General features: G+C 43.7%; 1 protein-coding gene across 1 annotated transcript; it reads left to right on the top strand.

Annotated features, from left to right (window-relative positions):
- Window positions 1–50724: 50724 nt before the first annotated feature.
- LOC125449240 (uncharacterized) lies at window positions 50725–69730 on the top strand. Its single transcript, XM_059641500.1, has 6 exons — window positions 50725–50955; window positions 53699–53862; window positions 54771–54865; window positions 61543–62437; window positions 64258–64385; window positions 69447–69730. The coding sequence occupies exons 1-6, from the start codon at window positions 50725–50727 to the stop codon at window positions 69728–69730; spliced, it is 1797 nt and encodes a 598-aa protein (XP_059497483.1).
- Window positions 69731–70395: the final 665 nt, after the last annotated feature.

Below are 70395 nucleotides of genomic sequence, written 5' to 3'. Positions count from 1 at the left end.
TGATGGGGGTTGATGTCACGAAGGATCTCCATGAGGTTAGGGGCCAGCAAGCCTCACTTCACCGCGGAGGCCTCCAGGATAATCTTCCAGTCCAGGGTCCGCTCCGTGGAGCAGGACGAGAGGTGATCTCGTTTCTTCTTTCAGAAGATGCACAAAGAGAGCTCTGTGCTTAGCCGGCTGAAGGAGGACGATGGCTCGGTGACGTCATCTCAGACCGACATTTTGAGGATCAGCAGATCCTTCTATGCCGGACTGTATGACATGAAGCCCATGGACAGCACGGCCTCTCTGTCATTCCAGTTGTCTATACGGAGGTCTTAGACGATGGCACGAGGGAGTGGCTGGACCGGCCGATATCCCTGGACCAGTTGACCAGAGCCCTCAAGTCCTTGGAGAGGAATAAGACTCCCAGGAGTGATGGCTTACCGGTTGAGCTGTATTCCGCTCTGTGGGACCTGGTCGGCCAGGACCTGCTGGAGGTGTACGATAATGCGCTTTGGGCAGGGGAAATGTGAAAGTCCATGAGGAAGGGCATCATCACCCTCATTTACAAGAGGAAGGGGGAGAGGGAAGAAATTAAGAATTGGCGTCCCATTTCACTATTGAACGTGGACTACAAAATCCTGGCCAAGGTCATAGCCACCCGGGTCAGGTCTGTCCTGGAGTCGGTGATTCACCCTGACCAAACCTGTGCTGTGCAGGGCAGGAAGATTGCTGAGAGCCTCACGCTCATCAGGGATACGATCGCCTACGTGCAGGGCAGGCGGGTGGACACCTGCCTTGTCAGCCTGGACCAGGAGAAGGCCTTTGACAGGGTCTCTCATGCTTACATGAGGGACGTCCTCTCCAAATTGGGGTTCAGGGAGGGCATTCGCAATTGGATCCGGCTGCTCTACACCAAAATTGTTAGCGCAGTCTCGATCAACGGGTGGGAATCGAACAGTTTTCCCATCAGATCTGGAGTCAGGCAGGGCTGCCCACTCTCTCCTGCCTTGTTCGTGTGCTGTGTGGAGCCCTTCGCTGCATCCATCAGGAAGAACGTGAGCCTGAAGGGCGTGACTATGCCAGGCAGCGGAGACCTTCAGGTCAAGACCTCCCTGTACATGGATGATGTCGACGTCTTCTGAGCCGATCATTGGTCGGTGAGTAGTCTGTTGGACCTCTGCAGCCAGTTTGAACTGGCCTCGGGTGCCAAAGTCAATAGGGTTAAGAGTGAGGTCATGTTCTTCAGGAATTGGGATGACCACTCATTCATCCCTTTCACCGTCAGCACAGACTACGTGAAGGTGCTGGGTGTTTGGTTCGGTGGAGCTGGGGTGTGCGCTAAGACTTGGGAGGAGTGTATCACCAAACTGAAGCAGAAGCTGGGCAAGTGGACGCTCCAGTCCCTCTCCATCGCGGGTAAGAACCTGGTTGTCAGGTGCGAGGGGCTTTTAGTAGTGTTGTATGTGGCGCAGGCCTGGCCTATTCCCTGGACCTGCACCGCTGTGGTCACCCGGGCCATCTTCCACTTCATTTGGGGGTCGAGGATGGACCAGGTCCGCAGGGACACCATGTACAAAGACCTGGAAAATGGGGGAAAGGGCGTATCGAACGCCACCCTCGCCCTGACGGCTACTTTTGTGTGTGGCTGCATCAAGCTGTGCGTAGATCCTCAGTCCGCAAACACCAAGTGTCACTACTTACTGAGGTTCTACCTGTCCCCGGTGTTGCGAAGGATGGGCCTGGCCTCGTTGCCGCGGAACGCTCCGAGTAGTTGGACCGTTCCGTACCACCTGTCCTTCGTGGAGAAATTTTTGAAAGGAAACGCCTTTGACCACAAGGCCGTCAGGCAGTGGTCAGCATGTAGTATCCTCGAGACCCTTCGGGAAAAGGAGAGGGTGGATCCCGTCGTGTGGTTCCCCACGCAGACTGCCAAAGTCGTTTGGCAGAATGCCTCATCGCCAGAACGTTCAAACAAGCACAAGGACATTGCTTGGCTGGCGGTGAGAGGGGCTCTGCCAGTGAGATCCTTTATGCACGCCCGGAATCTATGCGCCACTGCACGCTGCCCTCGAGGTGGCTGCGGGGAGGGTGAGACTGTCGATCACCTCCTTCTGGAGTGTGCCTATGCGCAGGAGGTCTGGAGGGGGATGCAGTGGTATTTGTCAAGGTTCATCCCGAGCAGCTCCATGACACGGGACTCCGTGCTCTGCGGGCTGTTTTCTGGGACGCACACAAAGACCAACATCAACTGTGCCTGGAGGACCAACAATGCGGTGAAAGATGCTCTTTGGTCTGCCCGCAACTTGCTGGTCTGCCAGCTGAAAGAACTGACCCCGACCGAGTGTTGCAGACTGGCGGACTCCAAGGTCCAGGACTACGTGCTGAGGGATGCGCTAAAGCTTGGGGCAGCCGCCGCCAAGTCTCGCTGGGGAAAGACCATCGTATGAAACGCCTCGTCCAGAATAGAAAAAAGGTGGGGGGTGGTGACGAAACGTCTGAAAACTAACCTTGCAGCTCAGCGAGCAAACTCACATCCAGAAACTCAACCTGAGGTACAAATCTTCTCAAAACAGGCTGAAACAGAAGGTGATGGAGAAACCCCATAGGACTGGCAGCCTTGATGGACAGAGAAACAACATTAACATTTACAATCTGATATTACAGTATCCTGGACTGAAAGAGACAGATTTTGGAAATTCCTTTTACCGAGGCTTGGAAAGGCGCACATGTCCACAGAAAATTCAAGTAAAGGTAATGATTTGTCTGAGTTCTAACCTTGCCTGGCACTGTCGTTTCTAATTTTTTTTCCAGAAAATTTGAAGAGGGTTCAAAAACACACATCTCCAACCAAGAATCAAATAAGAATCTGACACAATTGGTGGATTCATCAGGTACTGGATATTATTGGCCTTTGAGTGTAAGTGTTGACTTTCCAGTCGTTCCCACGTACTGTGCATAGTTTCTTTATCACATTGTCCCTGTCAACCTTGTCCAAAATCTTAAATTTGTTTCCTATGATCCATTTCCTATCAGCTGATGTGAACATCTTGTTCATGTCTACCTTACCGAAAACAATCATAAATCCTTACAACTCTGTCAAATCTCACATCAGTTTTAGTTGCTCCCTCACATCACAAAACCCTCAGTTCTGAACCATTCTGGTGAATAAACAAACTTTCCTCCTCTCAGGGACCCTGCTGACCTTCCCAATGTTGGGTGAGTTCTGATTTGCACAGACCCAGTTGCTCCGTTCCTGTGTGTGATGTCAGTGACAATTGCATGGTGGGATCACTCAATCCCAGGGATTTACTCAGTCGTGAGACTTTTCTCTGACTCCAGCGTTTCTAATATCTTTCAAGCTGTAGGAGGAGAATTTCAAATTGAAAAGTGAAATTGTTGAGTATTTTTGACCATGCATCCAAAAAGTTTTGAGCTTTTAGTTCTGTGCCTATCACCTGTGAGAGGTTCTGTGGCTCTGAGTCTGTTGTTTCTCCTTTAATGTGGATCTGAATCCATTTCAATATGTTGCTTTGTTTCAATTCAGCCCTACCCCTGTCCATGTTACTTTTGTCACCTGTTTCCACATGAGGTATCGACCACATCAAATAGAGTCACACAGAATGGAAGTGGACCCTTCATTCCAAATTGTCCATGCTGACCAGATAATTATGGAAGATATTTGTGAAAAATCATTGAGTGAAAATATATGGGCAGAAGTTACAATTAAGGAAAGAAAGATCACTTTGGGATTGTACTATAGCACCCCCTGCCAATAGTAAGAGGGAAATTGAGAAACAAGTATGTGGGGAGTTCTCAGATATATGTAAACAGAATGTTGTAATAACCTGGGATTTTAATTTTCCAAGCATTGACTGGAGCTATCATAGTGTTAAAGGCTTGGATGATGTAGAATTTGCCAAATATATTCAAGAAAATTTTCTTTATCAGTATGTAGATGCTTCTACTGGAGAAGGACCAAAACTACACCCTCTTTTGGGCGAGAACGCATGGCAGGAGGCCTGTGACCAGAAGTGTTCCACAGGGATTGGGTCTGGGACTTCTTTTGTTAATCATTTATGTAAATGATTTGGATGAGAAAAGGCGTGGTAAGTAGGTTTTGTGGATGACACCGAAGTTAGTGGCATAGTAGATGGTGATGAAAGTATTCTAAGATTACAGAGGGATCTTGAGCAAATTGGTCAACTAGCTGAAAAATGGCAGAAGAAATTCAATCTGGATAAATGCAAGGTCTGCCATGTGGAAATACCAGCGTGCTGCCCCTGGAGAGAAGCCGTTCACCTGCTCTGAGTGTGGGGAAAATGCTCAGTGAATATTTCACCCTGTTGAGACATCAGAAAGTTCACACTGGGGAGAACGCATCTACCTGCTTGGACTGCAGAAAGTTGTTCACTCCGTTATCCAGTCTGCAGATACACCAGTGAGTTCATCCTGGGAAAAGGCCATTTACCTGCTTTGATTGTGTAAAAGATTCACTCAGTCATAAGTCTGCTAAGACACCAGCAAATTCACACTGCGGAGAGACCTTTCATCTGCTCTGAATGTGGGAAGGAATTCACTCAGTCATCAAACCTATGGAAACATGAGTGAATTCACAAATGAACACAAAAGTGGCATCTGCTGTTAATCATTAACAGCTTCCATGCTCTTAGACAGCATCTTCCAAACTCTACCATCCAGACAAACAAGGGCAGCAGTTACATGTGATCATTGCCACCTGCAAACTACCCTCCATGTCATGCATCATCCTCACGTTGAACTATTTTGACCGTTTCTTGACCATCAATGGATCAAAATCAGGAATCCTGTGGGCCATGTTCATTCTCAGACTAACTGAGGTTTTCAGGAGGAACATTAAACTGACAGAAGCATAATAACCAGGAGCAAGAATAGGCCATTCAGTCCTTCCAGCCTGCTCCTCATTCAGTATGTTCATGGATGATCCTCTATCTTGACACCATAACCCAGCTTTCCTTCATATCCCATGATGTACTTGATCTCTAAAAGCATTACCATTCCCTTTCCTGAATATATCGAGTGACAACCTCCATAACCTTCTGTGAGAGAGAATTCTTCAGGTTGAACACTGGCTAAAATGAAGGAAGTTCTCAAGCTCTCCGTTTAACAAAGCCGAGCCCATACCCTAAGGCTATGACCTTTGGTTCGAGACTCCCGAGGAAACATCCTCCCTGCATCTAGTCTGTGCAGCCCTGTTAGAATTGAAGATGTTTCAATCAGATCCGCTTCTAATTTTTCTCAACACAGAGCCCAGGTGAACTGCAGCTGCGGCTGCCCTGTTTCCCTGAGCTGTTTAATAAGGACATCTAGATTAATGGGATGTGAGCAGATTCGGGGGATCTCAGCAGGTGAAATGGATAGATGCACGGCAGCTCCCTGAAATGCTGAGAAAGGTGCAGTGATTCATGTCGAATGAAAGTCTGAGGAGAGGCAATATAAACTGAAGAGTACCACTGTTAAAATGGATGCATGGCCAGAAAGACCTGGGCTTACATTTTAATAGAATCACGGAATCCCTACATTGTGGAAACACGCCCTGTGGCCCAACAAGTCCACATTGGTCCTTGAAGCATCCCACCCAGATCCACCCCCCCCCCCCCCCTTATAACCCACCTCAGCTATACGTCCCTGAGCGCTGTAGGCAATTTAGCATAGCCAATCCACCTAGCCTGCACATACTTGGAGTGTGGGAGGAAACCAGAGTTTTTAAGAGTCTGGGTGGATTTCAGAATTTTTGCATTATACTTACATTTAACAACCTGAAAAAAAATGGAAAATCGCATTATAAATGAATCTGAATGTTGTGATGTATTTCAGGTCGCTACTCAAATTAGTTCTCCCCTCACAGTTCTCCCTCTTAGTCCCTATCTGTCATTTCCATCTCTCTCTCTCTCTCTCTCTCTTTCCATTTCCACGCGCGAACATCTCTGTGTCTCCCACCATCCCTATTCCTGACAGTCCTCTGACTAGAGCATCTCAAAACACATAAAGGTGGATAAATCCCTGAGATCAGATCAGATGTGCCCTAGAACATTATGGAAAGCAAGGAAAGTGATTGCTGGGCCCCTTGCTGACTTACTTGTATCATCCATAGCCGCAGGTGAGGTTCTGAAAAACTGGAGGTTGGCTGAAATGGTGCCCTTACTTACAGAAATGTGGTAAGGAAAAGCTCGGGAACTATGGACCAGTGAGCCTGAAACTGGTGGTGGGCAAGTTGTTGGAAGGAATCCTGAGGGAAAGGATTTACATGTATTTGGAAAGGCAAGGACTGATTAGGGGTAGTTGACATGGCTTTGTGCTTAGGAAATCGCATCTCACTAATTTGATTGAGTTTTTGAAGACATAACAAAGAGGATTGATCAGAACAGAGCGGTGAACATGATCTATATGGAGAGAGATAATGGGAACTGCAGATGCTGGAGAATCCAAGACAACTGATGAAGGCCCGAAACGTCAGCTTTTGTGCTCCTGAGATGCTGCTTGGCCTGCTGTGTTCATCCAGCCTCACATTTTGTTGTCCATGATCTATATGGACTTCAGTAAGGCGTTCGATGAGGTTCCTCATGGGAGACTGGTTAGCCATTTCTGCCACCTACAATCAGACCCCACCACCAAAAAGATATTTTCCTCCCCATCTTAGTCCGCTTTCCGCAGGTACCATTCACACCACGTAAGCCCCATACTCCCCACCAACCCCTCCATCGCACCTGGTACCTTCCCCTGCAACCACAAGAGGTTCTAAACCTGCCCCTACACCTCTCCTCTCACCTCCATCCAAGGTGCCAAACAATCCTTCCAGGTCCAGCAGAGATTCACTTGCACTTCATCCAACCTCATCCACCGTATCCCTTGCTCCTGATGTGGTCTCCTCTATATCGGGGAGACCAAACGCAGACTCAGGGGCCAGTTCATGGAGCGTATGCGCTTTGCACGCACCAAACAACCCGACTTTCTGGTTGCCGTCCACTTTAACTCACCCCTCCCACTCCCTTGGTAACACGTCCATCCTTGGCCTCCTATACTGTCAGAGTGAGGCAAAATGTACCTAGAGGAACAGCACTTCATATTTCGCCTTGGGAGCTTATGGCCTGAATGTTGACTAAACTAGGATCGTCACTATATTAACTGTGAGAAAGGAAAACATAAATTATACATCAGCCTGGTGGCAAAATTACCGAGATAACAAGGCTTAGAGCTGGATGAACACAGCATGCCAAGCAGCTCCTTAGGAGCAGGAAAGCTGACGTTTCAGGCCCAGACCCTTCATCAAGTTACCAGTTTGATTGAGGATCTCGTGAGATTTTCAATTGTTTCACTATACGTAGACATTCATTTTTGTAATTGGAGTTGCAATAAAGAATGGTAAAGTCTGAATTACTTACAAAAATGTGATGTAAAACACAAGGAACATTCCCTCCCCAAACACACAGACAATCATACATAAGAACAGATGGGTTTCTAGAAGATTCCTCACATTTGATCACACAAGAGTAGACATAGGTCACTTCTTTACAGTTCCTAATACGGAGGGTGGAAACGTCGCCGTCCTGGAGGATTCACTCTCAGTTCCTTGTAGCCAAATGGAGGTCGGAAATTTCTGCCGTGGAGAAATGTAAATACAAGAGAAACGTGTTCACCCCTTTGACTGCCTGAAGGCATTTTGAAACAGTGTCTCCTTCTCTCCGGAACAGGATCTATTTCCTCGGGATCTTATCTTTTGTTCAATTAACTGATGTCGGGACATTCACAAATAAAGTCAGTTATAGAATGTTATGGAGAATGTTGAATATGAAATGTTCCTGAAAACGTTTCAGACAATTTCCAGAATCAGGAAAAGGCCAGTTTTCCCCAGTACATGACACACGAAGATAGGCAGGCTCGTGTTTTTTTATTCAAACACACAGGGGCATGCAATTTAAGCCCACCATGAGGCCACTCAACCCTTCAAACCTGCTCCACCATTCAATAAGATCGTGGCTGATCTGATTGTGTTCCGAGCTCTATGTTACAGAAACTTTCTGTCATCCAAACCCCAGTGCCCTGTCAGCGACCAGTCGATACTCGAGCATTTTTATACCGGTTTTCTTCAAGTATTAGATTAGATTAGATTCCATACAGTGTGGAAACAGGCCCTTCGGCCCAACAAGTCCACACCGCCCCTTGAAGCACCCCACCCAGACCCATCCCCCTATAACCCATACACCCCAGAACACTATGGGCAATTTAGCATGGCCGATCCACCTAGCATGCACGTCTTTGGACTGTGGGAGGAAACCGGAGCACCCGGAGAAATCCCACGCAGACACGGGGAGAATGTGCAAACTCCACACAAGACAGTTACCCGAGGCTGGAATTGAACCCAGGTCCCTGGCACTGTGAGGCTGCAGTGTTAACCTTTGAGCCACCGTGCCGTTTGAGAGCCATTTCCATAAGGATGGCCTCTTCAAACAATATATTCCAGCAGATTTAAACTTTCATGTTATTATGGGAGTATTTTACATGTAACAGTCAAAAATATACATTCGTTATATGGGTGTCAAGATTCACTTCCAATTAGAACGTGGCTATTTCATTTAATTCACCTTATTGTACTTAACCAATAACAGCGTCTCTTTCCTTGTCTCATTATAAAATAAAATCAGAGGTCCTGTACCGGGAATATCAGGAATTAGGAACAAATTTAAAGAACAGGAACTCAAGTGTTTTACTCTCTGTGTTATTACCCAAGCCACATGTAAATTGGCACAGAAAGAAGAACATCTGAGAAGTAAACATGTCACTAAAGGAGTGGTGCAGGAAAGGGGGTTCCATTTCATGGGGCAGTGGCGTCAAGACTGGGACAGGAAGGGATTTGATGATTGGGATGCGTTCCACCTGAGCGAGATCTTGTCGGCATTTTGGCTAAGATCAAGTGTGTGTTAGACTAAGTGTGCCACTTGGTGGCGCTCTTAAGTGCTGCGGCTTAGTCTCAGTGACAGTGATGTCGGGGATCGTTTGCGGTCTCAGAGTGGAGGCCAAAACCACAGGAAAAAGCATCCACCTGAGCGGAAAGGTTAAATAATGTGATCACAAGGATTGGAAGCTAGTTGAAGGGGACAGGCCCTAGGGGAGGCTTTTAAAGTTTCCGGAACAAGTAAAGGAGAGAGGGCATGAAGCGGGTCAGTGATCTAACTTCAGGCACAACAGATAAGGGACATCTAGAAGAGAGACAGTTAACGCAGCCCTGAGGCTGTGCACTTACATGCATGCAGTACACAAACCAAGGTAAATGAGATTGGAGCTCAAATTGAATTTAGTGGGTACAATGTTGTGGGTATCACAGAGATGTGGCTGCAAGGGGACCAGGACTAGGAAATAAATATCCAAGGATAAATGTCCTATCAAATGAGCAGGCAGTTGGCTAGAAATGCTTTGTTGGTAAGAGATAAATTGAATCAATAGCAATAAGTGATATATGGTCACAAGGCAGAGAAACTGTGTGGACAGAGCTGAGCAGCCACAAAGGAGAAAGCAAAACTGTTTGTGGGAGTTATGGTCTCCCTGGTCAGGATGTGAAGCAGAGAATAAATCAGGAGATAATGCCTTTCTTACACGGATTTTCTATACAGTAATCATGGGGGACTTCTGTGTGCAGGAGAGACGTGCACAGAAGGCCGGGGAGTAGCTATGGCTGGAGTTTCTAGGAGTAATTCGGGAGGCACAGCAGGAATTCATCCCAACGAATAAAACACATACTGAGGGGAAGGTCAGAGTCCAACAGGTTTATTTGAAATCACAACCTTTCAGAGCATTGCTCCTTCATCAGGTGGAGATTGTGATTTCAAATAAACGTGGTCTATAGCCTGGTGTCTTGTGGCTTCTGACCTCGTCCACCCCAGTCCCACACCGGCACCTCCACATCAGACCGAGAGAAGAGAGAGGGAAGATAGTTAAATGGCTGATATAACAGTCCTGTTTAAGATGGGAGGAAGACAGAAGACAGGAAATTATAGGCTAGTTAGGCTGACTTCGGTCGATGGTAAGATTTTACATCTATTAATAGGGACAAGATTGTGGAGTACTTGGAACGCATGGTAAAATAGGTTAAAGTCAGCACAGCTTTGTCAAGCAGAGATCATGTCTGACCATGCTGTTAAAAGTCTTTGAATAGGTAATGAACGAGTTGGATAAAGAGGAGCTAATGGATGTGATCTATTTGGATTTCCAGAAGGCCTTTGATAAGATGCCACACAGGATACTGCTGAATGAGATAAAAGAGAGTATTAAGGGCAGATACTGATAGCGTAGAGGATTGGCTGACTAGCTGGGGGCTGAGATTGAGACAGGAGAACGTTGGTTCACTTCTTCGGGGACAAAAAGACACACGGGTCATGGCGCAGGTTCTGAGTCTCCCTATTGAGGAGCTGGTGTGCGTCTGCACCCAGGTGGTAACTTTTCACCTTCAGACTTTGCACCGATGCCTTTACATTGAGCGTTCTCCGAGGTAGTGTGCCCCGGCAAATTATTTTTTTCTGCTAGATGTGTAACATCATCAATTATATCTAGCTGCTGTTTATGGACTGTGACGGTTAGGAGTCACCCTCGGGATACTGCCTGACCTTTACCAGGACCTGATCACTGTCTGGAGCATGGTCGACTCATGTCTCACCTACCCTCTAAGCATGAGTGGCAGCCATCATCAGAGAGCGATTGCTGAGGAATCTGCATGTCCGCATTTGCCTGTTTGATTAGCTGTTGAGGGGATTGGGCCTGTGGCTGCAGGGCTGACCAGAGTCAGGGATGAGCTGGGTAGCGGGGGCCTGGCCTTCTTGCTGCCGCAGGAATTGGCAAGCAGGGCCATGGAAGATATTCAGTTTGTCTCCACCCTCATTCAATGCCTTCAAACAGCGGTGCTTGGATTCGACGTTGTGCAACAGTTGGAGGATGTTCAGGTATGTGGCGGAATCCCATCTGTGCATACCCCCACACAGGCAGAATTTCACATTGGCCCCAGGATCCATTACCTCCCCCGGGAACTTGTGTCCCAGAACCTGAGCCACCTCTAGAACTTCATCTTTGGATCTGCATGGATCTGATGAAGGTTTTGTGCTTTGTGATCTTTGTGATCATGATCTTTGTGACCTCATGATCTCATGATCTCCCTGTACAGACTGCTGCTGCACAGCCTCCAGCTCTTCTCCTTCGTCCTCAGACACGTGTTGTCATGCCCATTTGCCACTGGGCCGCAGGGATCCCCAGTGGACGGCTCTCTACGTGGGAGTCCTCACCCTTTCCCTCGGGGATCTGGGATGGAGGACGTTGCACGCAGCAGTCCCACATAACCATGGATTGTGGTCATTCACAGTCTCCCAGCGTAATTGTCTGTGCTGTGTTGCTGTGGAGTCCGTGGACCATGCATATATTGGTTGTGGGCGCTTGCACTCCCTTTTCAGTTACCTCAAAGACCTCCTTTTATGTTTTTGGTTGCACCTCAGCTCCACACGCCTGATCTTTAAGGACCCAGTGCGGAGGTGGCAGGCAGGTCAAAGGATCTTGTGCCTGCCACTGGGCCTAGCCAAACTGGCTATTAATTGGTGATCAGAGATAATGGGAACTGGAGATGCTGGAGAATCCACGATAACAAAGTGTGGAGCTGGATGAACACAGCAGGCCAAGCAGCATCTTAGGAGCACAAAACCTTCATCAGAGGGTCTAGGCCCGAAACGTCAGCTTTTGTGTGTACATCCAGCTTCACACTTTGTTATCTTGGCTATTAATAGGTCCTGGCAAGTGGGCTGTTGATGGGTTCATTATGGCCGACAGCCTGCCCCTCTTCCGCGGCTACATCCGCATCTGGGTGTCCCTGCAGAAGCAGCACACCGTGTGCACTAGCACTCGCGATGCCTTTCGGGACAGGTGGACACTGCCGTGGTGTCGAGTGTTTTGCTTCCCCACTAACTCTACTGTGATTTTATCCCTACCCTCCCCCTCACTTTTCGTTTCACATAGGCAGAGGCACTGCAGGGGCAATGCCTGGTACTGATACTTTGGTCACATGGGTGATTTTCCTGGTGGTGGTATGCCGAAACGTCAGCCTTCCTGCTCCTCTGCTGCTGCTTGGACTGCTGTGTTTATCCAGCTCTACGCCTTGTTATCGCTTATTTGCACCCCTTTGCAACTCTGTATCTTTTGCATGTTTTTAAGATGTGAAACAGCGGGCCCTGACCATACTGCTGCTGCACAGCATCCATCTCTTCATCTACCACCTAGACACACCTTGCCGTGCCCATTTGCCACCAGGCTGCAGGGACCCCCATTGGAGGCCCCTCTACGCAGGAGTCCTCCCTCTTTCCCCAGGGTATGTGCATTGCAGAGTGTTGCATGCTATCCCATGTTACCACAGATTGCAGTGGTTAATTGTCTCCCAGCCCAACTGTCTGTTTTGTGGCACTGTGGACCATGAATGCTGAGTGAGCGTGCTTGCACTCCATTGAAAGTTATTTCAAAGACATCTTTTTGTGTTTTTGGTTACACTTCAACCCCATGCTCCTGAATCTTTGGGGACCCGGTGCGGAGGGAAGCGGCCAGGTCAGAGGAGCCCCTCGGGGTCTGCCCTGAGCCTGGCCAAGCTGGCTATTAATAGGGCTGTGGAGGGGGTCGTTACTGTCAACTGCTTGCCCCTCTTCCGTGTCTAAGTGTGGACCCTGGTGTTCCTGGAAAAGGAACATGTGGTGTGCTCTATTTTGATTTTATCCCTACCCACCCCTTCCATTTTCTTGCACATCAGCTTTGCCCCAGAGGGCTCTGTTTGATATTGGTTCTTTTGGGCTCATAGGTGTTTTTTCTGGTGATGGTATGTTAATAAAATTATTTGCATATCTGGTGGGTTTTTTTCAATCCGTGTCTCACACCTGCACACACCCAACGTGCTAAAGAGAAGATAAAATATAAATAAACAAGCGGGAGTGTTGCTCTGCTCTCAATGCTGTCTTACAGGAGTCGAGTGCTGATCTGAAACCAGCTGATCACTTTGGTCCCTCCTCCTGCTTTTGTCGCTGATATCCAGAGAGTGTTGGCTCACTTCTGGGACAAAAACATGCTCTGGGTCTCCACACAGGTTCTGAGTCTCTCTATTGAGAAGGGCTGTCAGGCACTAGTGTGCGTCCACAACCAGGTAGCAACTTTCTGCCTCCAGACTTCACAGTGATACCTTTAGATTGAGCCTCCTCTTAGATGGTGTTCCCTGGAAGGTGTATAAACTCAACTGCAGCATGCAGCTCCTGTTTATTAATAAATACAGCTTGGAGGTGACCCTCAGGACACCTTTTACCAGGACCTGATCACTGTCTGACACGCAGTTGAATCGTGCCATGCCTACTCTCTGTCAGGCATAGTGGCTATCATCAGGGAGCTGTTGCTCAGGAATCCACAACTCCATGGTCATGGGTTTGAGTGTCTGGTGGAGGAGAGGGCCGTTAGCTTTGGCGTTGACCATCTTCGGGGACATGCTGGATGGCAGGGGCATGGGTTAGATGCTACCCCAAAGGGTAGCACACAGGGCAGCGGTAGATGTCTGGCTCAGACCATTGTCACTAATGCCTTAAAACGACCCAACATTGTACATCAGTTGGAGCATGCCCAAGTATGCAGTGGAATCCCATCTGCAATTGTCCCTCCTCAGATAGAATTTCATATTGGCTCAAGAATCCCATACCTCTCCCCAGGCGCCTGTGCCCCACCACTTGAACAACCTCCAGAACATAGTTAATATGGAATTCAGAAGGGTGAAACAGCCAGCTCTGTATACACTGCTGCTGGACCCCATTCAACTCTTCTCCTTCATCCATCATCCAGACATACCTTCATGTGCCCATTTACCACTGGGTCCCAGTGGACTGCTCTCAGCATGAGAGACCACCCTCTTTCCCTCGGGGATCTGGGATGGAGGGTGTTGCATGCAGCAGTCCCCTGTAACCGCAGATTGTGGTGGTTCACAGATTCCCAGTGCAACTGTTTGTTTTGTAGTGCTGAGGTGTCCTTGGACCATGTATATGTTGGGTATGGACTTTTGCACTCCGTTTTTAGTTATCTGAAAGACCTTCTCATCTTCTTCTGGGTGCACTTCAGCCCCACACTCCTGATCTCCAGGCACCCACTGCAAAGGGGAGTGGGCATGTCAGCGGATCTCCTTGTGGGTCTGCTCCTGGGTTGGACCAAGCTGGCCATTAACTGATCCAGGCAGCTGGCCATGGATAGTGTCATTTATACCAACTGCCCGCCCCTCTTCTGTGGTGATATTCAAGTTTCTTGCAGAGGGAGCACATTTTCTCCATCAATATTCTTGATGCCCTTCAGGAGAGTTGGGCACCATGGGGGTGGAGTGCTGCCCTCTTCAACTCTATGTTGATTTGATCACTGGCCTCCCCTTCACTTGTTCCAAATTAAGCATTGATTGTTCTGAGTTTTGCTTGTTTTTGGTTCACACATGGGTGTTTTTTCCTATTTGTGGTAATGGTGATTTTTTTTAAAAAAGGAACAAACAGGAGTATCAAAGGTTCTGTTCACTCTGATAGCTGGATCAATGTTGAGTATTATAAACACATAAATAACGGGTGTCTTACTGGTGGGATACCGGCTTCTGTAGAGTTATTTCAGTAAAGATTATCATAATCCTGCCAGACTGTTCTCTCATTGGAGAGAGATGGCTGAGTGTGGTATAAACTGAGATTCACCTTGCATCAGGCAAGGCAAGAAGTTGAGATGTAGAACCCTTCATGGCAACCTCAGCCAGTAGGAGAATTGACGCCATGCTGTTGGCATCCCTCTGCATCACAAAACATCCACAGAGGCAAATGAGCTAACCAAAACCCCAAGCAGGTTCCCTGGCCTCTGAATGAACAAAAACCCTCCTCTTCTTTGTCTTAAATGTACAATCCCCTTATTCTAAGATTCTGCCGTCTAGTCCCAGACTCTCCCACAAGGAGAAACAATCTCTCCACATTATCAAGTCTCCTAACCATCTTGAATGTTTCAATAAGTTCACAGGCAAGCAGTTTGCCAGTCACCACGCTAGAGGCTGGAAAGCAATGCATTCATAGTCAGTTTCAGCCTCTCTTTCTGAAGGGATCCTCCTTCAACAGAACAGGGAAATTTATCAGGTCACTTGTAGGAAACAAAATTTCAAAGCATGCGGAAAGCAGCAACAGTGCTGGCTCATGTATTGTTTGCAAGACAAAGGAAATCTACGAACAAAGCCCTGAAGTCAAGCAATGATGTCAGATCAAAAAATATACTTTCTGCTCTCTGTCACACCCCACCCCGCCACCAACTGCAGATTGAATATAACTTGCTCTGATCTCATGTCCTTAAAGTAGCCCTTTCTCTTACTAGAGCATTTGTCACAGATTATTACAGCACCAGAGGTGGCCATTCATCCTGTCATTTCTCTGGTCACTCTCTTAATAAGCAGTTCACCTGCTGCCACTCCCAGTAATGCTGCAAATTCTTCCACTTCAGACAACAATCTGTGCTTGCTCAAACGAATCTCTTTCCATTGCATTCTTCCGCAGAGCATTCTAGATCCTAACCGCTTGCTGCAAAGAAGTTTTCCTCCTTGTGTCACCTTTGCTTTTTTTTTGCCAATCCTTCTGTCAATTGGGAACCACTTCTCCCTATCTACTTTGTCCAGGTCCCTCATGATTTTGAGCGCCTCCATCAAATCTCCTCTCACCTTTAACTTCTACAAGTAAAACTGGCCCAGCCTGCTCACTTTAGTTAGTGAGATGCTCAGCTGACTGTATGTGGGAAATGAAGGAAGAGGGGTATCATTGATTTGGATTCCATGTGTTATTGCACAGCGGGCTACTTACTCACTTCCAATCCTCAGACCAGACTGGGAGCGCTGTGCATAGCTCTGGTCTTTGGATTGCAAATAAGGATATTACAGGGATTGCGAAGAAGGTTTTTAAAGATGATACTAAAAACTGAGTGGTTCTAAATTTTCACAAATGACTGAACAGTTTGAGCTAATTTCTTCCAGAAAAGAGAAAACCAAGAAGCAAGAGAATATGTGCTTTAAAATTAGAAGGGAATTGGCCTGGTAATGTAGAAAAGATTTTTCCCACTTGTGGAGAGGAGAGATTACTAATGAATGGCAATCAATAATAAAAGTGATGAGGGAGTCACAAAAAAAAGGTCTTTACACACAGACCGTCAGAAAATGGACCTTACTACTGCATGGAGCAGAGGAGGTTTCATGGGTACATAGCCAGAATGGACATAATGGGACGAATAGTTATTCTCTGTGTTGTAATGATCCTAAATGCTTTGCAGGGAAGTTCTGTTAGTGCCTGAAGGATAAAATACGAGGAAATGCTGATAATTTTTGATGAAGTGGGTGGGAGGAGAATCATATGGAGCATAAAATGCAGCTCAGAAGAAGGGAAAAAATGGCATCTCCATGCTGTACATCCCAGCAGGTCTGCAACATAGTGTGTGAGGCATAAACTTAGCCAACTTAGCAGGGCTGTCTGGCAGTCAAACACAAATCACTTCTCAACAAAAAAAAACTCAGCAATGTTAGGAATATTATTGAGCAGTGTATCTGTATGTTCAGGATTGAAACAAAGCGTGAATACAAAGTTCAGTGTACAGGAGGGCTGATGAATCCAAACCTGTAAATGTAAACCTCTATGCCTCAGAATGATCATTTCATTGGCTTACTATGAGCAACAATAACTTGCAAATGCAAAATGCTTTCAATACAGTAAAAAGTCACAAGGCACTTCATACAGCACCTTCTGACATAGTTTGATGCTGAGCTTGAGGAGGAGATAGGTGGAAAAATCCCAGACCAAAGATAAATGAGGCCTTCTGTTAGCATTCAACCACTCAGTCCTGCTCCAACATTCAATAAGGTGATCTACCCCAGCCCCAAACTTCTTTTTTTGTGCTAGCTTTTCATTGTCAACAACTCCCTGATATTTCTAGTCATCTAACTTTCACAACTGTCAGGGGTAGAGAATTCCAGACATTCCTTAATGTCTCAGAGAAGAAATATCTTCATGTCTTTTAGTTTTCAATTAGTAGCCCCTAATTCTTTAACTAAATTGCATAGTTCTAGATTCAAACACTAGCGGAAACATCTTTTCAACATTTACCCTTCAAGCCCTTTCTGAATCATGACATTGAATAAGATCACTCATTATTATTCCAAACTTTAATGCATAAAGACCTAACTTTGAAGAGCTGAAGCCTTCATCTCAGGAATCAGCCTCATGAATCTCTATTAAACTGACTCCAATGCTGGTAACATCCTCTCTTAGGTATGGGATCAAAACTATACACACTACTCCAAGTGCAATCTCATCAATACCATTGCAGTTATAACAAGAGCTCCCTTTTAAATAAAAATAATTCCAGCCCCTTGACAATAAAGACCAAAATTCCATTTGCTGTGTTAATTCTTTGCTGAATCGGTATGCTGAAGTTTTGAGTTTCATGCACAATAATACGCACATCACTTTGTGCACCACTCTTTTTGGAGTGTCTCTTCATTTAAATAACAAACAGGAATTTTGATTCCACCACTCCATCAGTAAAGGATGTGACCATTCATTCGATCTATCCATAATTAATTCATTCGAGATTATTTATGATCTCATCACAATGTATCCAACCACATTTTGTTATGTATTAGCAGCAAATATGGATATATATCACAAATAATAAAGGATCATTAATAATTATGGCCTTATTCTTTTGGTACTGCATTAGTTATGACTTTCCAACCTAAAAAAAAGGACGATTAATCCCAACTCTGTCTTGTGTTTGTTAACAAATTTTTAATCCATCCTCATATAACTGCTTAAACTGACAGCTCCCATGTTGTGCAGTAACCTTTCATTTGGCATTTTATCAAATACCCTGGAAATCCAAATGCAAAGCATCCACTGGATTACCTTTCTGAGCTCCATTTGTCTAATCCTCAGAAAACCAAAGCAAATTTGTCAAACATGATTTTCCTTTCACAACACCTTGTTGAATCTGTTGATAATGTTCAGTTTTTATTATGCATTTTGCTATTTGTTACTAAAGGACTTGAGTATTGTCCCGTCAACAGATATTAAGCTAACTGGCGTATGGTTTCCTGTTTCCTGTCTCCTTCCCTTCTTGAACATGACCAGCACTTTAATCATTTCTCAATCGTCTGGAATCCTTTTTGAATCCATTGAGCTCTGCAATATTTCAATCAATATATTCACTATCTCTTCTGCCACTTCATTGAAAACCCATGGGTACGGGCCATGAAGTCTCAGAAATCTATCATGGCTTCAGTCCTATGCAGTTGTCCAAAACGTTGTCCCCTACAAAAAAGAGACTGTTACAAGATATTACCGCACCCCCCCCCCCCCCCCCCCATTAGTACTTTACTTGTATGTCTTTGGAACATTGATATTGTACAATACCACAGTGCCAAATAATTAACTGTCATTTTGGAGTTCCCATGATCAATTCACCAGTACCATCCACTAAGGGTGCCACACATACTTGCACTTCTCTCTTTCTCTCTTTACATATATAGGGACACTTTTGCAGTGTGTTTTTATATTTCTTGCCAATTTATATTCATAACCGATTTTCTTCCTCATGATTGGTTTTTCAGGCAACAGCCACCGGTGAGTACTGGGGTGATGTGTGAACAAGATAGTGTAGGTCAGTGAGTTCAGGCGTCATGGGTGAACAGGTCAGTGAGTACAGGTGGTGATGGGTGAACAGGGCAGTGAGTACAGGGGTGATGGGTGAACAGGGCAGTGAATACAGGGGTGATGGGTGAACAGGACAGTGTAGGTCAGTGAGTACAGGGGTGATGTGTGAACGGGACAGCGCAGGTCTGTGAGAACAGGGGTGATGTGTGAACGGGACAGTGTAGGTCAGTGAGTACAGGGGTGATGTGTGAACGGGACAGTGTAGGTCAGTGAGTACAGGGGTGGTGTGTGAACGGGTCAGTGTAGGTTGGTGAGTACAAGGGTGACTGGTGAACAGGATAGTTTGGGTCAGTGATTTCGGTGGTAACAGTGAACAGGACAGTCTAGGCCAGGCTGAATTTGTCAGGTTGACTGGGATATCAGGGATAACGGTGCATGCAGAGAAAAGTGGAGCTGAAACCACAAGATGGGCCACAATCTTATTTACGAGGGGAGTCATGTCAAAGTGTTGACTGTGCTTGTGCTCCTCAGTCCTGTGTCATGATGTTCCATTAAGCCATTCCAAAAAGCTACATAGGAGCATAACACCTTGTGGAAACTGTTGATAATGTTCAGGTTTTATTATGTTTTTTGCTATTTCACCACTGTGCAACATTTGCTCCAGGTGTTGGTCATGCTGCAGACCTAGAATCACTGTGAATGCAGCTACCCAGAATTGGTTCAATCAAATCATCTGGTCTTGCTGAATACAACATTGCATATGCAACTTCCAGGAAAACAACTCGGAACTTTCTGACAACCGAGCATCACAGTGACGATACTGTGGCTTTAAGAGGTGTGTTTTGGAACGGTGGTTTTAAAGCAGAGGCAAGAGCAGTCCACCAGATATGCTAGAGTAAACAGCTTGTGAGACTTTGTTTATTTTAAAACAGGTTGGAACAATAGAAGAAGCCTGAATGGGTGTAATTGAACTCCCACAGGACCAGCAATTTTAGTTTTAAATTGCAATTTCTGCAGGGATTGCAGGGTGTTGAATAAGTCAAAGCTATTCTTTCCTGCTCTGAGTAATAGCCAAAAAACTGGGATTTGTCTGTTTGCTAAGGGAGTTACGTGACACAATCTGTTTTCTGAATTTCCTTTTTGCCAAGGCTGTGTGTTTGGAATGTTGCTATATTGGAACAGTTAATCAGTAATAGTTACTGTATCTATTGTTTGGTTAAGTTTTGCAATAGCGTTAAGCTATTCAATTCCTTCTTTGTTTGGAACAAAAACAAAGTTGCTGGAAAAGCTCAGCAGGTCTGGCAGCATCTGTGGAGGAGAAAGCAGTGTTAATGTTTCATGTCTGGTGACCCTTCCTCAGAACTTTCCTTCTTTGTTTGTTTGTATTTTAACTATAGTGGTAAAAATAAAGTGTGCTTTTCTTTAAATCCTGTAGTTTGACTAATTGAATTGTATTTGGAACCCAACGCCTTACATTTACCTTTAAAATAAAAAAAAGTTTTGGTCTGGACTATCTTCTGAATATTTTAAGGGGATTTGGTCTTGCCCATAACATAAGAAATAGTAACAAGAGTAGGCTATTTGTCTCCTGAATCCTGCCCTGTCATTCAATAAGAGCATGGCTGATCTGCTCCAGGGTTCAGCTCCACTTTCTTGCCAACTCCTTGTATCCCTCAGCTCACTGATATGTCAACAATCCATCCACCTCATCTATAATTCATTTCAGTGATCTAGCTGCAACGGATCTCTGGGTTAGAGAATTCCAGACATTCACTATGTTCTGAGAGAAGAAATTTCTTTCATCTCAGTTTTAAATTGATGTCCCTTATCCTGTATCTATGTTACTTGAGTTTGAGACTCCACCCAGGAGGGGAAACACATCCAGCATCTGCAGTTCCCATTATCTCTGATCACAATTTTAACCTCACTGAGAAGCCTCTTCCAGGACACTTTGTTATCTCACCTTCTTAACATCAACCTTGTCAAGCCCACTCTGTATTTTGTATGCTTCAGTAATATCACCCCTCGTTCATTTCAACTGCAATGAATAAACACCCAACCATTTTCAATGTTCTTCATAATTCAACACTTTCATCCCAGGAATCTGGCTAATAATCAACAATTTGCTGCACCAGCATGCTAATTTTGTGTTTCATTTCCATTAAATAATAGACTGGTTTTGGTTCTCAGTGCCATTGTGCATTACCTCACACATTCTAACAATAAATTCCATTTGCTAGTGGCCACACTTTGCAATTAAAATGTGAAACAACACTTCTCACTCTATTAAGGTACCTGCAATAATAAATCTAAATCTAAACTCTCACTGTCCTTCTCTACATCCCCTTTCAGATTCCATAAATCCTTCGAACAACATGTCCTCCCCTCCACGTGTGACCTCTGCAAACTCGGATATATAATGCACTTAGTCCCCTCCATGAAGCCATCAGTATAGATACCAAATAAGTGATGCCATAGGACTGGTATTTGTGGTACTCTGGTAGATACATTTTTAACCAACTAATACCATATAGAGATGCAAACACCTAGTGACGTTATCACTGGGCTGTTAATCCGGAGACCCAAATAATGTTCGAGAGACCTGTGTTTGAATCCTGCCGTAACAAATGACAGAATTTGAATTCAACAAAATTTTGGAATCAGGAGTCTAATGATGATGATGAAGCCATTATTATAGGGGGAGAAAACCCATCTGGTTCACTAATGTCCTTTAAGGAAAAGAAACTGTCATCCAGACCTGGTCTTGCTGACATATAACTCTAGACCCACAGAAATGTGACTGACTCTGGACTCCCCTCTGGGAAATTAGGGATGGGCAACCAATGCTGGCCTGGCCAGTCATGTCCTCATCCTGTGAATGAATTTCTAAAAAAAATGAATTCCCCAGTTTCTCCAAGTGTCCCACTTCTTTCTTCCAAGGGTCATGCACTCAGCTTGAATTTTGGTTTTATATGCCAGGAAAAGCTCTTGCTGTTTGTTTTTATATTTCTTACAATTTACTTTCATGATAATTTTTCCTCCTTCTTTTCACTTTATATCAGCTGCTTCTGCTTCCAAATATGAGCATGCCAAATCTGACATACATTAGTTCTTGCCAATTTGAATTCTTTAGTTTGTGATTGAATATTCTCTTGATAGCTTTTGTGAACCATGGGTGGCTCATCTTCTTATCGAGACCTTCTTTTTGACCAGAACCAATCATTGAGATCATTATGAAATATCTGCTTAAATGTCTGCCATTGCACATGCACTGATCTTCTTTTTCACATCCTGTTTTAGACAAAATGTAAGACAAAAGTCCACAATTTTGATAACAAAGTGTGGAGCTGGATGAACATAGCAGGCCAAACAGCATCTTAGGAGCAGAAAAGCTGATGTTTCGGGCCTAGCCCCTTCATCAGAAAAGGGGGATGGGGAGAGGATTCTGAAATAAATAGGGAGAGAGGGGGAGGCGGACTGACTCCTCTCTGCCCATTTATTTCAGACTTCCTCCTCTATCCATCTTCAGTACGCCTCCCCCTCTCTCCCCATTTATTTCAGAATCCTCTCCCCACCCCCCATTTCTGTAGAAGAGTCTAGGCCCGAAACATCAGCTTTTGTGCTCCTAAGATGCTGCTTGGCCTGCTGTGTTCATCCAGCTCCACACTTTGTTGTCTTGGATTCTCCAGCATCTGCAGTTCCCATTATCTCTATCCACAATTTTGATGCCTGGTTCTTTTCAGTCATTCAGAGGGACCATCCACATGTAGTTGAACACATGATGAGCTAAAAGTGACTCCTCCAAAAAGAAGGCTTTGATAAGAAGTTGAACACCCATGGTTCACAGAAGCTGTCAAGGAGAATATTCCAGTTTCTCCGTCACTGTCATTTCTGTTCGATGATGCCACATTCCATTGGGAAGTCTCCGATATTGCCTCCTTTTCCCTCCACCGAGAGTGACACCTCCTAACTCTTGCAGACAGGCCCTTTAGCTGTGACTGTTCCATCTGACACACTTCTGTCCTCATCTCTTCTCCTCCTTTGCAGAAGTATGATAGAGATTCCCTTTTCTGTATATTTTACTGCGCTAGTCTCTGCATTCAAAGAGTTGTTCTCCTCTACTTCCATCACCTCCCGCAGGAAAACACCATGCAGCACATCTTCCCCTCCCATCCACTGTCAGCATTTCACAGGGACTATTCCCTGTGTGACACCCTCCAGGGTCTCAAACACACCTTACTCTCTCATGGCACATTCCCATGCAATTGCAGATGTATGGCGAGACAGAGACTTTTCCCCAGGGCAGAAATTACTATTATGGGGGAGCGGGGGCAATAATTTTAAGGTGATTGAAGGAAGGTATAAGGGAGATATCAGAGGTAGGTTCTTTACACAGAGAGTGGTAGGCATGTGGAATGTGCTGCCAGCAGTGGTAGTGGAGTCAGATACTTTAGAGATTTTTAAGCAACTCTTGGATAGGCACACAGAGGATAGTAAAATGTAGGGTATGCAGGATAGTTTGATCATAGTAGAATAATAGGTCGGTGCAACATCATGGGCCAAAGGTCCTGTACTGTGCTATACTGTTCAATGTTCTACGTTCTATATTCATCCAGCTTTCCGCTCTTCGCTGTCCAAGGTGCCAAACACATTTTCCAGGTGAAGGAACCATTCACTTGTATTATTTAAATCCAGTCACCTGTCATTGCTGCTCACAATGCAGTCTCACATACATTGGTGAGAGCAAACAGGCACTGTTTCTAGGAACCCGGGCATTCTCATATCTTTCCATTTCAATAACCTCCTTGCTCTCATGCTAACATTTTTGTCCTAGGCTGCTGCAGTGTTCCAATTAATATTCAATTCAATAATTTTCACAGCCTGATCCCATTGTGATTGCTCTCTATTTTTTATACATTCTCCCTCATGGTCGCTCCATGGCTTTGACTTATTTGTTTCATTTACCTTGAACTCAATAGAGAGAACCCATTTCCACCATTCACACTCATTTTACATCTATTTCTCCTTCATCACAGTCAAAAGCCAGTTTGTCTTTTACACTGCACCTGCACATCCTCCGTTTCCAATCACTCCTCCTCCCCCCGTCAAGATATTAAAAAGCCCATTTTCCAACCCTTTTCAGTTTTGAAGAAGGGTCATGCTGGACTTGAAATGTTAACTATTTCTCTCTCTCTCTCTCTCTCTGAAGATGTTGCCAGGCCTGCTGAGTTACTCCAGAAATGAATAGGCACAGAATACATTTTCAATAAAACAAAGAACAGTAGATCCTGAAAATCTGAAATGTCAAATCAAAAATCACTGCAGAAATTGGGAGCTTTGAAGAAGGAGTGTTGTACATGAAACATTAACTCTGCTTTCACTCCACAGATGCTGCCAGAGCCATTTAGTTTCTCCAGCAATTTCTGTTTTTGAACAAGTTTCAAAGGCATGTGTCAAAGTTACTCAATGCTCTGTTCAAAGTGGAGAGCCATCCACCAGGAAGTGAATGATAATACAAGGTGTACAAACTCATTGGCTCAGAAGCTATATAAGGCTGGCATCACTGGTCAGGGAGAGAAACGCATTCACTTTGAGCACAGAAGAAGACACTGCTGGAAAGGAAATTATATGATAGAACCCTACAGTGTGGGAACAGGCCCTTCAGCCCAACAAATCCACAGCCACCCTCCAAACACCATTCAACCCGGATGCATCCCTCTACCCCCTTTCCCTGTAACCCGCCTAATCTACACATCCCTGAACACTATGGGCAATATAGCACAGCCAATCCACCTAACCTGCACATCTTTGGACTGTTGGGAGCTAACTGGAGTACCCAGCAGAAACCTACACAGACACAGAGAGAACGTTCAAACTCCACACAGACAGTCACCTGAGGTGAGAATCAAACCCAGCTCCTTGGTGCTGTGAGGCAGCAGTGCTAACCACTGAGTGACTGCACCACCATGAGAAAAGATTCTGGTGAATATATTAAAGGCTTTTTAGGAATGTGACAAACTGGAAGTGTAACACTTAATGAATGAGAATATTAAAATAGAAGTGTTATCACATCAGAAATCAGAGTAGGTCACTGAGTATGGGGGTGATGGGTGAAAGGGTCTCGGTGTGAACTGGGGAACAGGGAGCAGAATTGTAATGCAAATGTTGCAGCTCAAAACTGGGCAGACACGTGGTGCTATAGACCACAGCAGCACCAGAAGCAGAATTATTGTCAACCATGATCTGTCATTTTTTGCCTGGGTAACCCCCCAATCTACTATTACCACCAAACTGATCTATGGTTGAGTGATGAAGTCATCAATGGTGATGGATGGTTATACAACTCACTAGAGGAGAGGGCTCCACAAATATACTCACCATTAACAATGGAAAAACCCTGCAAACAGCAAGGATGTAGTATCTGCACCACCCTCAACCAGAAGTGTTGAGTAGATGATCCACATCACCCATGTCATGATGTCCACAGAATCACAGATGCCATTCTTCAACCAATTTAATTTGTTGAACACAACATCAAGAAACAACTGATCACAGTAGATATGACAAATGCAATGGGCCCCCTTCCTGCAATAATGGCTTTGCACTGCACAACAAGCCGTGCCCCTGGGGAAGCTATTTCATTCCAGTTGCAAATCTGACGTCAACATGGTAAGGTGACCAACTGCCATTCCCTAAATCTCATCACGATAATCAAAGTGATTGAAGCTTTTTTTTATGACAGAGCTGTCAAGTAGCTCAGTGTGGATTTCCGTAGGTCCCCATGTGTAGATGGTGCTGTTGTGGAAATGTCACTGGATTACTAATCTAGACCAGCCTTATGCACTGGTAGCTGGTGCAAGTTAAAAGCAGTTAATAAAATATTGAGATCTGTGGTATCAGTAATAGTGGCCATGAAGCCAATATCGATTGTAAACATTAGTTTGCTTCACCAATGTACTTTCAGGTAGCAAATCTACCATGTTTTCCTGGTCTGGCTTAAAAGTTACTCCACAGACACGTGATGAACTCTTCAATGGTCTCTGAAACAACCAACAAAGACACTCAAATGTATCAAACTGCTCTGAGGTCTTAAAGGGTAAAACCAGACAGAACACCCGGCACCAGCCTTGGTATTGGAAAAGGGAATGGGAAATGCAGTTCTGCCAGCCCTCCTTCCTAACAGCTGAGAGCTTGTGACAATATGTACAGAGCTTTCCTACAGACTGCACACAAAGATCAGGATAGGAATAGGCCATTCAACCCATTGAGCCTTCACCCTTTCCAATTCATAGTTGAACATCTCAATCCACTTTTCCTATACAATGCACATATCTCAATGTGATTAACCATTGGAGAAATACAAAATAGGTACTTCAGTAGTCCCTTTGGTCTGTTGATTTTGCTCCCCAATTCAATATAATGATGGCTAAATCTTCTATCTCCACGCCATATCCCAACTCTCTCCTCATCTCTTTAGTGTCTCGAAACCCTTATTTATATTTAGTGCCTTGTCTTCCACATGAGTATCCAACTATACCGCATCCACTGGTTCTCCTTTGTCTTTTCCTATGAGAAACACTATGTGACAATATCAAAAAACATTTGCCAATAATGATTTTCCTTTCAAACATGTTTTACCATTCTCTCCAATTTTGCTATTACTTTCTAAACATCCAATATCACATCCTTTGTAATAGACTCCAACAGATTCACTGCTGTGGATGACAAATTAACTGGCCTGTTGTTCGCCACTCTCCCTCTTCTTCCCTTCCTGAATCCTCAGTTTACTTTTAACTTTCCAATTATTCAGAATGATGCTATGCTCAAGGGGCTGAATTGCCAACTGATGCCCCTCGTACTTATTCAGCCCTTCGAATGTACTGCAGAGGAATGGGGAAGGACTGGTTATCGAAAGGGAAACAGACACTTCGGATAAATTGGTCTTGATTAGTCTAACAGAACGTAACCACTGGAGTCACGCAATGACCATTGCTGAGTCCTCAACTATTTACAATCTATATTAATGACTTGGATGAGTAGAACAAATGTACCGTAACTGGGTTTGGCAATGACACCATGATAAGCAGATAACTAAATTATCAAGAGAAGATGGAGAGACTGCAAAATGAATGTAAGACAGGTAAAGTCAATTGATAACAATAAGGCAGGTGATGTGATGTATAGCATGTCACTTTATTTTTCAGGAAGAAAGATTGAGGGGCAATATCATGGAAGGATGTGTTTTCAGGTTTCAGAATACTAAAATGTAGACATTTCAACAGCATCTTGCAATATGGGTCAGTATTTCCAGGAATGATGGGTGAATGGTACATGAGTGTGAATTTGGTTGATGGAGAGTTTTGGATGAGCGCTTGTCCTGCTGCTTTGTTACTTGGAGTGGGGTCAGCAGAGTTTTGACTTATTGGGCTGAACCTTACAATACTTTGTATCAGTGTCATTTTCATTGAGTTTGACAGAGAGGTCATCTACATGAGGCTGAGCTAGTTTTCTGGTGTTATCTTTTCCAACTCATCTCATTAACTACTGACCTCACCCCATGGAGTCCACTCATTCAATGCCAACTTGATTCTGCCATTCATCACGGCTGGAGGAACTCACCATTGCCTGGATACCCCAAGATATTCAATGATCCCATTTCTACAAGGCCAATGGGTACAGGATCGAGCTTTCGTTCGGAGCTTCCCTTCATATTTTACTCTGAGCACAGCAGATAAGGGGCAATTACACTACAGCCCATCACCAGGGGCCTAGACGTCCTGGTAGATGGGCTAATACAGAGGAGGACCATTCTCTTCCCAGAGGATGCAGCAATACCAGACCCAACGAGCATGGCCTGAGCTCACCATCCAGGCCATTGCAGTATCTGCAGTCTGAAGAAATATCCAGCAATATAGAGTAGGCATCAATAACCTTCCCCACTCTGCCAGGACAAGCTACAGGGCAGCACAGTGGCTCAGTGGTTGGCACTGCAGCCTCACAGCACCAGGGACCTGAGTTCAATTCCAGCTTTGGGTAATTGTCTGTGTGGAGTTTGCACATTCTCCCTGCATTGGTGTGGGTTTCCTTCGGGTGCTCTGGTTTCCTCCCACATCCAAAGGTGTGAGGCTAGGTGAATTGGCCATGCTAAATTGCCTGTAGTGTTCAGGGATGTGAGGGTTACAGGGGGATGGGTCTGGGTGGGATGCTCCAAGGGGCGGTGTGGACTTGCTGGGCCGAAGGGCCTGTTTCCACACTGTAGGCAATCTAATCTAAAGCACCACCATACTCTCTCTCTCTCTCTCCCTCACACTCACTGTATATTTGTGATAGCACCTACCTCCAAACAAGGCTCATGCTCCAACACTGTCACTACTGCAGCAAGCACCTCGCACTACCCACCCCCCCAACCTCTCTCTCGTCTCTACCATACTCCTACACTAATAACACTGCATGGAGTCAATACTATTACTCTAGGCACCTAACTAATAACATTGCATGGATTCAACACGATCACTCCAGACATGTCAACATTTCATTCTAATCTACTACAGCATTAATAGCAGGGCCCACCCACTTCTACACTTACTGACTGCTCTCTTTCTCTCGTTCCAGGAGAAACTGCCTGTTATTGGACAGAAAACAGCAAGCTGGGTGGCGGTGTGCCTGACATCTGTTCCCTCACTCCCCGCCATGTGGAAGGACCCTGGCATGAGCGATAGAGGCCTGGGACGACTAGTACGCAGACTCCGAAACATCCACGAGCCACTGACCGAGTCTCAATCAATGTTCAGTGAAGGGTAATTCTCACTTTAAACTGACTTTTTCCAAATGGCACAACTTAGAAGCCGTGCCCCGATGCCATCTCACTTTTGTATTGAGTTGATACAAATGGAATCTCCATGGTGTCAGTGAGCAGGGGTGTGGGCTCACAACACATAATTTCCAACACCTTTCAGGAAGACAGCATGAAGACTCCCTCCTACACTTCTTCCTTCAAATAGATATTTACAAAACAAATCTGTGATATTTACTGCTGTCCCCACTTGTCCTGACATGTTCAATAAACAGTGCTCATCTACATCCAGTACCTACTGCTCCTGCACTCCTCTCATAACAGTACAGCTAATTTCATATTGTATTCCAAAGTTCTACCTATCAAAGTGCATCACCTCACACTGCTCTGCATTGATCATCATCTGCCATATACCTGAACACTTGTCGATGTCCTGTTACAGTTCCACACTCTGCTACACATGCTTCAAAGTCTTCCAGGTTTGGTGCCATCTGCAAGCATTGACACTGTCATAAGAGTCACTCTCCCCACTGACTAATTGAAATACTGACACATTCGCTATCGTGAGCAAGTGAAGTACTGAAATACTCTCCGCTGAGCAACTGAAATACTGACACATTCCCCAGGATCCAGTGAAAAAAAATGGCACGCTACAGATGGAGCAACAGAAATACCAATACACATTAGACAGAGTGAACGAAATATTGAAAATTCACCACAAACAAAAATACTGAGTGACTCCTCATATTTGACTCGTGTAAGTGTATCTGTGACTGTGTGTTTGTATGTATGGGTAAGCATGTATTTGTATGATTCCATCCGTGTGCCTTGCATTAGTGTGTGTGACTGTTTGTACCAGCGTTGGCAACTGTTTGCATTTGCGTGTGTTTATCTCCGGGGCAGGTCTGGCAGTCGCCGTGGTGTTTACAATGATGGAATGCTATCCTCTGCTGGTCTCCCGATGCCACTGCAAGGCAGCGGCAGAGCGTGAAAACCATCAGGGATTCTGTCAAATGCTAAGAGAGCGAGGGCAGCAGTTCACGGTACCGTGAGCACAGACAGACGGACACACATGCAGGTCTGCTGTGGAGAGGATTACAATTGTTCTGAGGCTCATCTGAAGAAATGTCTGTGTTCCCTCTGCAATGTGGAAATGATTTGTCTTTGGGCAGCATTCCCAAGGCAGGATGTACATATTAGAGAGCATTTCCAATGCAGTTGTCTTCAGACGTCTCTGATTGGACCATGGTGTAAGGAGATGAGATAATTTTATGGCATTTCTGCATTTTATTTTGTGATGCACACTGGCGAATGATAAATGAGAAATGATTTCAACGCCTTGAAACCGACCCAATGGCAGGGACATAAATGTCCGTCTCCTTCTCTAATATCTCAGGAACAACATTGCGAGGGATCAGATAACTACTCAGAGTTTCCAAGGCAGTGTTTCCAAAGACCTTAACATTCTTTGAAAAATGAAATAGCCTACAATGTGGGAGATTCCCAGTCTTTAATGCTTTCCCAGCTAGATGGCCTTATGGTAGCTCAGTGGTTAACACTACTGGCTCACAGCAGTGGGAAGCTGGGTTCAATCCCAACCTTGGCTGACTGCTTGGAATTTGCACATTTTTCCTGTGTTTGCATGGGCTTCCTCCCATAGTCCAGAGATGTACAGGTTATTTAGATTGACTATGGAGAAGTACAAGGGTAGAGCAGGGGTATGAGTCTAGATGGGATTCTCTTCAGAGGGTTGGCATGAATTTGGTCGGCTGAATAGCCAGCTATCACCATGTTGATATTTGCTGCTTGTTGCATGGTGTTGGCAGGCCACCAGGGGATTATTACATCACCTCCCATACAACAGGCTTTGATCCTATTGTAAAATTTAACGGAACAATAGATTATTTTACTACTAAACACTAACTGTTCCAATATAGTAATATTCCATAAATGCACCTTTGGAAAAGGCAAATTCAGAAAACAGATTCTCTCATGCACAACTCCAGCAGCCAAGTAAGAAAAGCATCAGAAGAAAACTCAAAGAGACTAGCAACCAGTCAACATGCACTGCACCTTCCAACTCTGCTGAGACCCCAGCTACAACTGCTGAAAACTTTTGTGCAGTTCCCATTATCTCTGATCACAATTTTAACCTCACTGCGAAGCCTCTTCCAGGAATGTCTACACTGAAAATCCTGGTTCTGTGAGAACTTGACCACACCCATTCAAGCTGCTTCTATTGTTCCAACTTTTTAAAAACAACGCAGGGCCTCACAAGCCATTTACTCTAGTGGCTAGACAGCCCCCACCTCTGCCTTAAAACATTTCTTTGAAGAAAATAGGATAAAATAATTACCGAAAGCCACAGTATCATCACAACAGACATGCACAAGCAACAGTACAGACATTCATACATTCGCGACACACATAGACACACTGACACAATAATGTTTTTAAGATAAAAGTTAGACATGTTTTGATTAATAAGGGAATCAAGGGTTATGACAGAAGTGAGGAGAATGGGATCGAGAAGCATATCAGCCATGATCAAACAGCAGAGCAGGCTCAATGGAGCAAATGGCCTAATTCTGCTCCAATTTCTTATGGTCTTATGATATCTGGATTGGAGCTCAATTAGCTAATATACCACGATAGTCATTCAATAAGGTGTCAAGTAGAGGTAAAGACTCTGCAATGGGATATAGGTGAGGTTAGTGAGCAAACCGTCAACAAAAACATTTTAATGTGGATTATGGGAAGTTTGTGGTTGGTGGAAGAATATAAAAAGAACAGTAATTATATAAATACTGAGACCATATGAATCAGGAAACATTAGTCTTCAGATGCAGCAAGTGATTTGGAAGGTAATTGAAATGATGCCGCTTCTCAGAAAGGGTATCAGGTATAACCTTAAAGATGTTTTACTGCATCTCTACAGGCCATCATTTAGGCCAAATCTGACGCACTGTGGGATAGGAAGAAGATGAGGGCCTTTAGGCCATCTGCATGGGGAATGCAGGTGTATAGGGACTGGATGACCATCGTGAAAATGAGGTGTTGGAGACCGGGGAATTGGAAGTTCTGGAGGAGGTGGAGGGCGTGGGTGGTGTCATGGACATAGGCAGTGAGTTCCTCAACCAACAGGGAGAAAATGGAGTCCGGGTAGGTGGAAGTGAGTTTGGTGGGGCAGGAGCAGGCAGAGACAATGGGTCAACCAGGGCAGGCAGGTTTGTGGGTTTTGGGAAGGAGATAGAAGTGGGCCGTGCAGGGTTGGGGGACAATGAGGTTGGACGTTGTGGGTGGGAGGTCACCCGAGGTGATGAGGTTGTGGATGGTTTGGAGGATGATGGTTTGCTGCTCGGGGGTGGGGTCATGATCCAGGGAGTGGTAGGAGGAGGTGTCGGGGAGTTGGCATCTGGCCTCAGCAATGTAGAGGTCAGTGCACCATACTACAACTGTGCCTCTGTTATCCGTGGGTTTTATGGTGAGCTTAGGATTGGAGTGGAGGGAGCAGAGGGCTGTATATTCTGCATGAGAGAGGTTGGAGAGGATGAGAGGGGTGGAGAGGTTGAGGCAATTGATGTCTCGACAGCAGTTGGAGATGAAGAGGTTGAGGGAGGGTAGGAGACCTAAGGGTGGTCCTCCTAAGGGAGGAGGACTTATGTTGAGGTGGGTGAGGGATCAGTGGAGGGAGGGTTAGGCGCCCGGTTAGAGAAGTAAGCGTGGAGGCGAAGGTGGTGGAAAAACTGCTCGCTGTCCACAAACCCACTTGCCCTATTTGGACTCTCTCCCTATTTATTTCAGAATCCTCTCCCCATTCCCCATTTCTGATGAAGGGCGTAGGCCCGAAATGTCAGCTTTTGTGTTCCTAAGATGTTGCTTAGCCTGCTGTGTTCACCCAGCTCCATACTTTATTGTCTCAAATGAAATTTCACTTTCATAACTACAAGCTTGGCATGAATAGAGGATTGGCTGATTGAGAGAACACAGCAAATGGGGGATAAAGAGGTCTTTTTTCTGGGTGGCAGCCCAACTGGAGTTCCACAGGGGTCCGTGTTGGGACCACAACTGGTCACGTTATGTGTTAACATTCTGGACAAGGGAACTGTGGGTGTTGTTGCTAAATTGTGTCAACTACAATGAACTGTTGAAGGACAGGTAGTGTTGAGGAAAAGAGAAGGCTGCAGAAAGACAGGCTAGGAGAGTGGACAAAGTAGTGGCAGATGGAGTACAACATGGGTAAGTGTAAGGTTGTGAACTTTGGTAGGAAAAATAGAGGTGCAGACTATTTTTGAAACGGGGACACATCTAAAGCACAAAGGGGCTTAGGAGTCTTAGTTCAGGATTTTCTTCAGGTTTGACTCAAGATCGCAAAAGAAATGTGAGCATTCATTTCAAGACAGCAAGCATGCAAGAAAAGAAATGTACTGTTGAAATTCTATAAAGCTCTGCTCAGGCTGCATTTCGAATATTGTGAGCAGGTTTGGGCCCTGTATCAAAGGAAGAATGTGCAGGCCTTGGAGGGTATACAGAGCAGATTTTCAAGACAGACCCTGGGGATGAAGTGCTTGTCATATAAGGAGTGGTTAAGATCTCTGCTCTGTACTCAATGAAGTTTGGAAGGATGATGCAGGATCTCATTAAAACTTACAGAATATTGAGGGGCCAGGACAGTGTGGATGTGAGGAAAATGTTTCTACTAGTAGGAGAGACTAGGGCCTAAGGGCACAGCCTCAGAGTGAAGAGACTAACCTTTAGAACTGATATGTGGAGGAATTTATTTCGCTGGACGGTGGTGAATCTGTGGAAGTCATTGCCACAGAAGGCTGGGCACGCCAAGTCATTGAGTGTATTTAAGTCAGAAATAGATAGGTTCTTGACAAGTAAGAGGATTAAGGGTTAAAAGGAGAAGGCACGAGAATAGGGTTAAGAAATATATCAGCCATCATTGAATTGCACAGCAGACTCGACGGACCAAATGGCCTAATTCTACTTCTATACCTTATAGTCTTATGGGCTGTGTTTATTCCAATTTATTTCTAAGGATGCAGTTGTCATTTCTGGCATATTGTTTATCATAGATTTCTAATTATAACTGTCAGCTCTCAGTTTCAGGTTGACTGAAGAAAGATGCACCACAGAGTAACTTGGGAATCCTTGCATTTAAATCTCGGAAAGGTTGTATACAGGTTCAACAGGTCATAGAGAAGGCAAATTGAATGCTAGTATATATTTCAAAGGGAATGGGGAATAAAATTAGGAAAGTCTTGCAAAATCTATAGAAGGCACAACTCAGGCCACACTGAGAATACTGTGAACACATTCTCTCCTCTATATAGAGGGAAAATGTTCTGGCTTTGGAGGCAGTCCAGAGAAGATTTGCCAGATTGATCCGCAGAATGGAGTGATTTTCATGAAAAGATGTGGAGACGATTGAACTCATCAGAATTTAGAACGATGAGGTGGATTTATAGATACATCAAAGCTTCTTTGGGGTATCTACGGGGTCAGAGCTGAGAAATTGGTTCCCCTTGCATGAGAATCTAGAACCAGTGGGCATAAAATTACAGCAAGGTCTTACTCATTAAAGGCGATAAGGAGGAATTGCTTCACTCAGCGAGTAGAGAATCTGTAAATTCTTCATTGCAGAGAGCTGATGAGGCTGGATTTTTAAGTATATTTACTGCATGATCGTCAGATTTTTAATCAGTAAGGGAATCAGGGTGATTTGGAAAAGGCATGAAAGCAAAGTTGATCTTAAAGTTGACGAATATCACATCAATCATGATCACATTAAATGGTGGAGTAGACTCAACAGGCCAAATGGCCTTCTTCCACCCCAACATGTCATGGTCTCAACTATATCAGTGTCAAACTCAACAATAGTTCCATAATATTATTGTTCACTGCCCACAAAGCTCAATTCCCAGCTATGGGCATAATGTAGCCACATCTCTGTGTCTGCTCACTTCACTCTGTACTGTCATTCCATCTGCCTGTTGCGAATGCAGGGAGCGTTTTGGTGAGAGTGGCGTTTAAAGGGATGGGTAGATGTTACAAAGATAGGAAGTATTCAGGGACTGGAAGATGCTGCAGATTTAAGGATCATTGTAAGTGTTGGAGACTGTTAGTGGTAGAACAGGGTTTTAGGGCTGCTAAATGGTGTGCAGACAAACATCAGGGAAAAATATGATGCACGTTGAATAATTGATGTTGCATTTGGAGAATATTACAGGGAAGGAGGTGAACTATACAAACTGGAAGTTTAGGGAGATAGAGAGGCCTGAAGGAGGTAAAATATATAGCTAGAGTGTGGGGGGACAGTGGCCAGAAAGCGAGCATGGTAGGGACAAGAGACACTTAAACAGATAGGGAGAGTGGCAGGCAAAGTTTATACAGATGGCGAGAGTTGTCAGCACAAGAGAAGCTTACAGAGATAGAGGGTTGTAGACACTGGAGGATGTTACAGAGTTGGTAATGTTTGAGATGATTGAAAGTGGTTAGCAATCAGGTGGTTTGTAGGGACTGAAGATATGATTCTGAAGAAGGGCCTCGGCCTGAAATGTCAGCTTTTCTGCTCCTATGATGTTTCTTGGCCTGCTGTGTTCATCCAGCTCCACACCTGTTATCACATGTAGATATAAGCAGTGTTATGGATACTGAAGGAGTTAAAGTGTTAGGGAGGGCTGTAGGGGCTGGAGATTACACGGATAGGGATAGTAGATGGAGCTACAGGGATTTACTGAGGTGGAGAGGCTTGAAGGGGTTGGATCAGTACACAGAGCCAAGGGGAATTGTAGAGACTGGAGGAGCCAGAGGTGCTGAGGATTGTAGGGCTGCAATCATACAGAGAGATTATCATAGATTACAGAATCCTTACAGACCAGAAGCAGGCCTTTTAGCCCATTGAGTCCACACCATTGATACCCTCCAATCTGCATCCCATCCAGACCCTACTTCCCATGATCAATTCAACTATCCTGCACCTCCCTGGATACCATTGGAAATTTAGCGTTGACAATCCGCCTAACTTGCACATCTTTGGACTGTGGAAGGAAACTTGAGCACCCAGAGGGAACCCACACAGTCACAGGGAGAATGTGCAAACTCCACACAGGCAGTTTGCGAGGGGGTGAAACTAATCCGGGTCCCTGGCGCTGTAAAGCAGCAGTGATAATCACTGAGCCAGCATGCCGCTGAGGTAGTGAGGGCTGTGATGGCAGGTTTGTAACATTTCCATCAGTTACTCAGACATTTGGAGTGCTATTCTACAGGAGATTACAGAAATTGAGAGGGTTGCAGATACTGGAAAATACTACAAAGAGAGCGAGCCATAGTACTTGAGGATTTACAGGGACAGGTTGCATTGAGGGGTTGGGGCTGCTACAGGTATTAAAAATGCTGCAAGGGATCAATAACCCTACACAGATCATGAGGATTGGAAGGTCTGGCGACAGAGAATGAGAGTTGTTGTGACCGAAGAATATTACAGAGATGGGGAGTAATGTGTCACTTGGAAGAGTTATAGCATGAGACGATCTGTAGCCACTGGAGTGAGCAAAGACACAGGTAGATACGAAGGGAATGCAAGTGTTAAAAAGGACAATGATCCTTCTCAGTGATGGAGGAATTACAGAGATAGGGCGGTTTGTAGGGCCAGTTCAAGGTTACAGACATAGGCAGCAACACAGGAGATCGTAAAAGGTTAGAGGAGTGACATGCTATACAGACTGGGTGAGATTTCAGAACTATGGGGGGATATCAACTTGGAATCTTTGGTCCAGTGCTTCTGAAGGTCAGCAGGATGAGTTGATCATATTGAAATGTACACATCCTCAGGGGAATTGATAGGGTGGATTCTTTATGCATTAACGGGATGAGGACGTCGTCGGCCAGGCAGCATTTATTGTCTATCTGTACTTGCCTAGAGTGCTGTTCAGAGTCAACCACATTGCTGTGTGTCTGGAGTCACATGTAGGCCAGACCAGGTAAGTATAGCAGTTTCTTTCCCTAAAGGGCAATAGTGAACCAGAAGGGTTTTTCCCCAAAAATTGACGATGGATTCATGGTCATCATTTGACTCTTAATTCCAGATATATTTTATTGAATTCAAATTCCACCATCTGCCGTGGCGGGATTTGAACCATCCCCAGAACGTTATCTGGGTCTCTGGATTAACAGTCCAGCAATAATACCATAATGCCTCTCCTTAATGCTGAAATGATGTCTCCTTCCTATTATGGCAGAGTGGATCAAGGAGACTCAGTTTGTAAAAGAGGCTTCACATAGAAGGTAGGGAAGGGGAGACATTTTTTTTTCTGAATGACCCACTCCTACATCATGTTTGTTCCTACGTTGCTCACGATAATTTGATGAAACAACAAGACATAAGATTGTTTGGAACTGTAGGAGGTAACAGATGAAGGCCAGGTTGTATGGGCTGGAGGTGGTTAGAGACAGGGGAGCTGTTCAGCAGCTGTAGGGATTTGAGAATGGAACAGGATCACTGAACAAGAGGTGAATACTCATTGACACGGTGTCACACAGAATAGGAAGATCCCAAGCTCCATACCTGACATTTACTCAGTAAATGGTTCTCAACCAGTGTGATGCCAAGTCCCACATACAAAGACCGTGAGGATGCACGGCTCTTGCTGCTCAAGGCCCAAAACACTAACTTCTGAGCTAGTCTATTAGATACCATTGGATAGGTATTTACACTGTTACAGACTGTCCAGAATTACTGTCGCCTAGCAGATGTCTTAAGGTATAAACTATTAAATTCACATGGTGACTAACTCTACCAAACAAAGAAACTTGGCGTTCAGATACCTTGGCCTATACAATCCTATTAATGACAGTCTGCAGAAAACAACAGAATCCATGAAACTGTATTACATGGGTCAGTGTCAATGCGAAAGTTTTCATTCTCTCCCATTGGAAACTAATTCTTGTTTCTCACAAAACTGTCACTCCAATGTAATGTCAAAAAAAAATCTAAACCAAGGTTTGCTGAGGTGAGTCCTAGTCAGTCACGTAGATCTGGAGGTCACCAGATGCACAGAGAGTGCTTTCTCCCAGAGCAGTACCAGGTCAGAACAGGCAAATACATTTACATCCGAACTCACATCTGTCAGCCTGGCAATGTGGATCTGTGGTCAGTCATTCCAGTAATGAGTTTCAAAATTCACCTCAGCAAGATCCCAGAACTGTGCATTTGCAGATATAAACCATTTTGCTTTGGAATCTAATGATCCAGTCAGGAAAATCTGTTTGCAACTTACTCCTGATTCCAAAACCAGTTCTATCTTGGTACCATCGTATAGGTTCTATTCTTCCTCCTATCTCTAACATCCTACAGGATCCATGTCTTTTCCTACATTTGTACCATCCTCCCGTTTTTGATACCCTTCCTGCCTCCGTAACATGCCCCAGGTTCTAGAGCCCTCCCTATCTCTGAAATATCCCCAAGGAAGGCACAGAGGCTAGTGGAGGTTATAGAGATAGGGAGGGGGATCAGGACTGGAATATATTACAGGAATTAGGAACGTTGAAGCTACAAAAAGAGGTTTCAGCGACTTTGAGTGCTCATGGTAATGATGTTACAGAGATATGGAGAATTGTAGGGAATTGAAGACGTTTCATAGTTTGTAAGTGTTGTATGGACTGGAGGAGATTAGTGATACAGGAGGGTTTTAAGCACAGAAGGATTATACATGAATATGAAGCTTTGCAATGGTAGGAAGAGGTTTCATGAAGCTGGTGAGTATGGGGTCTGAAAGAGGTAACAAATAGTAAGGGTTGTCAGGTGTGGAGGAGATTGTAAAGACAACAATAGTGTGATTTGGATCAGACTACTCAGATTTGGAAGATTGCAGTGACTAGAGGTAGTTTCTCAGACAGGGAGGATTAGAGAGCACAAGAGGTTATGGAGATAAGGATAGCTATAGGAGCTGCAGGCGATCATGGAGATAGGTGTGTAGGGAGGGCTGGAGCAGTTTTCAGGGATAAGGATGTTTGTAACAATGGTTTACACAGACAGGGGGGTGTTGGAAAGGTGCAATTTACAGAGATGAAGGCATTTGTACAGACTGGAGGAACTCACAGAGGTGTGGAGGGTTGTCACGACTGAAGACGTTCACAGATAGAGTCATAGAGTTCTACAGCATGGAGACAGGCCCTTTGTCCCAAACTGGTCCATGTTGACCAAAACATCTATCCACACTAATTCCATTTTCCTGCACTTAGTCCATATCCTTCTAAACCTTTTCTATCCATGTATGCATCCAAATGTCTGATAATGTTGTTAGTGCACTTGCCTCAACCACTTCCACTGGCAGCTCATTCCATGTGCGTACCACCTTCAGTGTAAAAAAGTTGCCCCTCAGGTTCGCAAGTATTCTTTCCCCTCCTGCCTTAAATTGATGTCCTCTAGCCCTCGATTCCCCAACCCTGGGAAAAAGAGAGAGTGCATTCACCCTATCCATGCCTCTCATGATCTTATACACTTTTATAAGATCTCCCCTTAGTTTCCTATTCTCTAAAAATAAAAGTCGTAGCTTGTCCAAAATGCCCCTATAACTTAGTGCCTTGAATCCTGGCAACATCCTTGTAAATTTCTTGTGCACTCTTTCCAGTTTAATAACATCCTTCCTATAGCCAGGAGACTAAAACTGAATGTGATACTCCAACTGCAGCCTCAACAATATCCTGCACAACTGCAGTATGATTTCCCAACTTCTATACTTAATGCCGTAACTGATGAAGGCCAGTGTGCCAAAAACTCTTTCATGGCCGTATCTATCTGTGACTCTACTTTCGGAGAACTGTGCACATGAACCTAAGGTCCCTTTGTTCCACTACCCTCTGTAAAGCCCTACCATTCACCAGGAAACTCCTACCTTGCTTTGACTTTCAAAAATGCAACACTTCACACTTATCTATTTTATACCCCATTTGCCATTTTTGTCCTATTTCTCTAGCTGATCAAGATCCTGCTGCAATGTCGGACAACCTGCCTCACTGTCCATGATACCGCCTATTTTAGTGACATCTGCAAACTTACAAATCATGCCTTGTACATTTTCAACCAAATAATTGATACAGAGAACAAACAGCAAGATTAGATTCCCTAGAGTGTGGAAACAGGCCATTTGGCCCAACAAGCCCACACAACCCTTTGGAGCATCCCACCCAGACCCATCCCCCTATAACCCATGCACCCCTGAACAATACGGGCAATTTAGCATGGCCAATCCACCTAGCCTGCACATCTTTGGACTGTGGGAGGAAACCCACACAGACAAGGGGAGAATGTGCAAACTCCGCGCAGACAGTTACGCGAGGCTGGAATCAAACCCAGGTCCCTGGCACTGTGAGGCTGCAGTGCTAACCACTGAGCCACCGTGCTGCCGGACACTGACCCATGAGGCACACCAGTAGTCAAAGGCCTCCAGTCCAACAAGCATCCTTCCACTATTACTCTCTGCTTCCTAACATCAAGCCAATTGTGTATCCAATTTGCCAGCTCTCCCTGGAGTCCATGCGATCTAACCTTCCAGAGCAGCCTACCATAAGTGGAAAGATGGCGGCGAAGAGATACACCAGTGAGTGATAGAGATAAGGGGATGGAGGCGTTGTTGTGAGAGGAGGAATGCAGCGAGGAAGAGAGAGGATGAAGTAGAGGAGGACAGAAAAGATAGAGAGTGAGATTGACATTGACAAAGAAGTGATTTAGAGAGAGAAAGGCAATACGGGAGATGGAGACAGGGATTGAGAGACGGAGGAAAATGTGATGGAAAGAGTGAGACAAAGTGTTATAGAGCATCATCGTGAGATACGGGGGAAAGGAGAATTAGGGTGTGTTTGTGTGTAAGAGAGAACGTGGGAATACCTGGGGGGATAGATGGTATGATGATCAATATAGTATATCCACTGTTTCACTGTCACCTCCTGCACCCTCGGATTGAGTGAGAGTTAAGGGCTCATGCCTCACCCCAGGTTCGTCTTCATTTAACCCTGTCTATCTCTTGGAAGATACTCCCTGTACACCCCCTCAGCACAGTCCGTCCTCCTTCATGTTTTCACCTAGCTTCTCTTTCAGTGCCTGTATGCAGTCCAACTTCACAGTTCATATGTTTACTCTTTAATCTCTTTACTCAGAGACTAGTAAGGCCCTGCCTGCAACAAAAGTAGACTCACCAACTTTAAGGGCATTTAAATGTTCATTGGATAAACGTATGGATGATAATGGAATAGTGTAGGTTAGATGGGCATCAGATTGGTTCCACAGGTCGGTGCAACATCGAGGGCTGAAAGGCCTGTACTGTGCTGTAATGTTATATATATATGGAAACTTATCAAAGGCCTTACTGAAATCCCTATAGCCTACATCTGCAGCCCTGCCCTCATCAACCTTCCTGGTCACTTCATCAAAGAACTTGAACAAATTTGTGAGACACAATCTCCCATGCATGAAGCCATGCTGACCACACCTAAACAAACCCTGAGTTTCTAAATGCATGTTCCTCAGTGTCCTCTCAAGTAACTTACCTCCCACAGATGTTATGCTTATTCATCTATAATTCCCAGGTATGTCTCTGCAGTCCTTCTTGAAAAAGGGCACAACATTTGCTACCCTCCAGTCTTCCAGGACCTCACCCATGGCTAACAATGATGCAAATATATCAGCCAGATCCCCTCAATTTCTTCTCTAGCCACTTTCAGGGTTCTTGGATATATTTGGTCAGAACAAAGAGATTTATTCAAATTCATACATTCTAATACTTTGAACAACTCCTCTCTGATATAGACTGTCCCCATGACATCATCACTAACATCCCCATGTCTTCATGTCTTTCTCCATAGTAAACATAGAGGAGAAACCTTTGGCATCCAGGTTTCCCTACTCCTACCAACCTAGCCCATCATTCTCAAAGGAACATATAGACTTAGACCTCTAGCTATCACACTTTTAAAGGTGTCCCACTCACTAGAGGTCCCTTTGCCTGCAAACAAACTACTTCAATCAATCCCTGCAAGCTCCTGTCTAATTCCAGCAAAATTTGCCTTGTCCCAATTTAGAACTTGAACCTGTGGGCCAATTTCTTCCCTCTCCATAACTATTTTAACATTAATACAAATATGGTCACTGGTCCCAGAGTGTTCCCCCACTGTCATTTCAACCCCCTGCCCTGCTCTATTTACCAAGAGTATGTTGAGTTTTTGCTCCTTTCCAAGTAAAGCCCTCTGTATACTGCTTGAGAAGATTTTTCTGAACACATTTCATTAACTCCACCCCGTCTAAACCCTTAACACTATGTCAGTCTTAGTCTACATTAGGAAAATTAATATCCCCCATTATGACAACCCTATTGCTCCTGCAAGCCTCCACAGTCACCCTGCATATTTGTTCCTCCAATTCTCATTGACTATTTGGGGGCTTATAGTACAACACCAATAACATCACCATCCCCTTCGTATTTCTTAGCTCCACCCACAAAGCCTCCTTGGATGATCCTTCAATTATTTCATCTCTGACTACTGCCATAATAATACCCCTAATCAAAAATGCAATTCCCCATCCCCATTTTCCTCCACCTCTGTCCCACCTAAAGTACCTGGACCTTGGCACATTAGCTGCCAGATCTGCCCCTCCCTTAGCTGTGTTTCTGAAATGGCTATAATATCCCGGCATCACATACCTATCCATGTTCTGAGTTCATTGGCCTTGCTGTCAGCCCTCTTGAATTGAAATAGATGCAATTTAATCCAACAGGCATTCTCGCTTCCTATACTATTCCATCCTGACCTTTCTCTTCAACTTGTTATCTTTGGCTCCTGTATCTCTTCCTAGGCTTGCATTTGCCTCCCTGGTGTTGAGGATCCCACTCCCTTGTCAATCTAGTTTAAGCCCTCCCTTGTAGCACTAGCAAGATATAGGAAGACTTAGGTTGTGGAGGTTGTATAGATAGGGAGGCTGTGGACTCTGGCAGATCATACAGAGACAGGAACAGCAATAGCAGCTGGAGGATGTTAATTACACAAGTCATGAGGTGCTGCAAGACAGGAGGCAGTGTTATGGGGTCTGGAAAAGGTTACAGTGGCATCAGTGCTGTAGGGCCTGGAGGAAGGTTCACGTACGGGGAGGTTGGTCAAAACTCCTCCCTGCACTGGTTTCTGCAAGTGACCTTACCTTGCTGCAGGATTTATTAAACGCTCCAGAGCTCAATCTCCTTTTTCTCTCTGTTTGGCCATCTGTCTTCAATGAACTAATGGACGAAACAAAAGTTGGGAATTCTGCTGAATCAGAAACTCCCTTAGTGTCTGCAGAAAACAGCAAAACAGACAGACTCAGAAATTAGACTGATGCAATGAGGATTACACATGTAGAATGGTATCAAGTCCTACAGAGATCTTCTGGAGGTCCCAGTCTCCATCTATGGCCTGTGCTGCCTCATTCCTCTGGAGTGCAGAATTGTGTTGGCTCAGGATCTCCGAGTAGCTACAAGAGAGAGATGCGGCCAGAGGCAGCAATTAGACACATACAATGAGAGTTACCACATGGAGAGGTAGTGAGTGATACCACCAGTGTGCATGAAGATTTCAGGATCAAAGTGTTGTATCGGGGACAAAAAAATGATATTGATTTCTGGATCCCCTGTATTGGTTCTCAGGAAAAAGGTGTGAACTATATTCAGACAGTCCCCTTGAGGTAAAAGGAGATTTCCAAATCCAAAGACAGTTGAGCCATTGTAACAACATGGTGATGTGGCTGAAGGCAAGCAGAAAGGAACATAAAAAGACAAGAGTGTAACTAAACTGTATGTCAGTAAATAGGTTTGTGACAGGAAATTGTGGTAAAAAAGAATTACAAGTGCTATGGTTGAATAGCCAAAGTATATGCAACAACGTAAGGCATTTCTAACACAGGAAGGTGAATGACTTCAAACTAATGCCCATCAGGGAGACATGGTCACAGGGTGAACAAAAGGTGGGATATCAATATTTGGGGGCACACCACAGAATGGGAAAGCAAAAGGGGTAGCCTTGATAATTAGGGATAGGGTAATGGCATAGCTAAGAAAGGATTTGGCCTTGTATTGAGGTAGAATCAATATTAATGCAAGTTAGAAGTAACAAATGCCTGAAAATAAAAGTGGGATGGCTCTGCACTACACGGGAAATTATTGGAATTCATAAAAAAAGGTCCTATGATCATTGTGACGCACTTCAATCTTCATATAGTCTGGAACAATCACACAGGCAAAAGTGATCTTGAAGAGGAGTCTGAAGAATGTTTATGTCAGTGTTTCTCAGAACAATACATTGTGTAACTGACTAGGGATGTACATAGCTCAGGTTGAGCATTGTGCAATTAAACAGATTGAATGAGTAATGTAAGGGAGATCCTCTGGGAAAATGTGATGAGATGGAATTCAAAGGTCTTATGAGGTTGCAATGTGACCACTCCAAGTTCAAATAATGGGTCTGAGGAGCGAAACTGACTGACTTAAACAGAGTAAACATAGCTGTTAAAAAGCAATGGAAAATATTCAAAGCAACAACTTGGATTATTATTCGCCAATGCTCGCACAATGTTCAACACCATTCTTCTGGCACTGAAGCATTCCATGTTCAACTGCAAAAGGTCTGGACAATGTCCAAGATTAGGCTGGCAAGTGGCAAGTGCCAGGCAATGGTCATCTGAAGAAGAAATAATCCAACCACCGCCCCTTGACATTCACGAGTGTTAAGTATCACCAAAGCCCCCACTATGAACATCACTGGAGTTACCATTGACCAGATATTAGACTGGACTCACCACATAAATGCAGTGGCTACAAAAGTGGGTTGGAGGCTCAGAATACTGTAGCGAGTAACTTACCTCCTGACTTCCCAAAGCCTGTCCACTATCTGAGAGGCACAAGTCAGGAGGTTGACAGAATACTACCCACTTGCCTAAGAGAGCGCAACTCCAACAATACTCATGAAGCCTAAGAAAATTCAGGAGAGAGCCATCTGCTTGTTTGGAGCTACATCCACAAGCATTCACTCCAATCAGGAGCAGTAGTTGATACCAACAACAAGATACACTGCAGAAACTCACCAAAGATTCTCCAGCAACACCATTCAAAACCATGACCAATTCCATCTAGTAGGATAACAGATATGTGGGAACATCAGCATGTGTAAGTTCTACTCCAGGTCACTCATCATCCCACCTTGGAAATATATTGCCATTCCATCAGTTTCACTGGATCAAAATCCTGGAATACCCTCCATAAAGGCATTATGCATCAACCCACAGCACCTGGACTGTAACAGTTCAACAAGGCAGCTCACCACCACCTTCACAAGTGCAAATAGGAACAGGCAATAAATCCTGTCCCAGCCAGTGATGTCCATGTCACACACGTGCATTAAAATAAACAGAAGAATATTACAAGAGCTTTTAGCAATGCCCAAACAGGGAAACAACAGCTGAACCAATCCTGGAAATAAAGACTCGAAAAATCACAGGGTGTGAGAAAATAGCAGAGAAATTGAATAAATACTGTTTCTGTCTTTATCAATTCATTCCAGACTGTGGTGCTAAAACAAGGAAGGAAATAATATCTGAGAAATGTACAGGAAAAACTCAGATCCTGGGACCTGGTGGCCGATACCATGTCTGCTTAAAGGCAGAGCTGTGGAGATGGTGGTTATGCCAGCCATGATTTTCCAAAATTCCAAAGATTCAGGAACACTCCCATTATATTGAGAGTTAGCAACTGTAATTCCATTTGACAAGAGAGATAAAACAGCAAACTACACATGTTTGCCTAACAGCAGTTGTTCAAACATGAAACATTTGAACAGAAATAGGCCTTTCAACCCTTTGAGTCTGTTCCTTCACTCAATGAGGTCCTGATAATCCTCAACTTCACTTTGCTGTTATTTCTACCTTGCCTCAATCCCCTTACTGATTAAATATCTGTCACACTTAGCATTAAATGTACTGACTGAACCAGCCTCATCAGGCCTGTACAGTAAAGACATAGTTGAACGACGCAGGAATTAAATGACTAAGGAGGTCTGCACTTTGCACTTGAAAAGCACAGCACAATTATAGAAATCATGGACACACTGCTCTACATCAAGAGCATATCAGAGCTGGCAACAAGACTCTGAAGACCACAAGGAATCGTGGTGGCCCACAAGCCCACAGCCACTCTATGGCAAGCACTATAAGGATTAAAGACCCCATTCACACAGCATGCAGAACGAATATGGTTTACAAAGTACCATGCAACAACTGCCACAAACATTACATCGGACAGACAGGAAGGAAAATAGCCATCAGAATAACAAACATCACTCAGCTAAAATCCCCCATATTAGGCAAGATTCTTTTCTACGCCTTCCCCAAAGTATCCACACCCTTCTGGTAGTATACATGATATAGCAAGTGTGGGCTATCTTAAGTTCAATGAAGCTGCAATGCTCCTCGATACAAAATTGTGTCGAGTACTTGTGAATTGGAAGGCAGGAAGCTAGAATTTGTTTTTAAAAAAGCTAGCAGGAAGATAGGATTCCTTTAAGATGTAAAGTGTTTTTCTAAGCTTGGATATTTACACAGAAAATGTGTCTGCAAGAAGCTGAAAATGGGTTGACAGTTCTGAAAGTGAAACGTGTATCAATTGGCTATATGACTACTTTGATGTTTTGGCAACTAGCGCCAACATCAGCCAGTTAATTTAACCCAGCAACTTAGCAATTGAAAAACAATTGAATTTAAATCTGATAGTTTTGACAACCTTGGACCAATGCTATTGTTTTATAAAAAGTGCCACCTAAGGCGTATAAGAAGAGTTTTGTTTTGACAATCAGTGTAAGAGCAAATGCCCATCTGAGGATTACACACCTAGTTCTCACAGAAATCTCTAAGCTCTCTGAGACAGCACTATTTATCAAAAAAAAATTACCACAACACTTCTAGCTAAGAGTCCTAACAGATAAATTCACTAGAAAACATCTCTGAAGAAGGATCTGGGGAAGAAGGGAATTTATGACTGGAGAGAAAGCAGAGAAGGCAGAACATTCCCAAAAACACATCCTGCAGAGACTTTGAGATTCTCTGTTTTAATTTACTTTTCTTGTTACTTGGGTTTATATAAGTGGGACTTGTGTCTATCGGAACAGCAAACCAGTAGCATTTAGTTTAATTGGGGAATAATTGGTAGTCAGGGGAAAATTGTTTGGTTTGTTAGAAACTCTATAAATTTGTTCACTGTCAGAGTACAACAAAAAATTGTTACTTGTTACTTATAAGGTGAATATCTGGGATTTATTTCATTTAACCACTCTTTTAACAGATTAGGTGAGTGACGTGAGCTTATCTGGGTATTTCAAGTTTAATTATTAGAAGGGGACCACTATCACTGCTGTAACAGATTAGGGGTTTGTGTTTCAAATTTAATTATCAGAGAGGTCAAACTTTCCACTTCCTAATTGTTTATGGGCTCAAGTTTGGGATCTGGCCGGTTCATGTGTAGGATATGAAAAGATCTGGAAAGATTTGGATTGATTTGAACATGTCTGGCGTATGAAATGTGCCAGCAGATTTAAACAGACTTGAGGATTAGTGTCTCAGATGTTTAACAAATAGTGGAAAATCTGTTTTATTTCACTAAATTCTGGTCAGTTTAATTAAAAGTGGGAGAAATGGTTTTTAACATTGCTAAAGAGATTCTGGGGTTTGAAGATGCTTCCCAAGTTTACCAAGAATATTTCGAAAGACAGAGGAAGGATATAGTTGGCAAATGGGCTGGAATTGTGTTTAACTAAGAATAAGAAGAAAGATGAAATTGTAAAGGAGTTAGTCAATCAGTTAGGTATACAGTGGCATCAGAAAATATTGACTTGAAAATTAGGCAATTGGAGTTAGAAGATAATGGAAAGGAAATACGATCCATGGCAGAAGAGAAAGAAAGGGGAATGAAAAAGTTTGAATTCTGGTTACAAGCAGAGAGGAAAGGAAAAGAAAAAGAGAGATAAACGGAAAAGGAGAGTGGAAAAAGGGAAACAATGTTCGAGTTGGAAAAGATGAAGTTGGAACTTGAAGCAAAAAGCCTTCAAATGGCAGAAGGAAAAGTACAAGATAGAAGTGAGGATGAGCTTACTCATTGTAGCCAACAGCCTAGTAGTGATAATATACAAGTATGTCTATATGTTCGAAAAATTCCTTTGAGAAATTGGGTAAACAGATGAATTGGCCAGAGACAATGTGGGTAATGTTAAAGCAGAACAAGCTGCTAGGCAGGGCTAATGAGGTGCTTGCAGTGCTGTTAGATGAGATGTCAACATACTATGGAGAGTTCAAACAAGCTATTTTGAGCACCTACGAATTGGTACCAGAAACATATAGACAATATTTCAGAAGTATGAGGAAGGAACCAGGTCAGACTTCTGATGAGTTTGAAAGAATTACACAAAGCAACTTCAGCAGATGGGTGAGAGCATTTAAGGTGGAAAAGACATATGAGGATCTTGGAGAGATTACTCTGCTGGAAGAGTTTAAAAACTCACTTCCAGAAATGATGAGAAATCATGTTAATGAACAGAAAGTGCAAACAGTGAGAAGAGCTGCAGAGACTATGGATGAATATGCATTTGTGCATAAATTGAAATTTAGCTTCTGACAGCAATTACATTCCATGAGGGATAGGAATTGTGAAAAAGGGAGACCTTCAATGAGAAGAAAATAGATCACACAGGGAACAGCTTACCACAGATGAAAAAAGAAACCCTACAGAATGAAAAGGAGGTGAATGGTCTCAAGTGTTTTCACTGATATTGAAAGGGGCATAAAAGGTCACAGCGCCAGTGGTTAAAGAAAGGTACTGGCAGAAAGGGTGAGGTAAAAGGGGCTAAACCAGTGGGATTATTAGAGGCAGTGATACAGTTTGTTCTTGTAAATGACCTAGCCGGATCAAAGGTGGGAGTGACTCCCTTTGTAGTGGAGAAACTGCAAGAAAACCAGGGAACTGAGGAGTTAAATGAAAAATACTCTGGAATTTTTTGGAATGCTTGGTGAAAAGATCCCATTGTGATAAGTTAAAGCAAGAAGGAAAAATTAAGAAGAGAGCTGAAGGAGTTGAGGTCCAAATAACTGACACCCTGTTTATTGAAATGGTGAAGGAAAACTCTAACAGATATTAGATGATACAGAGGTGTTGAGTTCTGAAAGATTAATAGAGTTACAACAAAAATATGAGGCAATAAAAGAGTTATGTCATAAAGGCTACTCAGAAAAAGAATCAGAACATATTCCAACATTATTATACTTAGGACTAAATCCTAAGGTGAAAATGGAGACCGTGGCAGATTAGTGCAGAAGAGAAATGTGTGCAAGTTCACCAGATTGTGTTGCCAGTAGCATACATACAGGAATTATTGAGGGTACCACATGAATTACCTGTAGGAGATCATCTGGGAGTGAGAAAGACTCATGATTAAAATACAAAAGAAAACTATTGGCCTGGCTTGCATAAAGATGTGGTTTAATTAAGCTATACATGTCAATTTTGTCAGATCATAGGAAAGCTACAGGCAGGAATAAAACAAAAACATTTGATGCCAATTCACGCATTTGAAGAAACTTTTAAGCAAGTTATGATTGATTGCGTCAGTTCCCTCCCTAAAACTAAAAGTGGAAAACAGTATTTGATAACCATAATAGATATGTCTGTCAGATATCTGGGGGCAACTCCATTACAGCATGTTAAGACAAAAAGGATTGTGGAAAAGTTGGTTGCTTTCTTTACACATTATGGCCTATTGAGGGAGATTCAGTCAGACCAAGGGTCCAATTTTATTGCCAAACTATTTAAGGAGAACAGAGATAGTTGAGACATCCAATATTTTTAAATCAAGTTCTATACCATCCTGAATCCCAGGTAGTATTGGAAATATGGCATCAGACACCAAAAATGATGTTGAGGGCTTATTGCCAGGATTACCCAAATGATTCGGATAAAGGCGGCCCATTTATATTGCTTGCTACGAGAGATGCTCCAAATGAAATGACTCAGTTTATTCCATTTGAATCAATATCCAGACACAAAGTTATAGGGCTTTTAAAGTTAACTATGGAAAATTTGACAGGTCCAAACTCAGAGATTTTACAATTGGGTTATGTATGTGAAGTGATAGAAAGATTAAACAGAGTAGGTGAATTAGCTAGACAACATCTGAAGGTGGCACAACATTTAATGAAGAAAGAAGCAGATAAGGAATTTAAAATGCATACATTTGTCCGTGGGGATAAAGTATTTGTGTTGTTACTAGTGGTAGGCAATCCCTTCAAAGTAAAGTTTTCTGATTGCTATCAGATTGACAAGAAGTTGAGTGACGTGAATTATCTGGTAAAGATGCCAAATAGAAAAAGATACATCTGGTATGTCATGTGAATATACTGAAACCACAATGAAAGTCTAATTTTGTGATTATGTCAACAGAGAGCTGGAGAAACAGACATCAGCTTTGGCCCCTTCAGAGTGAGGAATCAATTCCCGATGATTTGGATTTTGATGTGCCTCACAAGAAATTAAATAATGAGAAAGGCCTTAAAGAATGGGAAAGGATAGTGAGCTATCTGTCTCAGGAACACAGAACTGAATTGAAAGGCTCATTGCAGCAATACGAGACATATGTGGGAATAGAATGGGGAGGACTTACACTATAGTACACAAGGTTGAAATATGGACTCCTATTCCAATTAAACAACACCCCGACAGGCTTAATCCTCTGAAAGCAGCATAGTACAGAAGGAAGTGAAAGTGATGGTCTAAGAAGACTTCATAAAGCTAAGTCAAAGTGAGTAGAGTTGGTTCCCAAACCTGATGGTACTCAATGAGTTTGCACAACTTATCTGAATGCTGTAACTAAATCAGACTCATACCCAATTCCAAGGCTGGACGACTGCGTGGAAAATGTTGAAGGCGCCACTTCCATCACAAAATTAGACTTACGTTGTGGTTGCTGGCAATTATCTTTATCAGAGGAAGTGAAAAAAGTTTCTATGTTTATAATCCCATATGTACTGTATCAATTTAAAGTACTGTTCTTTGGAATGAGGAATGCATATATTTCAGAAACATATGAACCGAATTATGGCTGGACTGACTAATTGCAGTCTATACAGATGATTTAGTGATATTTAACCATTCATGAAAAAATCAAATGGTGCATTTGGCAGAGCTCTTCGAAAGATTACAGAATGCAAAACTACTTATAAATTTAGCCAAAACTGAATTTGCGAAGGCAGAGGTGATGCCCTTGGAACGCAACATCGGACACAGAAGGATGAATCTGAGTGGTGTGAAGATGAAGATCATCAAGGAATTTCCAAGATCATCCTTGAAGAAGGAGGAGTTTCGATTTTTGGGACTGAATGGATTCTTTTGGAAATTTGTACCAAACTTTAATAGCGTGGAGGCACTGTTGATTGATTTGCTAAAGAAGAACATGACATTTCAGAGACCAGAAGGCATTTTACAATTTAAAAGCCATGTTAACCACTGCACCAGTTTTAGCCACACCAGATTTTTGGAAACCCTGTAACGTCACTATTGACACAAGCAATGTAAGGGTTGGAGTTGTGTTGATGCAAGAGAATTTTGTTACAGAAAGGCCAATTGTTAGCCAAAGTTCCTTTTCAAAGGAACTCAAATTCATCAGGTAAACTATACCACCATTGAAAAAGCGTGTATTGGAGACTGTTGTGTATACTGACCATAACTCTCTCATCTTTTTGGAAAGATTTAAGGGCAAGAAAATGAGTCTAGTTTATTGGAGTCTTACTTTACAAGCATTTAGTTCACAAATTGTGCATGTTGTGATTTGTAAAAATGTTATTGTGGATGCATTATCGCAGGTTTAAAGAATGTATGGATATGATAGATCTGTTAGGGTGCAGTGTTAAGAATGTATGCAGAATTAGTGTGAAATGTGTAACTTTAGATGACTGACCTATGTATTTTGTGATAATCGTATTAAGGCTTGGGGAAAAAAAGCCATCTTTTCATAATGATGTTTTTGAGGGGAAAGGTGTTACAAGGTTGCGTTGAGTGCGCACGAATTGGAAGGCAGGAAGTTAGAATTTGTTTGTAATAATGACAGGGAGAAGAATGCATGGTTTCTTAAAGAGGTAAAGTGTTTTTCTAAGCTTGGAAAATTACACAGAAAATGCACCTCTAAGCAGCTGAAGAGGGACAGACTGTTCTGAAATTGAAGCATGTGTCAGTTGGCTGTGTGACTGGGAAACTCAGGCATGTCTTGATGTTTTGGCAATGAGCTTGAATATCAACCAGTTAACTTAGAAAAACAACTTAGTGAATGAAAACCAGTTGAAGAAGAGTCTCGACCCGAAACGTCAACTTTCCTGCTCCTGTGATGCTGCTTGGCCTGCTATGATCATCCAGCTTCACACCGTGTTATCTCAGATTCTCCAGCATCGGCAGTTCCTCCTATCTCTGAATTTAAATCTGATAGTTTGGCAACCTCAGATTGATGCTATTGTAAAGCAAAAAGTCATCCAAGGTATGTAAGAAGAAGGTTTTGAAAATTGATGTGAGAGCAAATTTTGGGCAGCACGGTGGCTCAGTGGTTATCACTGCAGCCTCACAGCGCCAGGGACCCGGATTCGATTCCTGCCTCAGGCGACTGTCTGCGTGGAGTTTGCACATTCTCCCCGTGTCTGCGGGGTTTCCTCTGGGTGCTCTGGTTTCCTCCCACAATCCAAAGATGTGCATGCTAGGTGGATTGGCCATGCTAAACTGCCCGTAGTGTTCAGGAGTGTGTGGGTTATAAGGGCATGGGTCTGGGTGGGATGCTTCAAGGGGCAGTGTGGACTTGTTAGGCCGAAGGGCATGTTTCCACACTGTAGGGAATCTAATCTAATCAAATGACCATCTGACGAATGCACATCTAGAACTCACGGAAATCTCTAAGCTCTCTGAGAAAGCATTGTTATCCAGAAAAGGTTCCACAACTCTTCTATCTAAGAGTCATAACAAAGAATTTCACAGAGAAAATATCTCTGTCAGGATGATCAGCGGAAGAAAGGTGTTTATGAGTAGAGAGACAGTGGAGAAGACAGAACATTTTGGAAGACACACCTCGAATGAACTTTGAGCATGTGAGTTGTAATTTATTTTTCTTATGACTTGGCTTTATGTAAGTTAGACTTGTGTCTATTCAAAAAGCATGCCAGAAGAATTTAGTTTATTTGGGGAATAGTTAGTAGCTATGAGAAAGTGTTTGGTTTGTTAGTAGCTCTGTTAATTTGTTCACTGTTAGCATTAAATAAATAAATTGTTACATGTTATTATAAGATGAATATCAGGAATTTATTTCATTTAACCACTTTTTTAAACAGATTAGGCAAGGTGAGGTGAGATTTTCTGGGTGTTTCTGGTTTAATTATTAGACAGAGGCCTCTACTACCTCTGTAACTCATTGGTGTTTGTATTTGATTTTTAATTATCAGAGGGGTTTGATCTTCCCCTTCCTAACACCCTTCCAATGAAGGCAGGCATGCCACCAGCCTTTTTTGCTAACTTGACTACATGAGTTCCCACATTCAGTGTTTTGCACATCCAGATTCCTCTGCATATCAATACTCCTAAACTTTCTGCCATTCACTGTATAATTTCCACTTCCGTTTTAGAAAGCAGGAGTGCTACACTGAAATTACATCATTTGCCATGATCACACTGAATGGTGATGCAGGCTAAAAGGGCCTACACTCGCATCTAATTTATATGTTTCTATTTATGTTCAATTTTCTGTCAAAACTGGAGTATAATCGAGGTTAGTGGCTGTTCTGGTTTCAGTTCAAGAAAAAAAAATGATCGAGCAGTGCACCACTTTGAAGCTAAACAGGGTATTAGAGAAAGTGGAAACCTTTCATAAAAAGTGCAGCATTAGGGCTAGTGGCTGGAAACTGTCTCAGTAGTGGAGGGCATCAGGAGTCTACCGGATTATAAAAGGGGAAAGAAAGAATGGGACATTTTCAATGCATTACAATGCAGACAAGTCTTCACAGAAACGTCCCCTGTGAACGTTCAACATGGCAAACCTCAAACATCCGTGTGTGAGCGCTGGTGTAAGTGTTTTTGCATTATTGCATTGCGTCTGTCCGAACTTAATATAGAAACAGAAAGCTCTGGAAGTTGGATATGTGAAACGAATAAAGCAAGCAAATGCCAGAACTGTTCAGAAAGTAGGGCAGCCATCAGCTTTGAAAAGCGCTACCTTTCAATCGACCTGTCTACAGTTAAACAAACTGTGCGGCGTAGAATTGGGTGAACTCAGAAAGTAAGCTTTGGAAATGAGAAATCAACAGAGTAAATAAAATCCTTCTGAGCGAAAGCTGGGCAACATAAATATAACATGTAGGTTTGAACTTGTTAACAGTGCAGGAAAATGGGTCATCGCACAACCAATGCATCCCGGCTGAGCTGCGCGGTACTGCATGATTTTGGCCAGGTTAAACCGGAACAGCGCCTACTGAATATTTTCACGCTGGACTCCGCTGAACATTTTAATACCAGCAAAAAAATTCTCTAATCGAACCCAACCAGCACTACTCCAGCAAGCATGAGCTGGACACTTCTGCATTGAATACAATGGTCCTAGGCTAAACCTTAGTCGGTCCGCGCTAATAGAAGCATACTGCACCGCACTTCTCTGATGAAGGGTCTAGGACAGAAACGTCAGTTTTTGTGCTCCTGAGATGCTGCTTGGCCTGGTGTGTTCATCCAGCTCCACACTTTGTTATCTAATACTGTACAATGTAACTGTTTTGGGAGTGACCCATGATCTATGAATATTTATCAGGAGCCACAATGTTACTCTGCTTTCCTTTATATATGGTTAGTTACATTGAGAGCTGAGGGTGGGTAACACGGCATTAAAATGTCGCACCCCTAAAGTTGCTCCCATTGAATAGCCACTTTAATATTTGTAGCCCCGTGAGAAACATTTCATTATCTTCCATGGAGAAATGTAACAGGCGACACCGAATAGTGTCAGAGTATATCACTGTGGAATATGACTGCATTTCTGAAATATAGTTCAAGCTTTCAAAGCACAAACATCATCCTGGCCGCCGTTTCGTCATTCTGTTTGCTACAATTAGTTAATTATGTTTATCAGAAAAAGCTAACTACCCAAATATCTCCCAGGAATAGGACAACAAATATAAACGCTTGACTATTCTGCAGAACACATTCGGAGCTTCTGGGAGAAATGCATGGATCCCCGAAAGAACTGGTGTTTGCCATTTTCTATCCTCTTCTTGCAGTTATCGGGCTTCCAGGTAAAGTAACATACTTATGTATTTGCGTTGGAAATCGCTGGTTCACTGTAGTACTACTCTGTTCACAGACAACTTTTCAATAATTTTATCCTTAACTGGACTCGTTCCACGGTTTAGTACGGCATGTTTTTTTTTCTTGCATTGTGTAATTTTGACATTTTAAAGGTATTAACTTCCAAAGTTCCACGGGTAATTCTGTACCATTAACCATACATGTTTTCTCCATTAATTGTCTTATTTCAATCTTCTGTCAGCAAGGATACCTTGTGATGATAGACTTGCTCGCCGAGCCAGTGTGTTTGATTGCAGACAATTCGTCACCCTGTTGGGTAACATTGTCAATGCGCCTCCGGTGAAGCGCTTGTTCAGTCCCGAGACATACAAATAACAAGCGGGGCAGAACACCAAGACTTCACTGGAGGTGCTCTGACGATGTTACCTAGCAGGGTGACTAAACGTCTGCAAACACACCGGCTCGGCGAGCAAGTCTACACTCTCATCCACAACCCGAGCTACAAATCTTCTCAAAGACTTTAAGGATTCCTTGTATTGCTTGTGTAGTTCATCGTTTCCCTTTCTTGATTATTAATGTTTGCTCAGCCAATACCTCTTCTTGCCGATAATGATACAACTTTATGAAGCCCTGCGAGCATTTCAAATTCCAAAATTAAAGTGCCAATATATAATTAGTGCTGGCGCTCTATATGCATCAAAACAATGTTATCGCAGGTTAGAAGTATAGCTGTTATGTTTCTGGCAGTCATAATGATGGTGTATGTTCACGTGGTTAGCCCTTTGTCAATATGTTGTAATGAATTCGGCTAACATCATGAATTACCACATTATACTGCAGTGTAAAGTTACATGATGTTTGTTTCTCGTTTCACCAAAAACGTTTCTCAAATACTTCGCTGGTTGAAGTTATTTAATAATTAAGTAATTTCCCACTGATTCTGAGATGTAATATTCGCGCAATGACATTACTAGACGTCGACCATGAGCAGAAGGTTCGTTTAGTAACAATTGAACTTTTTTTAAAATCAGTATGTGGTTAATCAAAATTCAGACTTCCATTTCTTGCACCTAGCCCCGTATGATTCAGTAAAACGATCCCTACTTAGAATCCCTACAGCGTGGAAGCAGGCCATTCAGCCCATCAGGTCCACACTAAGATTCTGTAGAGCATCCCTCCCACCTCTCCAGTCTATAACCTTGCACTTGCCATGGTTCATCCACACGGCCTGCACATTGTTTGACCCTGGGAGGAAACCCACGCTCAGGCGGTAGATTATGCAAAATCCGCGCAGACAATCCAAGATAACAAAGTGTGGAGCTGGATGAACACAGCAGGCCAAGCAGCATCTCAGGAGCAAAAAAGCTGACGTTTGAGACCTCTCTGATGAAGGGCCTAGGCCCGAAACGTCAGCTTTTGTGCTCCTGAGATGCTGCTTGGCCTGGTGTGTTCATCCAGCTCCACACTTTGTTATCTTGGATTCTCCAGCATCTGCAGTTCCCATTATCCACGCACAGATAATCGCCCGAGTCTGGAATTGAAGCTGCTCTCCTGGCTTTGGAAGGTAACAATGCTAATCACTGAGCTACTGTGCCGCCCTCCTGTATCGCTCCAGAGGTTCACGGATGATTAAGTGCTTTTATTCTGAAACTATTACCTGGAAAGATCCAGGATAGTTTCCACTATTATATTATTAAGTGGACAGCTTGATTATTGGCACCCCTCATGTCCTGGACATTATGTTTTAAATTAGAAGAGATAAAAATGATAATCAATCCTGAATACGCGAAGTAGGATTGGCAACATAATACATTGTCAGAGAATCATAAGGCCTGCAGCACAGGACCAAAAAACAACCTTCAGCCGTCTCGTTTGATCCAGGCAAAAACAACTACGAAACTGTTATGATTCCCATTTTCGAATACTTAGCCCATAACCTTTATATGTATCGGCATCATGGCGGCTCATCTAATTATTTCTTAAATGTTATGAGCATTCTTTACTACTCTTACACAAAGTAAGTTCTAGATTCCCATCATCCTCTGAGTCATACAAAAGTTTACATCCACTCTAACCCTCCTTCCCCTTCCGTTCAATCAAAACGGGAGAGTACCTACAGCCCGCCGATCAATGCATACGGAAAGTTCCTTCCTGTTTCCCCTGCCTATGCCGCTCAAAACTTTACACCTGCAGTCAGGTCTCCACCTCATCTCCACTTTTCCAACGAAAGGAGGGTCATTTCTCTCATTAGGTCCTCACACACTGCTAGATCGTGTGGTTCGCATCATTAATAAATGTCGCCCTGTCTATCTAAGGAGGCGAATTTTTGTTATCAGATCAACAAATTGCGCATGGTAAAGAGAATAAAATCACGCAAATGATTAGGTGAAGAATGAATAGCGAATTGTGCATGTCTAGTGAGTTTTGGTGACTTTAAAATAGTTCGAGAGCCAGGCACTGCGAAGGAACTAAGTCCTCATGCAGTTCGGTTGAATTGTTCGACAGGCAACGAACGGGAATGTAGATATTATCTGTTTTAAAAAAGGAAATGACGGAGTTCATTTATTGTTAATTACTGAAACAGAATACTAAACTGCATGAATTAGTGGGATTTATAAACACCAGCAACATTTATCAATAGTTGCAAGTATGTCGGTCATCACGGAGACGAATGGACTTTTGCATTTTTGCGAAAGGAGTAGAATCTCTGAGCAGGAAATTGCTGCAACTGTTTAAGGGATGAGTAAGAATCTTCGAGGAGTATGAAGAGAGATTGAGGAGTTTAGGCCCATACTGTCTGGAGTTTTGAAGAATAAGAGATCTAACTGAGATATTTAGGCTGCTAAACAGCATTGTCAAAAGAGACGTACAAAGGATGTTTCCTTCTATGGGACTTCTAGAATGAAAGGTCGCAGTTTATAACAAGTGATACCAGATTTAAAACACAGACAAGTAACAACTCCTTTCAAATAGTAGTGAATCTATGGAATTCACTATCCTAGCATGTTGTGGACGCTGGGACATTGAGTATATTAAAAAAGGACGTAGATTTTTCATGAGCTATGTGTTGAAGGATTGTGGAGAGCAGGCAGGATAGTGGATTTGAGATGAGATGAACCATTCTTGTAAAAAATGGCTGAGCACTTTCGTGGGATTGAATTGGCTAGTCCTGTTCCCAGATCTATCACCAATATGTTCTTACGATAATTAAATGAAAAATAAAATAAAATCAATGCAACTGAAGTATTGTAAAGTCATGATAGGGAAGTTTAATTGAATGGAAGGTGTTGCCTCTGATGTGCAGAAAGTTGGAGGCAATTCCTTGCCAGCATAACGACAAGAAGTGTCACCGTCTTCTACAAATTGATCTCTTGGACTCTGAGCTCAATTGATGCTTGCAACACGCTGGCATATTAACAGGGCCAAGAACCTGCGAGCAATATGATAAATGAAGTGGTCGTACTAAAAACCAGGAAAATTGACTGGAAAAGAAATGCTGGTTTCCAGCAAAGTGGGAAAGCGGCACAGGTAGTGAGGAGTCTTCTCCAGTTTTCTCGTTAATTATTTTCCATCTTTGACTCATAAGGATATTGAGTTCTTGCAGAAGCGCAGTCAGAGCCAAGGTCCAATAACGTGGTTGGCTTAAGTGTACGCGTAGGGAAGAGGAGCTCGGACTTTTTTTCACTGGAGAAAAGGAGGAGGAGAGGGGACCTAATTGAGGTATACAATATAATGAGAGGCATAGATAGAGTTGATAGCCAGAGACTATTTCCCAGGGCAGAAATGGCTAACACGAGGGGTCATAGTTTTAAGCTGGTTGGAGGAAAGTATAGAGGGGATGTCAGAGGCGGGTTCTTTACACACTGAGTTGTGAGAGCATGGAATGCGTTGCCAGCAGGAGTTATGGAAGCAAGGTCATTGGGGACATTTAAGAGACTGCTGGACATGCATATGGTCACAGAAATTTGAGGGTGCATACATGATGATCAATGGTCGGCACAACATCGTGGGCTGAAGGGCCTGTTCTGTGCTGTACTGTTCTATGTTCTATGTTCTTAAAAGGAGTAACAACGATGATTTATCTACTTGGAAACCATTACATCAGAGAAAAATTAGACCTTTCGGCCCATCGAGTCTGCACGACGATTTGGCATGGTTGGTACGCTTCTGAACTCCATTCTCCTGTCTTCTGGCGACCCTTGATTCCCTTACTAATCAAGAACTTCTTTTCTCTGTCTTCAATACACTCAATGAATTGGCCCACATAGGCCTACAGTCAACAAAATGAGTTCCAAAATTTAAGCATGATCTGCTTTTAAAAATTCCTCTTCTTCTCAGTTCTCAGGTCAGAAAGACAGGTATATTTTTACATCGTCTCATAAAATATTTAATCTCTGTGACAACCCTGGAGTCAGCAAGCCTTTATTCTTCAAGTGTGCTACCAGAGTGAGATATAACAGCAGAAAAGTAATGGTTGATATTTAAAGGAATTTGACACTGACAACGACAGTTAAATATTTCTGTAAGTGTAGGCAGCCAAATGAAACAAAAATCAAAAGTAGCTAATGAAAAAGGTTCAAGATTCTATGAGACAAAGGAAAGTGACTTTTATAAATCCTGGAAAAAGCACTGAGCTTGACAATTAAGAATAATTGAGAATCCAGCAAAGGAGCATCATTAAATTAATTCAGTAAAGGGGAAAATAATATGCTTACATAATAACTATGTACATAATACCAGAGACAAACCATTTATTTAGGAACATAAGAAATCAAAACAAGCCTGGGCAATTGTCGACCCGTTAATTGCGAGCAATGCAGAATATAGAATGGAAAATTACAAATAAACTGTAAAGTTACTTTGTGTTTATCATCATGGAAGAAGTTACGGAACGTCTAACAGAAATCCGAGGCAGCAAAGGTACCAAAAGGAAACCTGAACAACTGACAAAAAAGACTCCTGAAGAGATGGTTCCCGAAATTTAAGTGGTAAATCAGTTGTCTTTAGTTTTCATCATCCTAGAGTTTTGCTGAGGTGGTAAGAAAGATAACGAATGCATTGGTTGTAATACTTCGGATTTTCGTGAGGCCTGGAAATGTTCATGTGAATGTTAGGTTATAAAATGTTTATAGAATGAAGAACAGGAAGAATATAGAAGTACAGGCATGCTTGCTATCAGTATTAGGAAAATGACTCTACAATATCAGAAAAAGAAAGAGGTATATTATCTGAAAAAAAGTGTGGTTTCTGGATGCTTCAAAAGAACAGGGGAGTTTTGCACAATCAACATGGATATATCAAAAGGAATGCATGACTGAAACTTTCAAATGGAAGGTTTAAGATTATTGTGTGTCGTTTTGACAAGGACCCTCCAACAAAGTTGGCTTATTTAGATTTTCACAAGGGTTTTGGTAAAAATCCACGCAACGGGTTAGTGAGTAAATTTTTCATCATATTCTAGAGAACATACCTGTATGTATAAAGATAAGCAGATCTTCTGACAGCAATGGCATGTCACCAGAATGGTTGCTCAGGAATTAGTGCTATATCCACAACAGTTCACAATCTATATGAATATTTGGATGGGGGAACCAATTGTAATATGTCCAGGTATGCAGATGACACCAACCTGGTCGGGAACATACATTTTGAGGATGGTTTTTAAAAGTTTTGGGACGTCAGAAAAAAATGATGTGAACGGACTAGAACACGACAACTCGGGCTGATTACTGGGGAATTTGAGGTGAGACTTGATTGAAGTCTATAAAATTAGGAGATGCACAGATACAATTGATGGTCAGAACCTTTATTCTCAGAGTTAAAACATCTTAAACTAGAGTGCAGGCATTTAAGATGAGGGGTACAGTTCACAGGAGATGTGAGGGGCATGGTTTTTACACAGAGTGGTCGGAGTCTGCCGGAGTGGTGCTGGAGGCAGATACGATAGGTATTTTTAAGGGACTTTTGGTAAGCACATGGATATGCTACAAATGGAGGGATATTGTCCAAGGGTAGGCAGAAGGGGTTAGTTTAATTTGGTATCATGTTTTGCACAATATTCTGAGCCAAATATATTCCTGTGCAGTACAGTTGTGTTGTCTATATTCTAACAGATGAAATATGATGTCAGTACATATAAAGGTGTTCTGTTCAGCAGATAAAGTACAATAAAGCAGCATATTTATTAAATGGTGAGAGACTGGGAAATCCAAAGATCTTTCCTTCTCAGACACGAAAGGTTAGAATGATGGCATTGCTTTGGGGCCGTTTTGAACATCTGCACTATGCTAATTTCCAGACATTGTTCACTAATGAAATGACCATGCTCTGAACACATGGCAGAGGACACAGTCCATTTTTTTTTCTTTGATCCATGGAATGTCTGATGACTCACAATATTTTCATTCAGTTTTGTAAATTATTTTACATTCTGAAGATAATATCATTTTTTTTAAAATCAAAATGATTATTTCCAACTCAAAAGAAAGCAAACATTGTAGAAGCAGTAGTTTTATATGGAATTAAAAATTTGTAAATATTTTCATCGTCACTAAAACTGATAATGTTAGTTCAGAATTTAATTTGCAAATCCTCTGGTGTCTCTCCCTCAAATGTATGCAATGCCCCATTTCTCTGAAATAATTCCCATCTCTTTGTGTTTCAGCTAACTTGCTTGCCATTGTAATTCTGCTTCGAGGAAACTGCGGCCTTTCCAGATGTATCACGCTATACCTGACGGCGTTGGCAGTGGCAGATTTCCTGGTCATTCTAACAGCAGTGGTACTGAACAGGATTTCTGGTATCTATTTCCAATTCAGTTTTCTGTCAATTACACCAATATGCAGTCTTCGTGCTGTCCTGAACGTTGTAGGTTTGGGCAGCTCTGCCTGGCTAACAGTGGCTTTTGCTTTTGATCGATTTGTCGCCATTTGTTGGCAGAAACTCAAAATAAAATACTGCACCGAGAAAACGGCAGCCCGGGTGATAGGAGCTGTTTATGTAGCCTTCTGTTTTATTTCTTCTTTCCTGTATTTCATATATGAACCGTTGTACATAGATAACCATGTACCCTGGTTCTGCAATGTAAAGGCCATATTTTATACAGAACCTGCGTGGGCTGCATATGACCTGATTCTTCGCATTTTATGCCCTTGTCTCGCATTCACCCTGATTCTACTGTTCAATGCTCGGACTGTCAAACACATTATAGTGGCCAGTAAAGCCCGCAGCAGGCTCCGGTCCCAGAATGGTAAAGAGAATAAGAACGATCCAGAGATGGAGAACCGGAGAAAATCCATTGTCTTACTCTTCTGTGTTTCGGGCAGCTTCGTCCTGTTATGGATTTGGATGCTAATAACTTTCATCTATGTCAGAATTGCGAGTCTGAATTATTCGTCCAGTTCTAATTTTAATGAATCCAACTACATTCTGAAAGAAATTGGAGTTATGCTTCAGCTTATGAGTTCTTGTATCAACCCATTCATCTATGCAGGGACACAGAGTAAGTTCAGACAGCAGGTAAAAATTGCACTGAAATATCCACTGACGCTTTTTGCAAAGTAATAAAAGTAGAAATTATTATGCACTTGTGTTTCGTTTGGCTTTACGTCACCGTGCCCAGGGGCTATCTTCTTAGTCCGGGAAAAACCATGTCCAGTTCCCTGTTCTGCATCAGCATAAACATTGCATCAACAACCTGCGCTCAGGAATGCCGATTCACGTTTGGCTGAAAATTAAACCTCATGACGATTTGACCCGCCGAATCTCACTCCCTGGGGAAGCTTGTTTCGCCCGACTCATATCTCAATTGAAATTAGAATATATGCTGTATCAATTGATGGTTTTCTTGACCTAACTTCACAGCCAATGTCATGTGGATATGCAGGGGATGTTGTTGCATCCTCTCGAACAAGCTCAGTACTTTTGCTATCCCTGACAGTTATTACTTAGACTGAGTAATTTGACGTGAATCTCAATTCAGCATTCCCTGTGATTCGATGACAGAATGCGACATGAAGGTGCAGAGACCATGTAGTTTCTCCAGTTTGTTCCCCGATACCATTCCCGATCCGCGTCCCAACAGAACTTACCCGTTTTAGTTCCATATTGTTTAATGATGTTACACAACCGAAGCAACGATATCAAAAATTTCAGCTTCATCCTGTCTTCATGCTTTCTTAGTTTTTGGCTCTTGCTTTCTGTGCAACTTGATCTTATTTCATTGAACTGTACATCTGCATTAGCTGACATTTTGTTTTACATTTCGGCTGCACCTCCCTGTTGTCTGTTTTCACGATCTGTTTCTGATTATGCCTATTTTACTGATAGTTTTTTGAAATAAATGCTCAGTCGTTTATTCTGAAATTCAGATACAGAAGCACTGCACAAGATTAATTAACACTCGAGTTTTGTTCAGGAATGTGACCTCATAGAGGACACAATACGCCAATTATCCCGACTCAATTCCAGTCATTGTCCCTGAAGGTGGCAATAAATAATAGCAACACTGGCAGGAATGGGCATCAATTAGTGTCCTCCTGCCTTGAATTGCATATTTTCATTGCGAGATTTTATAATATATTTTAACTGATAGCGTACCGTCGACCTAAAGGCTGCATTTAAACCAATTTCAAAACGTGATTATCTCAACTTGTAAGACGTCGGAGCTGGGTATCTCTGGATTGATGTCACTGCCAGCTGCGTGCCAGAGTGGAAGCAACATGATAGAGACGATTACTTGCTGCTTGAAGAATGGCGTAGAATGAAAGCTTTCTAATTCCCGTCGCATATGGAGGATCCAAGTAGTAATCCCAAAAATAATGAAGTAAACGGACAGAATATGGGAATTAACAAATGGGAGTTAAAAAGGAAAACGCGGTTCACACACACTACTTGATTTAAAAAATGAGACAGAATTATTAGCATACTGGAAAGTGTGGAAATTGATATGACAGTGTGTAATTAAATTAACCGAGCAATACATAGAATCATGTTACAGATGCTCAACAGATGAGCACAGGCTGAAAATCGTCATGGCATAATATAATAGGTTAGTCAAATCACGTGATACATGAGTATTATGTTAAAGACAATGGTGGCATGATGTGATAAGGTTAAGTATAGAGTAGAATACCATTGTGGCAGAAGATGATTAGAAAGACAATACAAGCAAATGTGACTGGTTATGCTAATGCACCAGATAAGCGCGGCAACTAGAAAAGTACAAAAGTAGCCAGCCCCAAATAGTCAGGGGCAGTTGGGAAACCATTTTTCTGATTGTTACAGCTTTTATTTGCAAATAAAAGTTTAACTCCTTGAGGAATTCTCTACGTCTCCTGGTGTTTTACACAGAGAATTGGGAAGGACTTCTCCACCACAGATTTGGCGTCATGAACAGGATCGGAAAGAGACCTACCCAAAAAGAGGTGGCAGCCCCAGGGCACTTCCCGGTCCACTGGGGGCACTCCCTAGACTGGCAGAATAAGGATTGGCCACCCACAAAGAAAAGTAAGCATTTTGCTGTCAATTTGAACTACATTCTGTTAAGTGGGGGAGGTTCTCAGGGATACAGATGTGCAGGGAACCTGCCGAATGGGCTCTCTGATCCAAAGAACCAAAAAGAGTGAGGTAAATTGAAGTTTGAGGACACACGGAAGATTGATCGGGAACAACTGCGCAGTGGAGTGAGTGATTGTAGAACATAGAGATTAGCTGAGATAAAATTCCACGTGGTGTAGGTAAGTCCCTGTGGATACCGCCTCGCAGGTAACCAGGGTCTGAACGGGCAGGGCAGAAAGTTCTGCAAATATCACCCTGGAAGAAGCAGTGGTCTGTACAGGCAGAGCAAATGAGGTAAGATTATTTTGTCGATAGTCCTATCAAAGCCGATTACAACTGAAAGCCAGCAAATTGGTAATGGTCGACTAAAGAAAATAACGGAGAATAGCCACACTTTCCGAAGCGCCATCAGATTGTTGAGTTGTGTAAAGTCAAGGACTGTATGATAATTAGACTGACGTAATTTTAACCATGAACAAAGGGACTGCAGTTGAAATACTAAGTAAGAAATTTCCAGTAGCAAGAAATGATATCATAAAAATTTCCAAAAAATGGGAAAAAAACTAAGAAATTACTAGCTAAACGGCCAAAAGAAGGTACCTTTGATAGAAATATGTGCGATGAAATGGAAGGGTTAATTGAAAACCACAAACCAAGAGAGAACTCTTAAAACAAGGAACCAGAAGAGGGAGCAGGAGGCGGGATACTAAAACTTTCTGGGACAGAGGGTGAAGAGTTGAGGAAAGCCTATCAGGCACCAGTTTTGACCAGGAGGGGTGCCAAGGAGCAAAATAAACAGTCTTCGGAAACAGGGAGTCAGGAAGAGAAAACCTCCATATATCCGGACTTAAGGACACTAGATAATCCCCCTCCCTATTCAAACAAAGGGAACATGAAACAGTGTCCTGTGATAAGGAGAATGGTAGAGATAGAGGGAGAATTGGATTGGGAGAGAGATGAAAAAGAGGGGAATACATTAAAAGAGAAAAGAGAGGCAGAAAAGAAGGCGAGGCAGGAAGAAATGGAAGTTATACAAACGTGAAAAACAGTACCTTTTGCATGAAATTAACATGTTACGCACGTTAAGAGAACAAAAAGATTATGAGGAATATCTACACCATAAAAGGGATGTTAAGCAGGGACAGAAGGGGAGTGATATGATGAAGGGAGAAGAGGATGCAGAGGAACGGGCAAGGAGATGGGCCCGAGCGGGACAACTGGGAAAAGGATGGGAGGAATTAGAGATAGCGTCAGAGTCAGAATCCAATGAGGAATCGCAATGTGGCAGTCTCAGCAAGAGAAAGAAGCCTCCACAAAGGAAGATGCTGCCATTGCTTATAAAATTTGGGGGCGGGGGGTGCGGTGGGCAAACAGCCACTATACATTCCTTGGGGAGCCCAGGATCAGGAGGGGCTGAAAAACGCGTTGCCCAGTGAGGGAGCAGGAAAGTGGATTCGAGACTTTGAGGATGAAACCACAGGAGGTTTGTAGGTGTGGAAGAGGGACTGTTCCACGTAACCTACAAAGAGACAGGCATAGCTTGGGCCCATGCAGGTACCCATGGCCACCCCTTTGCCTGTAGGAAGTGGGAGGAATCGAAAGAGAAGTTGTTGAGGGTGAGGACGAGTTCGTCTAAGCAGATGAGGGTGTCGGTGGAGGCGGACTGGTCGGGCCTGTGGGACAGGAAGAAGCAGAGGGCCTTGAGGCCATCTGCATGAGGAATGCCAGTGTATAGAGACTGGACGTCCATGGTGAAAATGGGGTGCTGGGGGCCAGGGAATTGGAAGTTCTGGAGGAGGTGGAGGGTGTGGGTGGTGTCACGGATGTAGGCGGGGAGTTCCTGGACCAAGGGGGAGAGAATGGAGTCCAGATAGGTGGAGATGAGTGGGGCAGGAGCAGGCGGAGACATTAGGTCGACCAGGGCAGGTGGGTTTGTGGATTTTGGGAAGGAGATAGAAACGGGCAGTGCGAGGTTGGGGAACAATGAGGTTGGAGGCTGTGGGTGGGAGGTCCTCTGAGTTGATGAGGTCATGGATGGTATTGGAAATGATGGTTTGGTGCTCGGGGGTGGGGTCATGATCAAGGGGGTGGTAGGAGGAGGTGTCAGAAAGTTGGCGTTTGGCCTCGGCGATGTAGAGGTCAGTGCGCCATACTACAACTGCGCCTCCCTTGTCTGCGGGTTTGATGGTTAGGTTGGGGTTGGAGCAGAGGGACCGGAGGGCTACCCATTCTGTGGGGGAGAGGTTGGAGTGGGTGAGAGGGGTGGAGAGGTTGAGGTGGTTAATGTTCCTCTTCCGCACCGACACTGGCCCCAAACCCCACCTCTTCCTCCGTTACATTAATGACTGTATCAGCACCGCCTCTTGCTCCCAAGAGGAGCTCGAACAGTTCATTCACTTCACCCACACCTTCCACCCCAACTTCAAGTTCACCTGGACCATCTCCAACGCATCGCTCACCTTCCTGGACCTCTCTGTCTCCATCTCAGGCAACCAGCTAGAAACTGATGTCCACTTCAAGCCCACCGACTCCCAGAGCTACCTGGAATACACCTCCTCCCATCCACACCCCTGCAAAAATTCCATCCCCTATTCCCAATTCCTTCGCCTCCACCGCATCCGCTCCCAGGTTGAGGCATTCCACTCCTGCACATCCCAGATGTCTACATTCTTCAAGGACCGCAACATCCCCCCAGCAGTGGTCGAGAACACCCTTCACCGTGTCTCCCACATTTCATGCAACACATCCCTCACACCGTCCCCCCGCAATAACCGCCCTAAGAACCTCATCCTCACATACTACCCCACCAACCTGCGGATACAACACATCATCCTCTGACACTTCCGCCATCTACAATCTGACCCCACCACCAAAGACATTTTTCCATCCCCACCCTTGTCTGCTTTCTGGAGAGACCATTCTCTCCATGACTCCCTTGTCTTCTCCACGCTCCCCACCAGACCCGACACCTTCCCCTGCAACCACAGGAAGAGCGACACTTGCCCCCACACCTCCTCCCTCACCCCCACCCCAGACCCCAAGATGACTTTCCATATTAAGCAGATGTTCACCTGCACATCTGCCAATGTAGTATACTGTATCCACTGCACCCGTTGGGGCTTCCTCTACATTGGGGAAACCAAGCGGAGGCTTGGGGACCGCTTTGCAGAACACCTCCGCTCGGTTCGCAATAAACAACTGCACCTCCCAGTCACGAACCATTTTAACTCCCCCTCCCATTCCTTAGACGACATGTCCATCATGGGCCTCCTGCAGTGCCACAATGATGGCACCCGAAGGTTGCAGGAACAGCAACTCATATTCCGCTTGGGAACCCTGCAGCCCAATGGTATCAATGTGGACTTCACAAGCTTCAAAAACTCCCTCTCCCCGAGTGCATCACAAAACCAGCCCAGCTCGTCCCCTCCCCCCACTGCGCCACACAACCAGCCCCGCTCTTCCCCTCCACCCACTGCATCCCAAAACCAGTCCAACCTGTCTCTGCCTCCCTAACCTGTTCTTCCTCTCACCCATCCCTTCCTCCCACCCCAAGCCGCACCTCCATCTCCTACCTACTAACCTCATCCCACCTCCTTGACCTGTCCATCTTCCCTGGACTGACTTATCCCCTCCCTACCTCCCCACCTATACTCTCCTCTCCACCTATCTTCTTTTCTCTCCATCTTCGGTCCGCCTCCCCCTCTCTCCCTATTTATTCCAGAACCCTCACCCCATCCCCCTCTCTGATGAAGGGTCTAGGCCCGAAACGTCAGCTTTTGTGCTCCTGGGATGCTGCTTGGCCTGCTGTTTTCATCCAGCCTCACATTTTATTATCTTGGTCAAGAATTGAGTTTACTTCATTGCACGTAGCTGTGTCTCCCACATTTACATTAACCAACGTTTATTCATCTGCAATGAAACCTTTTAAACACATTGAGATTCATAATTTCAGAGACGGCCACTGACATTTAGCAGCTGTTTTTAAGCAGTAAATATATATTAACAAACAATCATCTATTTTAGATATATTATAAGCATTCGCAAACTAACAAGTAGATCTGTTAGTTTCAACTTTTAGGAATGTTTAGGGCGGCATGGTGGCTCAGTAGTTAGCACTGCAGCTTCACAGCACCAAGGACCCAGGTTCGATACCAACCTCGGGCAACTGTCTGTGCGGAGTTTCCACATTCTCCCCTGTGCCTGCATGGGTTTCCTCCGGGTGCTCCGGTTTCCTCCCACGGTTCAAAGATGTGCAGGCTAGGTGGACTGGCCATGCTAAATTGCCGGGTGTGTGCGTTATAGGGCGGTGGGTCTGGGTGGGATGCTCCAAAGTGGCAGTGTGGACTTGTTGGGCCGAAGGGCCTATTTCCACACTGTAGGGAATCTAATCTAATCAACATATCTAACAACGAGTATCACTGCGTTCTGCTGACGGGGACCCTGCTTTACGACGGCTACTGTGGCGAACTCGGGTTGCCTGCCACCTAGCAGAATTTCAGTCCGTCAAGGAGCCCAATGAGTGTTGCAGAGTCCGATATTGGTACTTTTGTGGGTGCTTTCCTTTGTCTCATTAGAACCAAATCTTGAGGCCTCACATTAGCGCGTACAAGTATAAACTGATGAGATAAGGTTTGAAATTGGCTCAGGCTGAACTGACGATCGATTATGCATTGATAACACAGTGCGGAGCTGGAGGACCACGGCAGGCCAGGCAGCATCAGGGGAGCAGCAAAGCTGACTTTTCTGGTCGGGACGCGTCTTCAGAAATAGGGGAGGGGAAAGGGAGCTCATAATTAAATAGAGACGAGTGGTGGGGCTGGGAAAGGTAGCTACGATGGTGATAGGTGAGAGCAGGTATGTAGTGGTGGGGAGAGGTCAGTGAGGTGGGAGGAGCGGATGGGTAATAGAGAAGACCGACAGGTTGTGTCAGGTCAAGGAGGCGGGGCTGAGAGGGAGCGCAGGTTCTCCACAAAGTAATCTCCAAACCTCCGCTTGGTCTCACCAAATTAGAGGAGGCCACATCGGGACACGGCTTTGTAGAGCACCCGCGCACTGTTCGCGACAGACGGCACCTTCCAGTCGCCAAAAACTTCAACTTCCCCTCCCATATTGAGGCCATGGATTGTAGGCTCCCAAAGCGGAAGATGAGGTGCTGCTCCTGCAGTTTCCGGGTGGCGTATTGTCACACTGGAGGAGTTGTTGAAGGACAGTTGGCGTATTGTGTCCCGTATGAGGTCACATTTCTGAACAAAACTGGAGTGTTAATTAATCTTGTGCCGTTCTTCTGTGTCTGAATTTCAGAATAAACGATTGTGCAAAAATGCAAAATCAGTGAAACAGGCATAATAGAGCGTGAAAACAGAAAGCCTGAAGGAGCAGGCGAAAAGTGAAACAAAATGTCAGCGAATGCAAGATAACAAAAGTGTGAAACTGAATGAACACAGCAGGCCAAGCAGCATCTCAGGAGCACAAAAGCTGACGTTTCGGTCCAAGACCCTTCATCAGAGATGTCAGCTAATGCAGATAGGCAGTTACACAACATGAGCTCAGGTTGCACGGAGAGCAAAGGAGCGAAGAACAAAGAGAGGTATGAAGACAGGATGAAGCTGAAACTTTTGATATCGTGGCTTTGGTTATGTAACATCATTAAACAATATGGAACTCAAACGGCAAAACTAAGTGTGGAGCTCGATGAACACAGCAGGCCAAGTCGCATCCTAGGAGCACAAAAGCCGACGTTTCGGGCTTATACCTTTCATCAGAAAAAAGGGTTAGGGTCTCGGCCCGAAAAGTCAGCTTTTGTGCTCCTAAGAAGCTGCTTGGCCTGCTGTGTTCATCCAGTTCCACACTTCGTTATCTCGAATTCTCCAGCATCTGCAGTTCCCATTATCTCTGGAACTAAAACGGGTAAGCTCTGTTGGAACGCGGATCGGGAATGGTATCGGGGAACAAACTGGAG

The sequence above is a fragment of the Stegostoma tigrinum genome, chromosome 42 (assembly GCF_030684315.1).
Source record: "Stegostoma tigrinum isolate sSteTig4 chromosome 42, sSteTig4.hap1, whole genome shotgun sequence".
In the NCBI taxonomy this organism is placed as follows: domain Eukaryota; kingdom Metazoa; phylum Chordata; class Chondrichthyes; order Orectolobiformes; family Stegostomatidae; genus Stegostoma; species Stegostoma tigrinum.
The sequence above is the reverse complement of the archived record's forward strand: the minus strand, read 5'-3'. Positions and strand labels throughout refer to the sequence as shown.

What these genes read in the sequence shown, in the direction of transcription:
- LOC125449240 (XM_059641500.1), top strand. Translation starts at nt 50,725, where the DNA reads ATGGTGCATTTGGCAGAGCTCTTCGAAAGATTACAGAATGCAAAACTA. An exon ending in TGCAGTTATCGGGCTTCCAG is followed by an intron (nt 54,866 to 61,542) that starts GTAAAGTAACAT and finishes TTTGTGTTTCAG; the next exon opens with CTAACTTGCTTGCCATTGTA. An exon ending in TTGGCCACCCACAAAGAAAA is followed by an intron (nt 64,386 to 69,446) that starts GTAAGCATTTTG and finishes TCACCAAATTAG; the next exon opens with AGGAGGCCACATCGGGACAC.